The 61,010-nt window shown below is 37.1% G+C and overlaps 5 protein-coding genes across 9 annotated transcripts in view; 1 reads left to right on the forward strand and 4 right to left on the reverse strand.

Annotated features, from left to right (window-relative positions):
* LOC103956160 (pentatricopeptide repeat-containing protein At1g09900) overlaps positions 1-3,347 on the forward strand; it is a 3,913-nt gene extending 566 nt beyond the window's left edge. Inside the window, exons 2-4 of one of the 4 annotated variants that reach the window (XR_007257342.1) lie at positions 30-1,828; positions 2,467-2,795; positions 2,919-3,347. Coding sequence is in view for 2 of the 4 variants with exons in the window: in XM_048581525.1 (XP_048437482.1) it covers positions 1-1,815 (1,815 nt within the window). In the remaining 2 variants the exon portion in view is untranslated. Of the gene's footprint in view, positions 2,028-2,466; positions 2,796-2,918 lie in introns of those variants that run through there. The other 3 variants (XR_007257343.1, XM_048581524.1, XM_048581525.1) reach the window with 3 other exon arrangements.
* Positions 3,348-18,952: 15,605 nt separating this feature from the next.
* On the reverse strand, positions 18,953-26,474 carry LOC125476103 (oligopeptide transporter 2-like). Its single transcript, XM_048581827.1, has 6 exons — positions 25,929-26,474; positions 25,709-25,806; positions 22,663-23,226; positions 22,056-22,308; positions 21,629-21,811; positions 18,953-19,573 (listed from the first exon to the last, which is right to left on the reverse strand). The coding sequence occupies exons 1-6, from the start codon at positions 26,442-26,444 to the stop codon at positions 18,953-18,955; spliced, it is 2,235 nt and encodes a 744-aa protein (XP_048437784.1). The 5' UTR covers positions 26,445-26,474.
* Positions 26,475-29,042: 2,568 nt separating this feature from the next.
* LOC103956183 (serine hydroxymethyltransferase, mitochondrial-like) lies at positions 29,043-35,413 on the reverse strand. The gene is made up of 16 exons (XM_048581526.1): positions 35,253-35,413; positions 35,109-35,159; positions 34,918-35,004; positions 34,346-34,467; positions 34,023-34,099; positions 32,628-32,752; positions 32,079-32,171; positions 31,399-31,491; positions 31,093-31,290; positions 30,905-31,009; positions 30,737-30,802; positions 30,465-30,542; positions 29,861-29,972; positions 29,657-29,767; positions 29,377-29,552; positions 29,043-29,273 (listed from the first exon to the last, which is right to left on the reverse strand). Exons 1-15 carry the CDS (start codon positions 35,334-35,336, stop codon positions 29,404-29,406), a joined length of 1,551 nt encoding a protein of 516 aa, XP_048437483.1. The 5' UTR covers positions 35,337-35,413; the 3' UTR covers positions 29,043-29,273; positions 29,377-29,403.
* An 809-nt stretch (positions 35,414-36,222) lies between these two features.
* Positions 36,223-43,063, reverse strand: LOC125475991 (CBL-interacting serine/threonine-protein kinase 8-like). Of its 2 annotated transcripts, none has more exons than XM_048581528.1 (14): positions 42,533-43,063; positions 42,230-42,292; positions 42,053-42,124; positions 41,841-41,948; positions 41,668-41,742; positions 41,253-41,306; positions 41,000-41,125; positions 40,516-40,605; positions 38,479-38,607; positions 38,274-38,393; positions 37,839-37,955; positions 37,159-37,215; positions 36,996-37,070; positions 36,223-36,825 (listed from the first exon to the last, which is right to left on the reverse strand). In XM_048581528.1, the coding sequence occupies exons 1-14, from the start codon at positions 42,689-42,691 to the stop codon at positions 36,724-36,726; spliced, it is 1,347 nt and encodes a 448-aa protein (XP_048437485.1). In that variant the 5' UTR covers positions 42,692-43,063; the 3' UTR covers positions 36,223-36,723. The 2 variants fall into 2 exon arrangements, with proteins under 2 accessions (XP_048437485.1, XP_048437484.1); XM_048581527.1 differs by having other exon boundaries at positions 38,274-38,396; positions 42,533-43,061.
* Positions 43,064-49,702: 6,639 nt separating this feature from the next.
* Positions 49,703-55,508, reverse strand: LOC125475992 (phosphoenolpyruvate carboxykinase (ATP) 1-like). The gene is made up of 13 exons (XM_048581529.1): positions 55,348-55,508; positions 54,942-55,244; positions 54,658-54,833; positions 53,584-53,737; positions 53,401-53,485; positions 51,995-52,095; positions 51,585-51,883; positions 51,272-51,445; positions 51,072-51,137; positions 50,745-50,923; positions 50,495-50,664; positions 50,195-50,363; positions 49,703-50,084 (listed from the first exon to the last, which is right to left on the reverse strand). Exons 2-13 carry the CDS (start codon positions 55,223-55,225, stop codon positions 49,941-49,943), a joined length of 2,001 nt encoding a protein of 666 aa, XP_048437486.1. The 5' UTR covers positions 55,226-55,244; positions 55,348-55,508; the 3' UTR covers positions 49,703-49,940.
* Positions 55,509-61,010: the final 5,502 nt, after the last annotated feature.

Consider the following 61,010-nt stretch of genomic DNA (forward strand, 5'->3'; position numbering starts at 1 on the left):
ACCCCTGATGGGTTTTGCTCATTTCACAGAGTTGGTAGGCAGAGGACAAGAAAGACTGGTAATTTTGGACCTACGCTTTGTGGTAAGGTTGGACCCACCAAACCCAGTTCTGGGAGGCTCTTTGTGGGCTGCAGAGCTCGGTTTCTTGTTCTCTCTGATAGCATTCAGTGTAGAATACAGGACGGTTACCAGAAACATAGGCGAAAGCGTGTACTTGCTGTGTCGAAAGTTGAAACGTTTAGTTCCAATGGTAGGCTGCAGAATGTTGAGTATGCCCCACATGGGGGTTTGAATGGAATGGACTCTTCCAATGGTTTCGAAGAATTTGAGAGTAACAATCATCTCCGCAGGTTGGTTAGAAATGGGGAATTAGAAGAGGGATTTAAGTTTCTAGAGAACATGCTTTATCGCGGTGATATGCCGGATATTATTGCGTGTACGAGTTTAATCCGGGGGTTTTGTAAGAGTGGAAAGACAAAGAAGGCGACTCGGATTATGAACATTCTAGAAGACTCCGGGGCTGTCCTTGATGTTATAACTTACAATGTCTTGATCAGTGGCTACTGCAAGGCTGGTGAGATTGATAATGCTTTGAGGGTTTTGGACCGGATGAGTGTTTCTCCAGATGTTGTTACGTATAATACAATTTTGCGTACTTTGTGTGATAGTGGGAAATTGAAGCAAGCAATGGAAGTTCTTGATCGACAGATGCAAAGGCAATGTTATCCAGATGTGATTACATATACCATACTGATCGAAGCAACTTGTAAGGAAAGTGGGGTTGAGCAGGCGATGAAGCTTTTGGATGAGATGAGGAGCAAAGGATGCAAGCCTGATGTGGTCACTTATAATGTTCTTATAAATGGAATTTGCAAGGAAGGACGGTTGGATGAAGCAATCAAATTCTTGAACGGCATGCCATCATCTGATTGCCAACCAAATGTCATTACCCACAATATTATTTTGCGTAGCATGTGCAGCACTGGGAGGTGGATGGATGCTGAGAAACTATTAGCTGAAATGGTTCACAGAGGCTGTTCTCCCAGTGTTGTTACTTTCAATATTTTGATTAACTTCTTGTGCCGGAAGGGTTTATTGGGTAGAGCAATTGACATTTTGGAGAAGATGCCTAAGCACGGTTGTACACCAAACTCCTTGAGTTACAACCCATTGCTTCATGGCTTTTGCAAGGAAAAGAAGATGGATAGGGCGATTGAGTATTTGGATATAATGGTTTCTCGTGGCTGTTATCCCGACATTGTAACCTACAATACTTTGCTCACAGCTTTGTGCAAAGATGGAAAGGTTGATATCGCAGTTGAGATACTTAATCAACTAAGTAGCAAGGGTTGCTCTCCTGTTCTAATCACATACAACACAGTGATTGATGGGCTCTCAAAGGTGGGGAAAACAGAACGTGCCTTAGAACTTTTGCATGAGATGCGCAAAAAGGGTTTAAAGCCCGATGTAATTACTTATTCTTCTCTTGTGGGAGGGCTTTGCAGAGAAGGAAAGGTTGATGAGGCAATTAAGTTTGTCCATGATTTGGAAGATGCGGGCGTCAAGCCGAATGCTATCACTTTTAACTCCATCATGTTGGGGCTTTGCAAGGCTAAGCAAACTTGTCGTGCAATTGATTTCCTCACTTATATGGTATCTAGAGGATGCAAACCTACTGAAGCAACATACACAATTCTCATTGAAGGCATAGCTTATGAAGGGTTAGCAAAAGAGGCTCTGGAGTTATTGAATGAATTGTGCTATAGAGGGGTTATGAAGAAAAGCTCTGCTGAACAAGTGGCGGTCAAGATGTAGATGGACGCAGTTGGTATGTCATTGTTTAAGTATTGGCTTTGAATTTCGTCGGCCTTATTTTCATGATAATGATTTCCATGGTGTCCAAAATATGTTTTCTTTAATTCACTCATTTTCTTTGTCTCAAGGTGCAAAATCCAAAATCGATTTTGTTAGATATCCATGTACTCTTCTCGTCATTTTATTTGATCTGATTCTTGTGCTTTGATGAATCCATGGTTGTCTGTCGAGTAGTTTCCAATATCTAAAATATTTATACTTGCTCCAGTTTTCCACATTATGCCAACCTGTAATCAATGTGATAGTTACCTTTAATGCTGCAAAAGATAACTAAAGAGTTGCTGTTAAAAATTGTATCATTGCTCTTTAATTTTGTGATTTTTTTTGTTATATTCTCTTTCCGTTGTTAAAATTATTGTTTGCGATTGTTTTGGCTTGAGATATTCTGTATTGAAGACTGATTCTGAGTAGATTGTACCGTGTCCGATTTACTTCACACATCAAAGTTGAAAGGCGTCTGAGTAGCTCATACGGACTAAGTTTAAACGTAGTAGTTAAGGGCGGACCGGACAATATAGGATTTTGTATTTCGGAGCGGTTAGGCTAGGATTGGATTTGATAGGTTGGCTTTTTGTCTATTGTTTGGTGTAGTTTAACTCCACTGGATTTGGATTGGATTGAAATGTGAAATGGCTTAGCTTAAACAGAGAAGTCGAGACCACGACGACGACAGACGGTTGTTTGCGACCCCCCAATCACCAACCCACGACGATCAACCCCGAGGTTTGCGACCTACGACCTCCTCCTGCATTCAGATCGACACTCACAAATCCCAACCCGCCAACCCACCATCATCCACAATGCTGGTCACACTTCTAGAAAGGAAGTGTACGATTTCCACATGTAATCAGAAATGGGATTCTGAAAAAAGAAGCACGACGGTGCTACAACGACGAGGAAACTGTAAAGAAAAGCTTCCGGTACTGTTCATTTTAACGAAAAATCATATTTTTACACTAAAAAGTCAATTTTGGTACCATTCACTTTACTCTTTATTTTATTCTTATCGTTAAAACTCAAAGTTTTTAAGCTTTTTTTGTTAGTTTTCTCCCACAACAATGCTTGCGATGACCCCGCGACGATGCTTGGGATGATGCAGCAGCGCTGCTCCAACAACCATGCGATGAAGGAAAGAGACGACGACAAAGAGCAGAGGAAGATGTTGACATAAAGGAGGCGGCACCTCGCCTCATCTGCGACGATTAGACTTGTAACCCGTGTGTGGGGTTTGGTTACATAATCTAGCTATTTTGAATTCGTAACCTGTCCTGTCAAAATTCCATTTAGCACCACAAACAACAGACTCAGACTCCATTTTAATTGACTAGAACCCATCCCATTATGCCCACCAAACGGGCCCTAAGGGACTGTAAATTAGGCTGCGGTTATCTTGTCATTGACATCCACCCGAGTTGGTGTGGTTCCTCCCTGCACTTACCTGAGGGAATCATATATGCATGCATCTTCATTGACATCCACCTGAACTTGGTGGCTTCCATCTGCACTACGCCGTGTTCTCATAGGGAGTCGGTATGCATCTTCACTCACATCTGCCTGAACTAGGTGGTTTTTGTCTGCACTAGGCCATGTTATCACGGAGGATAATGCACAATCATTACCAGGGTTCTGAATCCTGATCTTCCCGTGCAACATCACAGATGCATGACGTGCGCTAATGTCATCAATGCTTGTGCATGCCAGCACGGACGTCTATGAGACCAATACTTGAAAATTGAAACCGTTATTGGTAAAAGCACCAAGTCATGGAGAATATTCCATCTCCCAGAGGAAAAAACGAAGGTGTTTTTTCTTGCTGGGGACGTATAAAGTTGAAGCTTCCATGGATAAGAGGATTAAGACGATATACAACCGCAAGGCAGAGAAGTGTTGGAAATCCCCGCGGCCGTTTCCGGTCCGATCCTTCGAGCTATGCACAGAACTTCGACGACGGTTGGGACCAAATGAATGATGAGGACTCTGCTAAACGCGGTTTCTCAGACAGTCACGCTGCCCCTTCATTCAAATCACATGGAGATCATAAGGAACAAACTTTGTGTTACACTATACAAAAGTAGAGGCAATAGCTGATTCATAAGCAATGTTATTTGATTCAAACTCCCATGGAGATCATAAGGAATAAACTTTTTGTTATACTACACAAAAGAGGCAATAGCTGATTCATAAGCAATGTTATTTGATTCAAACTTAATTTACCTATTATTTGTAAATATATCTCATAATAATAAAATGTGCCCAATAAATATGTAATCATACAGAGAAAATAAATTACTTACAAAATAAAGAAATGTTTTTTTATTCAAAATTAATTTACTTACAAAATATATGTTATTTCTAAAAAATGCTAGGCGCTAGTCGGGCGGCGAGCTGGCGCCTAACGCCTATGTTGGTGGCTAGGCGGGGTCTAGGCGGGCGCCTAGGTAGATTTAGGTAAATTGCTTATATATCTTGTAAATAAGTGCATATTGATACTTACAAAAAATTATATTTGTATGAAATTCATGAGTAAGATAATAAAAAATGATAAAATGCAAAAAAACAAGGTTCTAAAAGATGCTAGGTGCCAGTCGGGCAGTGGACTGGAGCCTAAAGCCTAGGCGGACTAGACGGATTTAAGAAATTTTATTATATATTATATAAGTTAATTAAATTTACTATGTAATATATAAGAAAGACATGAAAAATATATATATATATTTTTTTTTTCAAAAAAATAGTATATGTGACGTTAGAGTTTCAAGTATATAATCTGATCTTCAAAGAGACTTTCAAGGTCTAAAAGATGGATTTCCCAAATAAAACAATTTAATTTAAAAATAATAATAATAAATATCAGATATTTTGAATAAAATTAGTGTTTAACATTTTCTTTAAACCACATGGTGGCCTCTCCACCTCACTCCCTCACATCATCCAAGGTTCCCAACCGTGGAGCCACGTCAAAGATTCATCCCATGTCTCTCACGTAACCCAAGGTCCTAAATTGAGACTCCCAATCCCATATCAGACATAAAATAGTGTAAAAATTTCAAAATTAACACACACCAACACATTTGACGCATTGGAAAGCGGAAAGCTTTTATTTGGGGTTTCTTTTTTGTATCCTCTTCCTCCTCTCTCACTTCTTCTTCGTCTACTTTAGTTTGTTCTTCTATTTTGCCATGTAACTTTCCTCCTTCGATGGAGTGCAATTTTCAATTTGAATTGTTCTCTCTCCCATCATTCCTCTTCTCTATAGATCATCCATGTTCTGCTAAAAATATGACGGCGAGTGAAACGGAAAGATGTAACGCGCCTACAACAACCAAAGCCAAAAAAAAAAAAAAAAAAAAAAACTACCGCCATGGTCAGCGTCTAGGCCGCCGCTCAGGCCGCCTAGATTGCCTAAAAAGTGTCTAGGTCTAGGCGGGCGCCTAACTCCTACCCGATTTGGCCTAAGTCGCAGCAGCACTCTATCGCCTAGCGCCTAGGCGGCCACCTAACCCGATTTTTAGAACACTGATATTTGCATATAGATAAATTTCTAGTATAATATTTTTTTTAATGTATATGGAGTTGTTGAATTTTACAAGTTTGTAGTACATAATAAATGCTCATGCATATTGTCAATGCGGAAACCTATTGTATAACAAGTATCTCAGATTACATTTGTGTGACTATGTGTGATACTTGAAGCATCCATGTTCAAAATGAAATGTAATTCTTCTACTCGTTTATGACATGCCCCGACCCCGATATCCCCATATACCAGGGTAGACACGTGTTGGCTGACACCTGAGGGGGATGAAGCCATTTTAAACATGCATTCAAATAAAATATGTAAATATAAAGAAATACGCAAATGCGGAAACGTGTTCAGAGCATATAACTAATCAAGAATAATGTGAAAGAACTACTATGAAAAGATACGAATAAAGGAATGGGTCCGACATTGAGAAGACTCGAAATACCTATGCGGAAGTGCCCTAACTAGGGGTGGGCAAACGGGGTATAGGAACTGACACACCCTGATCGAAATCAAGGCGTGCTGGCCGTCACATGAGGGTGACATAGCCATGTGCATAGTGCGGAAGCAAAAATAATAATAAAATTACGAATAAATAAAAACCAAACCACTAAACAATCTAGTTAAAGTACAAATGCAAGTTTGAGTGTGATAACATAATCAGAGCCAAATAACCTAAGTGCAGTCCAGAAGAACGAATACTAACTAAACACACCCAAAGGTGGTCATACACTGGTGATAATCTATCAGGGATGCCGTGGATTCCTCATAAGCCACCAAAAGAGCTATCCAAACTAGAACCTAGAAGGGCGCAAAACAGAAAGTGTGAGTAGGCAAAAACAAAGGTTCACAAAAACATTACACTTCTCAAAAGTTCTAACCCCTTTCCGTAAAACCTATATAATTTCCCAAAAAGTATAACATATACATATATCGACACATGTTTAGAAATATGCCATGTCGAATGTCTCAACATAAAAATGTAAGTAACCCAGATAATATCAATCAATGCCAATAACATGTCAGCTAGAGTCACCTAATGTGACATATACGGCTGAGTCTAGAGCTCAAATCCACATCTTACTAACTTTACCTGCACACAAGTCGGAACCACCTAAAGTGGAATGTACGACAGGATTGTGTGTAATTAAATACGCTCAAGTGCTACAATCACGTGAAGACTGGGTGAATAATCGCAGGTCACCTATGAGTCAAAACTACCTAAAGTGGTATGTACAACAAGACTGTGCACCTAACTTGGATCTAAGGTGAGTGTATGGTGCGGGAGATGAACATCACGTGAATGACTATGCCTTAACTCTGGGCGGGAGCACTAACACCAGAGGTGCAGGCTATGAGCTTTCTATGCATCTCACATAACTACTACGTCACAACCATAAACTATAACTTAACTGGCACTTACTTGGGCGTCCACAACACTAAACATATATATATATACACACACACCACTACTCATGCATAAATAAATATGTAACCACTATGCATGGCATTTTAAAACATAAAACATTCGATTTCATGTTCTGGGAAAAACCACAAGTATATAGGTATATACAGAAAACCAAAAGCCCACTCACTGATATGTGGAAGGGTCATAACTCCTGAGCCTTGAGTGACTGCGCTCGTCCTCAGAATAGGTCTCACCTGTTTGAAACCTCAAAGATCACAGGATCTCGCCGGAGAAATTCGAAAAAACTGGCTAACTTCAAAACTAGCTTTCCCGACATCTAATTCTACCCAACGAACCACTCCAAGCTTCCTAAGGACCTCATTAAGTTTCCTATAAGCTTTAAGTTCCTTGAATTTGGTATAGTTGAACTCGTATGGTCCTTACAAACACAAAGGTACCATTTTCCACCTCGATCTGTCACATTTGCAAGGGTTTTGAGTATCATTCGTACGAGTGAGAAAGGGAGATAGAGAGTCTGTAATAGGGAGAGAGAGCACTGGAGAAGACGATGTGGGTGTAAGTGTGTGTGTGTGTCATGGAGATTCAACCCTCAACATAACAAAACAACAACCTAAAATGACAAATAACCTCCAAGGGCAAAATCATCATTTCACACCTACGGTACGAATAATTCGAGACGGGCTGTCACAACAACCGCAAATTGGGGCTGGTACGGGCCGGTTTCAAATTTTTAATAAGAGAAACGGGGCGGGGCGGGGCTGGTCGGTTCCAGAAGTATAGAAAAATGGGTACCCAGACCGTCCCGTTTGTAACATTTTCCCATTCCTCTTCTATTTTCTCACACCTTCTCGAAGACTTTCCTGAGTCTCCTCTCCTTAGTTCTCCCTTTCGGATTTGTCGATTCTCAATCTCCTTCCTCTCGATCTCTCTCTCCACAGTCTCTCTCTCTATTCGGACGCCTCTGTCTCCGATCTGCTTATACAAGCCACCACATATGTCATACTCAGCTTTGATCTGTCGATTCATTCAACACCAATAAACATCAATCAAACATATCTCAACAAGAACAACAAAATCAAACCCAAAATCCCAATTGCCCAAAATGATCAAATTTTGTTATTTACCTGACTTAGGTGAGTCCGGTATCGCCACAATAAGCGTTGTTGAAGGGAGTAGAAGTGTTTATATAAAAGGTCTAGTGGAGAGGGACACCTTTGGGGTCACCGTAGACGACGTTTAGTGGGATCATTCTAGCCTGGTACGTAATCTATACCGTGTAAACTGGAACTATCATCACCAGTTCATCCATCTTCTACATCTTTGCCTTTGTTCGTGACTTATGAGTGCGATAAAATCTTGCGATCTTGTTAGTGGTTTGGTCTGGTGATTGGAATCAGAATTGGTTGATCTTACAAGAGAAGTTATTCGAGGGAAATCTGTGATGAGCAGATGGAAATTGGTTTTCTTGTGGTGACTATAATGTCCTTGTGGTGACTAGACTGGAGAATGAGTGAGTCCGAGAGGTAATCAAAACTGGGAAAAAAAATTAAAAAATAAGAGGGCCCGTAGACCAGTCCCGAATCGACCCATTTGAAACAGGGCTGGTTAGGTCCGGTTTTAGTGATCAGATTTGCAATATCCAGCCCAGCCCGTCCCGTTTCCTTTTTAAGCTGGTCAGGTCTGGTTCGATCTCTCCAAATTTGGGCTCGGCCCAACCCTTGCCCACCTCTAGGTATGACGCCGGGATTTTGTGCCTCAACTCTAACTCCTGAAGAGGGCGCAAAACAAAGGGTGAGTGGACCCAAGTTTATAATAATAATACTAATAATAATAAGAAAACCATTTTCTTTATGAACATATTAACCCTCTGTTTTGCAAACACATATATAGTATTACATAGTAGGTTTTCTGAAAACTCTAACATGCCGTGAAAACGTTCATAAAACATGTACATATAAACCAGTGCTCAGTAATGGCAATATAGTCGCCCGAAGGCAAATCCGCAAAACCTCTGTAGATCATATCAATGATGTACTCAAATAGGGGTATCATAGTCACCTGAAGGCATAACCATTACTCGAATGTGAAACTATACGACACTCGGTTACGCCAGTGAAGAAACATGGTAGACCCCATCACCCGAAGGTGAAGCTGTACAACTCTGGGTTACGCCATAGAAGAAAATATAGCATAACACACCGACACTAGCCGTGGCTAGTGAAGCTATCTGACACTGGTTTTGCCAGTGAAGCTAGGAGTATGTCATAAATATCCTTATCTGTGTCCAATGTATTAGATCCTACATTGCCCAGGGGAGATGATCATCTATGCCTTATTTATACATGCCCACCTCCACATAGAATGAAGCCTTTTGGGAACTCACTGGCTTCAAATTTCATCCGAACTACGAATTAAGCGAGTTTAGGTGAGAGCATTCTTAGGATGGGTGACCCACTGGGAAGTTCTCGTGTGAGTTCCCAGAAATAAAACCGTGAGGGCGTGGTCGGGGCCTAAAGCGGATAATATCGTGCTATGATAGAGTCGAGCCCAGGATGTGACAATTTGGTATCAGTGCCAGCCCCTTGTCGAAAGTGTGCCGACAAGGACGTTGGGCCCCTAAGGGGAGTAGATTGTTAGATCCCACATCACTCAGGGGAGATGATCCTCTATGCCTTATATGTACATAACCACCTCCATATAACACGAGGCCTTTTAGGAACTCACTGCTTCGGATTCCATCGGAACTCCGAAGTTAAGCCAGTTCAGACGAGAGCATTCCTAAGATGGGTGACCCACTGGGAAGTTCTCGTGTGAGTTCTTAGAAACAAAACCGTGAGGGCGTGGTTGGGGCCTAAAGCGGACAATATCGTGCTACGGTAGAGTTGAGCCCGGGATGTGGGGAGCTCGGGTCGGGATGTGACACTATGGCCATAGATGTCTACATACTCGTGTTATGTGTATCTGCTGTATGATAACCTGCTAGATAAGCACCGAAAACGTATCTCAAAAGCTCATATCAAATCACCGGGGCTCAAAAGCTCAAAGCATCAATTCATAAACCATAATAATTCATATTCATAAATCCATAATATAATATGCATAAATCTAATAATTCATAACCTTTTGTAAAACATAATTTGATAAATCAAAGATAATGCATAAAACGTAAAATCATGAAATCATGCTTTTTGTGAATGCAAGCCTAATATTTTATAAAAAACATGCAATTTAAGAAGGAGTCCATTAGCTGATATTCCACTACCTGGGAGCCACTTGAACTAGAGAGGACGAGATCACTTCCCATCGACACACCATTGGTGTTCTTGGCCGTGGCTGGGGTTGGCCATAAAATCGCTCTAAAGTCATCGGACCTTCGTCGGTAAACTGGGTTTCTTACTTTCTTTGTTCCCCAAGTCGGAAAATCGAGAAGCTCGCCGAAGAAGACAATGAACAATGGCAATGGCCACTGGTCTTGATCTTGGTTCGATGGTGGTGGTGGTGGCTTGACTATAGAGAAGAGATAAGGAGGGAGGTTATGGTTGCAAGGCTCACGGATGCTTGGTGGGGTCAAGTTCACCGGAGTGGCAAGATGTGGTTTCTGCTTTCTTGTGCAGCATGCACAGACATGGAAGAAGAGAGAAGGAAGATCAAGGACAGACGAAGGACCAGAGGTGGCTGAGTTTGTGGTCTTGCGTGCGTGTGGGTGTGGTGTTGCCATTGTTGTTGTAGAAATAAAGCACATGAAAGAGGTAAGAGAAGAAGAAAAAGGGAAAGAGATACACGGGCCAGAAAATAGCACCCTATAAAATAGGGGAAAAATTGCCACATGTCAGCCCGGGAGTGGTCCAAAGTGCAAAATATCCCTACTTGGAAAATTACCTATGTTTCGAATTCCGTAAAATCTTCGTTTTAGCTCCAAATTTGATTACGCTTGTGCCTACGCGTTCATGGCGATGAGTAATACAAGGATACACCATGGAAACGAATTTCACGTGACACGACAAGACGGTCAACAAAAGTCAATGTTTTTGCCTTGAAGGGCATTTCGTAAATTCATGCCTTAAAATTATAAAAACCGTAATATTTGAGGACGGGTCGTTATAGTTTAAGACCTTATGTTCCAAAGGTGATATAACCCCTTAATATTTAGAACGTATTCTTCACGAGCAGGGAATTAGATTATATAGATGTACGCTTGTCCAACTTCCATCTATCATAGAAATCAGTTACCTGCAGTTTTACCTAGTAGTGGATAACAGTTACCATTTGTTGCATATTATCCACGTATCCTTGTTTATAGGAAATAGTCATCCATGCTTACTAACTCTTTAATTAGTTTATGATATATAAGCAACAGAAGATTCATACTTATAATGTTAGTCAAGTCCGACTAGGTTTCTAACATTCTCCCACATGGACATAGACTAAACATTATAATCAAAGTCATGCCCTTTTTTAATACTGATACCTTATGTGATCACATCAAGTTTCACGCTTACTAACTTCCTTTCAACTACTATAATTAATTCAAGTATTGAAATCCAGAAAAAACATGTTTTATAGACAACACAAGCACCCTGAAACCACAAATACTGAAAACCAATATGTAGAAAGAAACTTTAGACTTATCAATGAATTTATATTCATTCATTCATTCAAAACATTCATTTCATGGATCATTTTTGGAAGATCCTGAAACATTCACTGAACTGCAACTCTCGAATTATTCATGTCCAATCATCAAAACACCAGAATACACATATACATGTATACAATCAGCAACTCAGACAACCACTAGGGTCAATAGGTATAATTCAGTAGGTCTTGATGTTAAACAACATAGTGACATTCAAATTCATATTGAAATAAACATGTGACTTGCAGTAAGTTTTTCTCACTTCCACACTTTAGCAAATTATAATAATTCAAGCATTCCCATCTTAGTGGCATGGTCCTTAAATGCTACTACTGCCAACGACTTAATCAGAGGATCAACTATCATCAAATTTGTTTCAATGTGCTCAATCACGATTTTGCCTTGTCTCATATGTTCCTTCACCGATAGGTATTTGATGTCCATTAACCTTGTTGCCTCGAACTTCTTGTTTTTCTTAGAGAAAAATAATGCAGCTTTGTTATCGCAGTATATGATTAATGGTCTCAAAATTGAATCTATAATAGCCATGTAGCTGTTAAATTTCTTAACCACAAGCCTTTCTTAGTAGCTTCAAAACACGCTATAAACTCAGCTTCCATGGTTGATGTGGCCAGTCCCTTTTGTTTAGCACTCTTCCATGATATAGTTGCTCCTGCTAAGAAGAACAAGTAACCACTTATGGATCTCCTGTCATCCATGCAACCTGCAAAGTCAGCATCAGTGTAGCCAACTAGTTCCAAGTTCTCTACTTTCTTGTAAACCAACATAAAAGATTTTGTCCTTTTCAAGTATCTTAACACTTTCTTTGTTGCAACCCAATGTTGTTCACCTGGATTTGATTGATATCTTCCCAACACACTAATGGCAAATACCAAATCAGGTCTAGTGCAGACTTGTGCATACATCAAGCTGCCTACTAAGGATGCATACAGTTTATTGAACATGCTTTGTTTCTCAATTTCATTCCTCGGACAATAAGACTTATTCAACCTGTCTCCTTTTCCTATTGGTACTTCTCCATTGGCACAAGTTTGCATATTGAATATGTGCAACACCTTTTCAATGTACGACTTATGTGAGAGCCCCAACAACCCTCGAGCCCTATCTTTTTTAATCTATATTCCAGGGACATATGATGCATTTCCCATATCCTTCATCTCAAAGGTCTTAGACAATAATCTCTTAGTTTCAAGCACAAGATTAAGATCATTGCTTGCCAAGAGAATATCATCCACATAAAGCATGAGCAAAATAAATATTGATCCATTGACCTAGAGATAAATACAATCATCAATCTTATTTTCACAAAAACCAAAAGAAGTCACCTTTTCATCAAATTTCAAGAACCATTGTCTCGAGGCTTGTTTCAAGTCATACAACGATTTGTTCAACTTACAAACCATGTTCTCCTCACTTTCTTTAATGAAACCAATAGGCTATTCCATATAAATATCTTCCTCTGAATCACCATTCAAGAAAGCTGCTTTACATCCATCTGGTGCAATTCAAGGTTGTAAAGAGCCATGAAAGCCACTACAATTCGAAATGAATCTTTAGTTGATACATGAGAGAAAGTTTCTGAATAATCCACTCCCTTAATTTGAGTATAACCCTTAGCCACTAGCCTGGCTTTGTGCCTCTCAGTTTTTCCAGTCGAATCCATCTTGGTTTTAAACACCCATTTGTAACCCACTACCTTGATATCATTTGGTGCTTGAACTAAACTTCAAACATTATTTGTTTGCATGGATTTCAGCTCATCATTCATTGCTTCCTGCCATAATTTAGATTGAGAACTACTCATAGCTTCTTGATAAGTGACAGGATCATCCGATATGCCTTCATTCATATCTACTTCTTGAAAATACATAAAATAATCACTTGGAATTGTTGACCTCCTAACTCTTTGTGGCATCACCCTTCTTTCATTTACATATGCTTGTAATGGTTGACTAGTTGAAGCATGTGATGAAGTAGAAGCTGCATTAACAATGCTAATAGGTGTGTTGACATTTGTAATAGGTGTGCTACTTTGCAAATCAAAATCTTCAATCTGAAATTCAACCATAGGTTGTTGAGAATCAAAAGTTTCCCCGTGACTTTTTCCCACACTTATATCACCTTGATCTTCAAATTCCAAGACTGATGCTGCTTGAAAATTACTCGATGCTTCTTTATCTTCAATAAACTTGGCAGCGTTGGACTCAAAAATTCTATTTGAGAGATTTGATGCATAAAATCTGTATCCCTTTGATTTCTCAAGAAATCCTACAAAACGACAAGAAACTGTCCTCAAATCCAATTTCTTTTTAGTAGGATTATACATCTTATCTTGGCTTCTACACTACAACCCCAAACATGCATGTGATTTAAACTTGGCTTTCTCCCTGTCCATAATTCAAAAAGAGCTTTACAAACTGACTTGCTAGGAACTCAGTTCAGTATGTAGTTCGACATTTTCACGGCTTCACCCCATAAGAACTGTCGAAGTGTTGAACAACTCATCATGTTTCTAACCATTTCAATCAGTGTTTTATTTCTCCTCTTAGCAATGTCATTTTGTTGTGGTGTGCCTAGAGTAGTATACTGTGCTTAAATACCACACCCTTCTAAATATAAAGCCAAAGGCCCTTTAGATAGACCTGCCTCAATGTACTTCCCATAGCATTCGCCTCCCCTGTCGGACTTTAGAATTTTAATGGACAATTCCAATTGTTTCTTTACTTCAGTTTTAAATACTCTGAAACAATTTAACACTCAAAATTTTTTGAAATTAAATAAAGGTATGAAAATCTGGAATAATCTTCAATAAATGTTACGAAATAAATATTTCCACAGATTGTTTTAGTTGGGAAGGGTCCACAAATATCAAAATGGATAATCTCCAATAGTTTTTGACTTCTAACTAAAGTCTTTTTCTTAGTTTTAATCATCTTCCCTTTAAAACACTCAATGAAACTTTCGAAATTTGAGAAATCCAAAGCAGGCAAAATTTTATCCTTAATCATGCAATCCATTCTTGTTTTAGATATGTGCCTTAATCTCCTATGCCAAAGCAAGGAAGATTTTTCATTTCAAGCAAGTCTTTTAGTTGATGTAGATGATTCAGTGTTAAAACAAACACTTTCATTGCAAATCGAACAAAGTACATGCCACAATTCATTAAATAAAAAGCAAACTCCAAGTACAACTCTTGGATTACTTTTCATGTAAATCTTGACACTTTCGTTGTCTCCATCGAAAGCAAAGCCAGTTTTTACAAGTTTCAAAAATGAAAGTAAATTCCTTCTAAATGAAGGTACATAAAAAAAATCAACTAAATCTAAAACAAAGCTACTGGATAACATGAGCTTGAAGTCGCCTATTGCTTCCACAACCACTTTATTCACATTGCCAACATAGACTTCAAACACTTCATTTCTCGTTGTTGTACCTCTTCTTGTGAAACCCTGCAATGAATTGGTGATGTGAATCGAACAACCAGTATCAAACTACCAAGAATTTGGAGGGACTTCAACAAGATTAGATTCAAAACACACAAAAATTTTGACCATAATACCTTTCTTAATTTTCAGATCTTTGAGTTTCTCTTTGTCCCTTTTCACGCGACCAAGTCTTTTGCCAAAAAAAAAAAACACCCTTATATTGTCCATTATATCCTTATAATTCTCAAGCCCTTTGGAGAAAGATGGAGTCATGGTAGCACTACTATTGGAGATCAGTTTAAGGGCCTTACTAGTATGGAAGAATGGTTTCTTCCCTTTGTCAATGTGCACAAAGTTCGCTGCAGCATTGCGCTTAAGCCTGCATTCCTCTTGAGCAGCAATTGAAATTAGTTCATCCATGGACCATTTCTCATTCTGTGTACTGCAAGTAACCTTCAGCTGGTTATAACATGAAGGCAGGGAAGTCAATGCCATATGGACCACAAAAGCCTCATCAACTGGAACATTCAAATCCTTTGGTTTGGCTGCAGTGTTCACCAACTTCATAATACACTCTCTAACACCTTTCCCTTCATTGAACTTTAGAGATGTAAATGTTGTCATCAATATTGTAGTATGTAACAAATGTTCATGCACACTGCCAATGCAGAAACCTATTGTATAACAAGTATCTCAGATTAATTACATTTGTGTGACTATGTGTGATACTTGAAGCAGCCATGTTAAAAAAGAAATGCAATTCTTCTACTCGTTTAAGACCTTATGTTCCAAAGGCAATAGAACCCCTTAATATTCAAAACGTATTCTTCACGAACAGGGAATTAGATTATATAGACACATGCTTGTCTAACTTCCATCTATCGTGGAAATCAGTTACCTGTAGTTTTACCAAGTAGTGGATAGCAGTTATCATTTGCTGCATATCATCCATGTATCCTTGTTTATAGGAAGTAGTCATCCACGCTTACAACTCCTTAATCAATTTATAATATATACGCAATAGAAGATTCACACTTATAATGTTAGTCAAGTCCAACTACGTTTCTAACAAGAGTATTATAGATATAGGAAGTCTTTAAGAGAAGGGATTCCCATTTTTTGGTTTTTTATTTTTTTTTACAAAAATGGGAATTAGTTGTGGCACTCCATCTCATCAAAACTTTAATAATCTGAACCATCTATTTTCAAGTTGCACTGCATAGATCATCTTTCAAAATATTACCCAAATTTGAAATATTTGACGCATTTAATTAAGTTCAAAGAAATTAAGGAACACTTTGTTTTAAGAAAACATTAAAATTTTATCTTGATATATAAATAGACAAATAGTTTTGGATTGAATTGAATTTTTGCAAGGATGATCTATAAATTGAGACTTACAAAATAGAGGTTTGAATCGTTGAAGTTTGATGTAGAATGATTTCCACAAATTCCCATTTTTTTTAAAAATAAATTTCAAAAAATGGCAATCCCTCTCCTTTTATATATATACTAGCATATGCCCCACACTTTGTGTGTGAAAATAATTTTTATTTTTATTTTAAACTAGAAAGGAGAAAGGGAAGAAAAAAGAATGTGGATCAGAGAGAGAAGTTTTTTCCTATATTTTATTTTTCAAAATTAGAAGATGTTAGGATCACTCTTGAGTGAGGCTTTAAACAAAAAATGTAAAATTTAGTTTGTGTGAATTTATATTACTGCCCATGATTTTGTTTTGTTGTAGAAGACAAAATTATCTTTTACCCTCTTTTGTTTGACAAAGAAGGTTTTATTAATGTAGTACGTGTGTGTGTGTGTGTGTATATATATTTATGTACATATGCATAGGTACACAAATTATATGTACATATATATGTGGACACATATTTGTGGCTTATTTTATCTGACCACAAGAAAGAGAAAGCGCAGCAGAAAGAGAGTAGAGAGGGATATGTTTGTAGGGTTGTGTAGAGGATGTGTTATTCCTCTTTCACAATGCCTTTATTTATAGTAATAAGGGAGGCAAGAATCATTCTCCTCCAAGGAATACAAGTCCCAATAGGGAAGAATAACTAGTACCAAATCTAATCTAGAATTTACACAATCACACTTTAATACAATGTTTATAACAATATTGTTACCACTTAAGCAATATATGTATATATAGCATTATCATTATGGTAGTCTTTTTCTCCCGTTTTTTTTTTAAGTCTCTCCACGTTGATAAAGTTTGTTTTTTATGAAAAAAAATGCATGATATTTAATAGCACATTGCAATTTTTTTTACCTATATTGAATACACATTAAGTAAAGGGTTTTTATCACAAATGGTAGATTAATCAAACTCATCATTTTGATCTATGAGTTTCAAAATCTATCAATCTAGTCCTTGTCATTCACTGTCGTACACCAATGTTGTCATTCCGTTAAAACTCCGTTAATAATTCGGTTAGTTTGCTTATGAGGCACACATATAGGACCCACAAGTCCCATAATATATGCCATGTGGATTAAAAAAAAAAAAACCATTTCAAAATTCTAAAAATCTATAAAAGAAAAAAGAAAAAAAAAACAAAAAGGGAGAAAAGAAAGAATTATTTTTTACAATTCTAATATCACCAGAATATCATCGATACCCAGCAACTGCTAGGGATTTTGACAGGGCCATTGATTTCCACAGTCTTTGCTTGACCGTCGAGAATGATTGGGATTTATCGAAGTTTCGAGCACCGGTTTCTCGGATTAAAGAAGAAGGTGGCTTTGGGCTTACCTACCAAGTCGAGCCTATTTTCGAGATCCGCCATCTACCCAGATAAAAGATTACTGGTAAACTTGAAGTCTGTTCTCTTTAGGGTTTGCGACGCTAGGGTTTGAATTTGAATTCGAATTCAATCGAAAAATGTTAAGAATAAATTATTTTTTTGTCCATTAAGAATGAATGGATTGATTGGAAAAAGAAACTGGCCGTCGGATTGTGGAGGAGGCGCGCAGTGGAGGAAAAAAGATGTGATGGTAGCTATTGGGAGAGATAGGCAGGTGGAAGAAGATGAGGAAAATGGGTTGGAGAGTGGGTTCTAATTTCTTTTCTTCTTTGTTATTTTGCTTTTGCAGATTTTAGAATTTTGCATTAGTTAAATTTTTGTTTTTGTAAAATCCCCGTGGCACTATATTGTTGGACTTGTGGGTCCTATATATATGCCACATAAGCAAACTAACAGAATTATTGATAGAGTTCTAACGGAAGGGTCACATTGATGTGCGGCATTAAATGTCAAGGATCAGATTGATCGATTTTGAAACTTAATTAAGGACCAAAATGATGAGTTTGGTTAATCTCAATGATCATTTGTGATAAAAACCATTAAGTAAAATTCATCTATTTATAATACTCAAAATAAAAAAAACAAAAGTTAATAATTGTTAGCTAGATTTTTTTTTTGAGGAAAAAAAGTACGATATTCATTAAAATGAAATGAAGCGTACAAATAAGAGGATAGTGATACATACATGGACCTCGGTAAAAACCTTGTCGGGGCTTTGAATATGAAGTTAAAGGACCAAAATCGGTATTTAATCTTACACCCAATTTTATTGAAAAATAGATCTTATTTAGAGATTATTATCTAGTTTCATATAAATAAAATTAGGGTGGTGCTATCTACACACTCATTTTTACCGCTTACACACCCTTCTCAATTTCTGGTTATCGGATCGAATGAATTGAAAAAGATCAATGGACAAAAATTTAACAAGGGTGTGTGAGAGGTAAAATGGGATGTGTGAATAGCACTACCCTAAAATTAGCACACCACCTTTTAGCAATGGCTATCTAGCAGTGTACCCAAATGGGCAAATTAGGGTTTGACTTTTCACCTATCTTATATATGTATAAGATTCTTATAAGACAACACTTAAATAGAAGAAGGGGTTCATTCATTCATTCATTTTTTGTTATTTACAACGTCGTTTCCTTCAAATGAACCTTTTTGCATATAATCAACTTCAAAATCCAAAAGCAGCATACGATGTAGTAGGCTAGTAGCTTAAGGGAATACACAAGCATGACCGGGTTCTATGCCCTTGGAAGTTGGACAAGTAGACAATATACAGTGGTCATGGTCTGCTGTACCCCACCAGGAAATGCTTACATTGTTTATGGTTAAACATATATATATAAGCACCCCCATGAAAGCCACTCCAGCATCTAGGGCAGCAGAAAGAACATAATTGTACCTCTGCCACCACTTCTTTCTGTATCTGAAAACAAAGTAATTGAAAACGATTCCGACCACAATCCAGCTGTTGAAGTTCACAGTTGTAGCTGGTGGCATCACAGCTGTTGCTCCGAAAAGCACTGGAAGGTTGATGTAGGGGATCCATTTCTGACTAGGGAAAGCTTTGTGCAACAACCATACCAAGACAGGTCCGAGTGCACCTACCAGGAAGAACCAGTTGAGTCCTCCGTAGAGTCCGAGAGAGCCGAAGATTCGTCTCGGTCCAACCAGACCCCAAATCACAGATGCAGTGAAGAAGACACTATCATTAGGACAAGTCCAAGGACTAGTGTCAGGGAGTAAGTCAGTATTGCATATGTTTTCCACTGTAGTTAGCAGCCACCATGCTGTCCCAATATTGACTGTTCCGGCTACTATAGTTCCTATGCACTTTATAATGGCAGGAAAAGAAAATTATAAATTCATAGTGAAAAGATAGCAGCTTCTCATGCATCCCGGGTTAGAAACTTTTCCTCTATTAAATTATTGTAATAGTTTTTAACCCTATCTTTAATAATAAAATTTAGAAAGAAAAAAAAAAAAATCAATATCCACATTCTTACTAGATTTGTATATGATACTATAGTTAATCACTCTCATTCAGAATTCAATACCACTTTTTTTTATTGGCAAATTTAATACCACTTTAAACACACGCATCTAATTCATGTTATAATATATTGTATGTGCATGTTGTGGAGAGTTGTTTGCTGATCAGATGGTACAAATTGGTAGTTCATATTTTATACATATGTGCATGTTGTGGAGAGTTGTTTGCTGATCAGATGGTACAAATTGGTTGTTCATATTATATATATATATATATGTGGAATTGTTATTAGCACTCCAAAAATCTCATTCTATACTCCAAATTTTCTATATTGGGAAAGAAAAATACACTTGTGAGGAGTATAGAATAAGATTTTTGAAGTGCCAATAACACTTTCCTATATATACAAAGTAAATGACAAAAAATACCTCAACTATGGGTTTCACGACACTATCATACCTCATCTTTTAAAATTGACAATGTCATACCTCATCTTTAGAATTTGGTCAAATGTTATACCTTCTATTAGCTTGGCAGTGAATTTCTTAGTTAAATGCTGATGTGACTTGATTCGGAGCCCACTTTCTATTAAAATTTTAATTAAATATTAACTAAATATTAAAAACAAAAACAAAAACAAAAACAAAAAACAAAAAAACACCCATCAACCTATGTTCCCCTTCCCCAAAAACCCAGATCCCCTTCTCCCATCAACCCCAGTCCCCCCTCCCCAAAACCCAGATCCCCTTTTCCCCACCAGAAACCCTTCCCACCTGTTCCCCCCAACCTTCCTCCGCCACTCACCCTCTCTCTCTCTCACACACATCTCTCTCCTTTCTCTCTAGGCAACATGCATCCCCAAAATCCCAAAACCCATTACAAATCTCAAAACCCAAAATCTCATCAAACCTCCCAAATCTCGAGAAGGCGGCCCTGTTCGACTTTGACCTCACCCTTCCTATCTAGATGGTCCAGGGATTAGGAGGATTAGTTTTATCTCTTAATGAGGTTATTTGTAGTTATGTCTAGAGAGAGAGAGAGATGGAGTGTCTCTGATTTGGGGCTAGGGATTAGAGAGAGAGAGAAGGAGTTTCTCTGATTTGGCGGTGGGCCCGGGTGGGCAAAAGGGGTGTGTCTGATTTGGGAGTGGGCTTGGGTGGGGAAGATGAACTGGTTTTTTTTTTTTTTTTTTTTTTTTTTTTTTTTTTTTTTTTGGTACATGAATAGGGACCAACTCGAGGAGCTACGGGTGAAGCCATCGTCGGCCTCCTTGGCATCGAAGAGGGTGGGTGGTGGAGGAAGGTTGGGGGGGGGGGGAGGGACGAGTGGGAAGGGTTTCTAGGTTTTGGGATTTTAGGGATGCAGGTTGCAAGGAGAAAGAAGAGAGAGAGGCGAGAGAGAGAGGATGGTGGAAGTAGGTTGGAGGGGGGGACAGGTAGGGAAGGATTTGTAGATGTGGATCCCACAATTTTACATAAAAGAAAAATATTTTTTAATTTTTTTAATATTTAATTATTATTAAATCCAATTGGATTAATGAGTGGGCTCTGTCTTTAGCCACGTCAGCACTTAACAAAGAAATTAACAGAAAAACTGATAGATGTCTGACATTGGCACAAATTCATAAGATGAGGTATGACATTGTCATTTTTAAAAGATGAGGTATGATAGTGTCGTTCGACCCATAGTGAAGGCAGTTTTGTGTAATTTACCCATATATATTATAATATTACAAGCTAATTGAGGTCATTTAGTTTGAATAACTGGAATACATTAATATTAAGTTAGGTACTAGCTATAATTCAAAGAATAAGATATGAGTTACATTTTTAATTAATTTATAGTATGATCGTATCCAATAACTAAAATGTAAAGGGAGAAGAATATGAACATACCTGAACTACGAACATGGAGATGGGAGGAATCTTCATGTAATGGCCTAACTTAAAATCACTCAAAAATGAAATTGCCTGTGACATACTTATGTATCCATAAGTTTTGAAGCATACATTGGCTATCGGATATCCAGGTAGTATCAAACCCATGACGTACTCCGTGATGATGTTTAGTCCTGGTGTCTAAAAAATTAGAAAAGGGATAAGATTCTTAGAGATTCATGATCTTAAATTATCAATTATAGATACGGGGTGTGTGACACTCACCATTTAAACATCTGCACTCCAAATCGAATAGCTTAACATTATTTTTCAAGTAATGCTATTTATAGACACACTAAATAGACCAGGTTGACGCAATCTCTAATATATATGGGTCTCAACCAAGTGTGAGCGAAAGGAGGAGGTTCAAGAGCTGCAAACTTACCACATTTGTTGTGGCAGTTATTATGCTGATTGGAAGTGTGAAAATCAATGCAATTCCTGCTGCAAAAACGAGTCCCCACCATGGCATTTGCACCTCATCCTTCATGAAAATGCACAATGCTAGAGAGAATACGAACGACACCACAAGCAAAACATGAAACCACCAGCTGGGTATGTCCCTGTATTTCCTCATTAATTTGGTATGTATATCTATCTTTCCACTATATGACGATTGGTATCGTTCATATATGTCCCTGTTAGAAGAATATCATTCATATTACTGCCACAATAATAACTAGTAGCATTTTATTACCCAGAAATAAATAAATTTTTTATTTTTTTAACAAAATAAATAAAAAATTGTTGAAAGTTTGAGTTCAACAGAAGCGTAGGGAACCTTGTATGTCCTTATTAGAAGCTAAATTACTCCTCATTGTACTAATTCATCTTATGGTGAAACATCAACTTAAAAAGAAAAAAAAAATTAGATTAACATTTTTATAAATAAATTATTAATATAATTAAGCATTAAAATTGAATTTGGATTTTGATCTTTTGCTTAGGTGCGTTATATGAACATGTTATGCAGGTATTCACTATTCACGCACCTTCCATTGAATAGAGCCACATGTGTGAGGGTTGATATAACAGCAGCAAAACCAAGACCATATGTTAGGGCAAAGAATACACTCAAGTTTATGTATCCTTGTTTTTCATAGGCAGGCATGTCAATCTGAAACTGGTCATTCACAATTCCTTTGACATTATATATTTGGCCGTCGGAATCAAACAAGTGCGAAGAGAAGATTGCAAAATTTTTTGCGTTGTACAAGTTGAGCCTCCAGTAGGCAATCGGAATGATGACATACATGATGACGATGTATCCGACAGTGACGTTGGCAATGGCAAAGAAGGGGCTGATCAATGGGCTCCCCAAGTAGGAGGATATGACCGACCAATCTAGGGTGAATGACCCAAGGCCAAGTCCACGGTAGCCTGAGCCGATTTGCTGAGCTCTTATGGACTTAGGGTAAATCCAACAAATCCATGAAATTATTGAGAGAGTTGTGAAGAGGTAGCCCGGCACTGCGTACCAAGAGAAGCTGCATACCAGTGCTATCAAAAAGAATTTCCCTCTGGACATTCGATTTTTGTCTTTCTCATGCAGAGCCCTTCATGTTCATGCATATTGTACGCAAATCAAAGTCAAATATCCATTCATAAATATGTATTGTCTTAAAACTGAAATAAAATACATTGATATTGCTAGATTAATATTTCGCTTCCTTAATTAGGTTAATTGTTTTAAAGGAATATGAACATCAATTAGGAGCTGAAGCAAAAAAAAAAAAAAAAAAATATATATATATATATAAACTAGCTGGCTACAAATTTATATACAATTTTTTTAGTAATTCAGATATAACAATGTATTTATACTAAGGAATAGATGATTTGGGTTAAACCATAGTGGGTCAAGCATAGTAAATTAGTGTAAAAAATTGTCGTTCATGAAAGTTAAACTAAAGACCTACTTACAGTACAAGTTGGGAAGAATACAGCTTAAGTACAAACTGACAGGAATACCACAAACAAAAAATAAACTAGGTAGCCACATGTTGTAAATCTCAATTCATAAATCATCCTTGTAAAAATTTAATTCAATCCAAACCTTTGCCCATTCAATTGTCGCGATGAAATTTAAATGTTTCTTAGACCACAATGTTTGTCTATTTTTTAAACTCAATTAGATGCCTCAAATATTTCCGATTTGGCTAATATTTTGCAAGAATAATCTATGAGGTACAACTTAAAAAATAGACAGATTAAATCATTGAAATTCGGTATCCTTTGTGCCCCACAACTAATCCCCATCTAAAAAACTAGAGATCTCTTACCTTAAAAGCTATATATATATATATATATATATATATATATATATATTGTTTAACTTTAGGTACTACCACTAATTAATATACTTTACATTACCAGTATATTTAAACATTACAAACATATAATTTTTTTATCCTATAAATTGTTAATCAATAATGGAGTACATATCAAAAAAATTTAAAAATACAAAATTCCTTTTAAAAGTTAAAGAATGGAATACAGAATTGTTAATCGTATAAATTGTTAATCAATAATGGAATACAGAATGATTTGAATCACTAAATTTGTATTCTTGTAAATTTATGCATTATTTAGATAAATTATATTCTTGTGATAAATAATGCATACAACTAGTTGTTTCATCATATAATATGTAGTTGTGGTGCAAAAATATAGTCTCTTTAATATCTTTGGTTTCCATTACATGTCAATCCATTATGAATGTACGTACCAAATTAATTTGTAAACTCTTTATTTTCATAGAATTATTATGGAAATATAACAAATTGTATACACATATGTTATAACCTTGCAAAGCATTTTCCTTGAGTATATTTTTCTAAGGAAATGAGTTGTGCACACTTATTTTCTCTTTCACATTCTTGGTGCATTTTTTGGGTTTGATTTAACGAACGCAAGAATTAATCATGATTAATTTGTGAGTCTGTCTCACAGAGAATTGAAATTATAATTTCATTGTAGAGTAATGCTATTCTTATCATATTATTATACCATAATTTCTATACCAACTTATGTGGCAACTTACTTGGACATGCCACATCTTTAGTTTTAGTTTTATTATTACTATAATTAACACACTTATTCTTTTTAAAAAAATTAATAATTAAAACACCCTAATTAGAATTGATTAGGTCTGACGCTTTGTTTTCCACTCCATCTCCTTTCGTCCCTCTCACCCCAATCTCATCCCTCCTTCCTCTTCAGCATCCTGCAACCTCCATTTTTTTGTCAAATTTTTTTTGGTTTCTAACTGATCGTATTTGTTTTCCTTTTTATTGTCATAAAATATGGGTTAGCTAATCGTTTCATTGAACAATGACTTTATATGCATCTTTAAAAATTTGATGAAGGAGTCAAAAGGAACAAGTTTTCTATCAGATTGAAGGTTATGGGGTCACTGTTCTTGAAAAATCCTTAGATTTATGCTGCAGTTGCTCGCCAATTATTGAAATTAGTTATGGTTTTTCTTTCCTTTCGATTGGCCTTTTGTTTTTGTTTTTTGTTTTTTTTTTAATGTTCTTTCTATTTGCTCTGGAAAAGAGGAGGAAGAAGGATGAAGAAGCACAAGACAATTAGAGGAACTTTAAGGAGGGAGAGGATATTGGGATGACAAAAAGAGTATTTGAGGACAACTGGATGAGGGATGCAAGAATATGAAAATTGAAGTGTTTTAATTCAAAGGAAAACTAATGAAAATGGCTTGAAAACTTTGAGTTTTAACGATAAGGACATAATAAAGGGTAAAGTGAATAGTACCATGTTTGACTTTTTAGTGTAAAAATGTGGTTTTTCGTTAAAGTTAACAGTACCGCGGCATTTTCATTAAAACTCCCTTAATTCAATCTAATATTTGTTTCCGAACAAAAACTAATTAAAATTAATAAAATTTATATGGAAATTCAAGTATACTGTAATTAAGTGAGGTGGCATATCCAACTCAGCCACCACATAAAGTGATGTAAGATTATGATATAATAATATGATAAGAATAACATTATTATTCGTTTTATGATAAATTACCTGAACAAAGAAACCTGAACGAGACTACTAGGCCACCACATCCCCGCCGGATCCACCACGTACTTTCTGATAATACCAGCCCACCCATACCCCAATACCTGCAGTATTTATTTACCATAAATTTAGCATTTAACACTCTCTCTCTCTCCCCCACAAGTATGCTTAATATTGTAGTTAATTACTAGTAATTTCTGCGTGCATGCATGCATTACGTACGTACCTGTGTTGTAATCACAAGTGCCCAACTTGCAAAGAAGGATATCTTCCTACCGTAAAACGCTTTGATTATATTCACAATACCAACCGCATACGCCGGTCCATTCCCAAACCCAGATCCGGCGTTTGCAAATATCGAAATCAGCACGTGCTCTTTTATGTTAAATTCTCCCGGGTTCAACGAGAATGACTTCCCACCAATCCAAAACTTTCTCCTCGGCAGCGTCCTAGCCATGAACCTCCCGATCGGCAGACTTGCCACCTGCACGGAAATCATTGATATCACGAGCGGCTCCGTGCGGTACGAGAAGAAGGTGTTGAGGAATGAGAGGAGGAAGCACGAGAATATGCCTATAGTCCACATACGGAACGTCCATACAGGGAGGGAACTGTCGTCTTGGTTGGAAACCGTTAGACGGACCTGCTCGACCGATGACACGTCATCACCGTTCTTGTCCTCCTCCTCGATCTCGGTTATAGCAGCGGCCTCCACTTCTAAGGCGGTGGCTGGGGTGTCCATGGGGAAGAGAGAGGGAGGGAGAGTAGAGAGGTTTTTTTGAATGGTGAATGTATGTGTGTCAAGGGTTTGGATGGTGAACGTATGAATTGAAATGAAGGGTTTTAATAAGTGTTTTTACAGTTGGTTTACAATTTTATGATTTTGGATTTTTTGTCAACGACATTTCGTTGCCGGCCGGGTACGTCAAGTGGAATTGGAGGTATTGACAAGAAATACATAGAAGCGTGTTGTGCTGATTGCAAAATTAATTAAATTGGTTTGATGTGGACAATATGTCGATACTTTATTAATCTATGATTAAGGTATACTAAGGAAGCTAACAAAGATATTAATATTGAGTTATTTATTATATATTTCTTTATGCGTGGTTCCTTTTTAGAAGAAAAATGAAGCAAACTAAATTAATGAATATACCTGCTCTGACCGAGATTGGAGATGATTCTTTACTACAATTTGTTGACGGAACTTTAGGACACCCTTGGGGAAATGCACCGGTGCCGCAGCTAATCGAGTAGCTCTAGAAGTATGTGCACAAACTCGTAATGAGGGATGTGATCTTGCTCGTGAGGGTTATGAAATTATTCATGAGGCTAGTAAATGGAGTTCAAAACTAGCTGTTGCTTGTGAAGTATGGAAGGAGATCAAAATTCGAATTCAAAGCAATGAATTTTGTAATCTAGTAATTACTTACTGTTAGTTCTCTTAGTTGAATTGAAATTGAACTCAGCCCAATCATTTACTTAATTTCTTCAGTCATTCTTTTAGAAGTTACGCTTCAAGAAAAAGAAAATACTAGTTCCACCAATATTCTTTGATAATAACCATTTGTGAAGAATATCATTGCCACAATATCAGTTATGTGATACAAAAATATAGAGTATAACTCAAATAGCAAATGACCTTATACACTTATCCACTCTTTTTTAATTTGTTATATTTTAAGCATTTGTCATACCAACTTTTCGAAATTATTAATTTGTCATCTTATCATAACTCAATTAAAATTTTCATCCAAAATAAGTTGCACATGATATGTGTTCAGGATTACTTCGGTTATTTCAACTACTCACTCTCCTTCTAATATGTTCGCCAAAAATACTTCTAAGGTTTCTCAAAAAACAGGAACGACTTGCACTTACTTCTCTGTGTTTCGCAGTGAAGATGACTCAAAATAGTCATTGGGGACGAAAAAGGATCCTCGCCGGATCCTTTTCCTAGGGATTCGGGGGATCCTGTGATCATAACCGTTTATCATACATCGTGCGGTCAAAAATCATTTTAAATTTAAAACTTTAAAATTAAATATAAATAGTACCTAACGAAAACTGACCGTACGATATATGATGAACAGTCATGATCACGGGATCCTCAGGAAAAGGATCCGGCGAGGTTCCTTTTCCATTGGGGATGATATTCTTTACGTTGAAATGTCCGCAATAACTCTAAAAAATTTATGCTTAAATACAAAAAATAAATATCTGCTTAAGTACAAAACACTTTAAGAAATTTCTCCACCAAAACATTCCTTGAATTCGAGTCCAAGCGAGTGAGGGTGGCGCTGGCTGTTTATCTTTTGTGCTCAAGAATTCTCATTAATTATACTTTCCTTTAATAATTTGTGCCCATGGTTAGGACCCATAAATCAAGTGAATAGCTGCACTCTTGTACCTCACTGAGATGGATGGAGCCTGTGGCCCATTAGTGGGCCGTTATAGCCTCAGCATTAGTGTCCTTTGAGCAAAAAATAGTCATAGATGATCAATGACCACAATTATTTTAAGAAAACTCTGAAATTTTGATTTCTGAAATTTAAAATCGATAGAAATAATTTTTGAGATTGTCCACCGTCAATCATCTTGCCCTTTTGTGAGAAATCTGTAACATATCAAGAGTATTTTTGTCAAATAAACCCACTTGAATCGTGGTTTCTTCAATTTAACAAAGACTTTTCATAGAAAAACCAAAATGATTGACTACGGATAATCTCAAAAACCACTTCTATCAATTTTAAATCTCAGGGACCAAAGTGAAAAGTTATGACAATCTCAGAGACCATTTTTGCTAAAAAACCTTATTTTTATTAGTATTAGAACCATCATCTCTCCTTATTCCCAGCCCTCCATTGGCGAGGAAGAATTAAAATTGGGACCTCTATCATCCTTTAGAAAACAAACAAAATGGATACCTTTCGTCCCATCAAAATCCTTGACAATAAGCAACGATTCTTACACAAAGCTACACTAATTATCAACCAAATTATGAATCTTTTTGGAGCAAAAACAATATCATTAGAAAAATAAACAACTTTACGTGCCCGAGAACACAATCCTGTACCCTCCGAATGATATTTCGGATTTTTCCCTTCAAATGTACCAAAAATCCAAAACTTGTTCAATCACAAGGTCATCCTGTTGAATGTTTCTCAGAAAGATCCCCCTCATAACGTTGTATTCATGTTAAACTACACCAAGCATAAATCCACATAAAAACAGGAGGATCATGCTCCGTTCACACCCACATTCCACCGTTTTTCTTTATCTTTCTATAATTGCTACGATGCTGTCCATTAACAACATCAAAGCTGGTAAACGATGTGTCGAAGAATTCGATCTACAACGACATCTCATTCAATAGAAAAATAGCATCGATTATTGAGTACGTAATAATGAGACATCTACAACGACGTCTCATTCAACAGTTGAAATGTCGACACCAAAATTCAGTGAATAATAATAGAAAAGTTTGTAGTTTATAACAAAATTCCATTACTATTGTGTTGTGTTGATGAAAGTCCGACATGGTCTTCGTATTGGAAATCTTTTGACTTATCTGCAAAATAGTTCATACGAAAATTGAATAAAATTGCACTTCCCTACAAAAATATTAAGCATTGTGGTTGAGCACACATTGGAGGTGGAGATAAGGACTTGACCTGTGAATGATCTGTGAGATTATGACTTTATTGTCTGTATCTCATTGTTTCTTTCTCGAATCCAACTGTTGGAAATTGTTTCGCGTACTGCTCAACCTCATGGCGAAGCTTTGTAATCTCAGATTGAACTTGACTGTCTGATTGGAGAACTGCCACGAAATCCTTCAACTTTGTACCTGCAACCCAGACGTGCATGAGCATGTAACTATGGTAGTGAAATATGTGACATTACAAACCCTAAAATAATTTATATCAACAAAGACGGTCTCATAGAGTAAACCTTTGGCATTGGCCTTGATCTTCAAGGCCAGCTTCACAGCTGCATCAAAATACTCAGCTACTTTCACAAAATCCTCCTCCAAAAACCCCCTAGATGTAAGAGCTGGGGTACCTGAGGAACCAGAAAACACGGCGTTCGTCAGAAAAAGTACTTGGCTAATCGCCAGTAGGTGCAAAATGATTAAATGGAGATGGATGGCCTTACCCATGCGTATGCCACCAGGGACCATAGCAGACACGTCCCCAGGAACAGTATTTTTATTTGCCGCAATATGTACTGATTCCAAAACCTTTTCAACTCTTGAGCCATCAATGCCCTGCCACAGATTCCATATTCATTAGTTTCCTCCTGCTATAAGCCTATAACCCATTCACAGCACAGAAGCATACATCAATGAATTAAACATCAAGCCCTCTAGTATACAAGAAATAAGGGAAATTCTATGATTTTCCCACTAGAGTTTTCTAAAGCATTAGAAATCCATGGATTCGTAATAACCCAACTTTCAGAACTTGACTAAAGGTTTCAAAGTTTCCCTTTTCATTCATTCGTCTATAACATAATTCACTTTTCAAATCTATTTCAGAGGCTTTAATCACGGAATAACGAGATGTTATCACACTTTTTGATTACCAGGCCTAGTTGTTCATCTAGTAACATATCTTTCAGTAATCATATGACATCATTTTTCTTAAACCCCCGGTCAAACATGCTGAAAACTTAAGTGTGAATAAATCTTCCAATCAGAGGGAGAATCAATCTCCTATTTGCAATCTTCCCGTCAGTGGAAGAATCAATCTGCTATTACCTTATCTCTTAAATTCACCAACACTAAATGGTTCTCTGTTCCACCGGAAACAAGATCATAGCCCTTCTCTAGCAAGCTCTGCATGTTCAAAGGACAAAAACTATAAGAGGAAATAGTGAGACAGATGAAACAACCAAATAAACGAAATAAAACATCGTGTGCCTTAGTCATATAAAAATTTGACTCCAAATTGCTATAATGAGAACCCATTTAAAAAAGAGAACAACTTTCAGATTTTGCATTAATATTTTAGAAAGTGACGTTCATCAAACCTCTGCAAATTTTGAGCAATTACTGAGAACTTGTTCCTGATAAGCTTTGTACTCCGGAGTTTTGACCTACAATCATAATATAGTCAGCGGTCAAGTAACAAGAAGATGCATAAATCTGATCAACATTCAACATGTAATAAAAGGAAAGAACAAAAACACCAAAGGAACCTGCTTCAGTGCAACTGCTAGCCCAGCTATGGTGTGGTTGTGCGGACCACCCTGGAGCCCAGGAAAGACAGCCTGATTGATTTTGTCTTCATAATCATACATAACCTGAAGAAGGAAACTCAAGCATTAAATAATTCATTCAATTTCCTTCATTTATATATATTCTAAAATTAATTATCCGAACTTACTTCTTGCCCTTGCTTGTTTATATGCTTGACACCCTTCCTGAAGAAGATCATAGCCCCACGGGGTCCACGAAGTGACTTGTGAGTTGTGGTTGTAACAATATCTGCATACTCAAAAGGAGATGGTATAACATCAGCAGCAACCAATCCACTGATGTGTGCCATATCAGCCAACAGAATTGCTTTCTGCTTATCACAGACCTGACAACACCACAAGAATAACATCTCACTTAATGATTGAGTACCATAAGAATTTCAGACATGCATAACACTGATTATGATAATCACAAAACTCAAGCCAAAATTTACCTTGCGGATACGTTCATAATCGTACAGGCGTGCATAAGCACTAGCACCAGCAACTATTAGCTTTGGCCTGAAAAGTGTGGCACTTTTCTCCATCTGTGGACATGTTTATTCACATAGGTCAGCCTTTAATTCAAAGATAAAAAGTTGGAAAAAAAACGTATAGAGTAAATGTAATTTTTGAAAGATAAATGGCAAATAACACATGGCGAATGCTTAGCACTATAGGCACTCAAACACCAAAACAATGCAGGAGACATGCCAACAAATTTCCCAGTTCAAGACATCTTTAGGTTAACAAAGTTCTGTATTTCCCAGGACTAGTCAAGGATAGTAGGATACACACTCTAATTTCAAATAATGTCCACTATTATCCATTTGATGATAACTAAACTGTGGCCCTGTGGGCAATTTCTTCACATGGTTATCTTTCAATTTTCATGTTATAATAACTAGAATGATTCACTTAAAACATTTTTTTTGCAGTTTTGCTACTAATATCTGAAGGAAACAAGTAAGACGGACCAGAAGCCCATTACACCCCATTTCATCCTATTTCTGAGGCTGGACCAAAAAAATCATGTTTTGATAATAATATTTGCAGGACACATGTAAGACGAACTCTTAAGTATGCTTAAAAGTATGAGAATTTAGAACAATGAAGATGGGGATGAGCAAGGCACCTGATCATAATCAATGTAGCCAGTGCTCTCATTCAATCTGTATGGCATTGTCTCAAAAAATATTGACACAGCAGATATCTTTTTGGTGTCAGTCTGCACAATGGTGAAATGTTTGTGTCAATTAGTATATAGACAGGCAGCATTACATTTATGTATTTACAAACAAAAATGATATGCGACATCCAGACATCAGAAGCATGTAAAATCACCAGAACAAAATTTAGCTTTACTTGTTCTGTGTAGTTTTGAATATCCAGATTGCTTGGAATACCAAACACAATTTCATTCTCAAAATAATTAATATTTCATAAATATACTTAGAAAGGGATTCCAGTTTTTGTACTCATTGGATATTCAGAGAAATTGTTCTGTAAAGACAGTACTACGTTTAATTTATTCTTTCCAGGAAAAATGAAGGGGAATATAAACAAAACAACCCAGACGCTCTAGACTAACTAAGAGCTACAAAGGCTGTCACTGTTAACCACAAAAAGCACAAAATTATAGCCAAGTATAATCTGGAAAAACAATCAACAGAGACGTCAGCACCTGATAACCATGAGAAAGATGGCCACCATGAGGTAAATCAAGTGCCATGATTCTTTCATGAGGTTTCAACAATGCAGTGTAAGCTTGGAAGTTTGCAGGGGATCCAGATAGTGGCTGCACATTCACTGAAAAAATAAAGTAAAGTGTCTTTAGAATAAGCAATTTTTCTTCCATGGTACGTATTACTTAAATCAACAGTCAGATCTTCCATATAGGGATCTAATGGATCTTTGCAACGGTTAGATCTTGCATAAAACTCGTAGGTACGTACCATTGTGGCAGGACCCCCAAAATACATATAAGATATATTTTACTAAATACATCAATAGTCCAATAATAGAATGAACATGAGTTACAAAAGCAAGAGGTAAAGCCCAGAATAAAACTTTATTATAACACAGCTATTATGTGAGCCATGCATTTATAAATCAATGGTTGACATGTTTAAGCAACATAACAGATTTTAATTCCCTTAGTCCCATTTTCAACAATCTAATTAAGTAAAACAATGCTATTCTAATGCCGTCTCATCCCAAAGCCAAATTTTATAAAGTACTACATTCCAAGTTCAAAATCCTGAAGAAATAAGTTACCGAAATAGCTTTTACTGGAATCCCTACTAAGCATATTCACTAGACCATGCCATTGCAATTCACAAAAGAAGAACCATTATACTTCAACACTGGAACATATTGTGCCTTTTTTTTTTTTTTTTTTTCCTTCCTGTGGGAAGAGGAGATGGGACTCAATAATGTGTGGAAAACTATACTCTTTGGCCGATAAATTCTATTCTTTACGCACAAAACACCAGGAATAAAAATCAATTAAACAGTACTAAAACTGTATCAGATAAATCCTGATAGCCTACCAAATAAATCATAACTACAACGGTATATAACCATAAGATGCAATCTTGATATTCTTCCGGGAAAAGGTCAGAAAAGGGAGGGGGGAACAAAGTGATTAGCCAATGATAGAAACACAAACCACACTGAAGAGGTCAATAGATAAAAGTTTAGGATCAGCAAAGAATATAACAACCAAACACAAATCAAAATTTACCACTCATCTTGCATGCCCTAGCATTAAGAAACAGATAGCAAGACAAGCCCGAACAGTTTTATTTGTTGACAGAGTATTGCATACAATGAAAATCACTCACTGGATAGAATCAGATCAAAGTGTGCCCAATTATTTTTCTTTAAAGCAAATACTCAACGGTAAAGCCCTCCCTACCAAATAATTTGAAAGTCTGAACTCATTGGGCGCAAGACATCATTCATAACTTGTACAATGTAAATGTAGACAAATGCAAAATGTGAAAATTTATGTTGAACTGATGGAAGAAAAGTGTTGGCAATGCCACATGTATAACCCTATATCTAGTTCTATTACCTCCCCATTTTGCAGGATCTAACTGGAAGGCTTCTAATGCTCGTTTCTGACACAGGGACTCAGCCATGTCGATGTATCTACAATTATAAATATAAATAAATATCAGTCAAGTGTAATTAATTAAAACAAAAGTACAAGAAGAATGTCAAACGAGGTTAATCACGCCATATCTACTTTCTCCTTTCAGTGATAGATACCACTTTCCCCGAAAAAAATAAACAGTTTAGGAAAGATAAAACTGACGAATAGATACATTTTCGCATAATAGTTACATACAGGAAAGCACAAACACTCATAAGATATTCACTGGGGATCCTACTTACTCATTTCCTCCATAGTATCTAGCACCAGGATACCCTTCACTGTACTTGTTGGTCATGACAGACCCAACAGCTTGCATCACGGAAAGTGACGTGAAATTTTCTGAGGGTATAAGCTCTAGCCCCTATCATAAACTAAAAATTAATAAGAAATTCTAGAAGAAAATATAAACAGAAAGCAAAGAAATATGAACATATCCTGATCATCAACAAAACTTTAATGCTCAACATTGCATTGAGAGTAATGATTTCTTGCCAGGCTTAACCGGGATTCACCCACTCCGGTGACGTGGAGCATGTGTGGCCATTGGGCTTCACACATGAGACAACCTGCTTTGATACCATGAAGAACTTGGGTTCCACCATAAAACCAATTGGCAATATGGGGAATAGTCCAACTGCTTATAAGCACATATAAGATCTCATCTCATCAATGTGGATTCATTCTCAACAGATTAAAGGCGTATCAGTATATCACATTCATCGTCTTGCAAGAGAACATTTTCCATTCTATTGATGTATATGACAAGTACAATTACATTCCAAACTTAAATACAAAATCAAATCAAATATACCTTCCATTGCCGAGCCTTTTCGAGCTCGATAATATCGGCAATCTCGGGATCGACAACCTCAAGCGGTTCATTCAGCTGCTTAATCCACTGAATCCAAACAATTCCACACCATCAACACAACCAAACCCAACACAAATCCAGATCCTAATAAACCAATCAATCACAAAATCGTGAAGAGAACAAGGACATACAGTGGCGCGAGCTTTCTCTTTATCTTGAGCAGCTTGGCTGGCCAGAGAGGACTGAAATCAAAACGACGACGGAGTTCAAAACTATGGCGGGTGGAAATTGGAACTATACGATTTTGGATTCACTGATTGGAGAAGTTTACGTACCATGTGGTATATGGAGCCGCCATGGGCGAAAGGTTGAAAGGGAAGCTTGTTGTTGATGGAGCTGGAGAGCCTGCGAAGCGCCATTGAAACGGGAGGGAGTTTCTTCTCTGTCGCTCTGTGTTTTTTGTTGGTTTAGAGTGCGGTAGGTGTTGGTGGGGTCGGGGTTAAGGTTGGGGTTGGTGGCGAAGACAACTGTCAGAATGTGGGTCCCGCGGAGGGAAAGAGGGATGTGTGTCAGTGTCACTTGTGTTGGACTCTGATTTTAGGTAATAAATTATACATCATAGGCAAGGAATTCCATGCCACATCATGGATCCGACTCACATGCGCAAACGGATCAACTTTGCACCAAAGTTAGGTTGTGTTGGATGGAGGGTGTTACATTTACTATCTATTTGTAATTTTTTTTAGGACACAGTATAAATAGGAGACAAACAACAAGAAAATGGAAAAGTGAAGGTCGAGAGTGCTTATAGTGCATGCTATCAAGGAAACCCCAAATTTGGATGAACCTCTTCACTTGGTTCAATGTGGTTGTTGATGTGTGGATGTTCCATATGTGACTTACTAATTAGATCTCAAGTGAGGGGGCATGTTGAAATATTCCACATCGAACGTATATCTAAAAAAAGAAGAATTTAAATATTATAACCTCACTCTAACTAATACGGATGTCTTTTGTGATAAAACCTCATACCTAACAAATCGTGCAGATGGTAGTTACCAAGTTAGAGACAACATCAATGTTGTTGAAAGCAAACCTTCGGCCCATCTCTCTAATAATTATACAACATGATTGTGTGAGGAGTTCGAAGGTGCTATTTACTTCAGCTAGAAAAAACACGTCGAAATTGATACAAACTTGGTTCGTATGGCGAGCGATATGACATGCTGTAGGAGCCTAGCAGCACTTTTTCTCTACTTTATTAGAGAGAAGAAATCCTGAGTTCAAATTTCATGAACAACAAAATGTTAGAACGGAACAAAATCTCATATTTCATATCATTTATTCTGGGATTCATGTAACACTATGACGTGGTACAACTGTTGTATCTAAGAGTTTATGCTATGAGTTTATAATGTGTGTTTGTATCTGTGTGAGAGAGAGAGAACTGCAGATACATAAGAGGATATGTTCATAGCTTTAAAGGGAGTCTCCTGGTTAGCTACGTACGCACATTCCTCACATCCTGATTAAGACTCGGTTTATACAGACTTTTACACTACAACAACTCGATTTATACAAACTTTCACGCTGAAAAACAAAAACGAAATACATCTCTTTCCTTCTGGATTCTTCTTAATCTTCCCTCTTCTTCAGGGGCTGTAGTGTCACCGGGAAGGAGAATCCAGACGGGGTTTGGTAAACTGCGATTACAACTTCAACACCCCGCGCCCCCAAAGGTCAAAACCATCGCAAACTACATGTCAAGCACTGATAACCGAAAGCAGATGATGCGCATGTCAGAAGTCAGCGCTTCTTACTTTTACTCTTGCTGATCCTCGACTTGCTACTTTCAGTAGGAGGTTTCCAGATGATATCCTCAAGATTGCTACAGAAGTTCTTGTAAAACTGTATAACAGAAGCACATCTTTTCAATTCAGAAGGGTTTAGGGTTTCTGAATGTCTACCATGTTATCGATGCAAACAGACGCAACCAACATGCATGCACACGCAGGTGATACAAGCTACCATGTTATCGATACCAAACAAAAATAGTTAGAAGCAAACTGAAAACTAACCTTGAGGAATTCACTAGCATCTCCGGAGGCTTTCTGAATGTCTACCATGTAATAGGTCGGAGCAACTTCAAAAATCTGCAGGCAATAAAAAATATTAAAAATAATCAGTCTACTAAACTGGTAGGGTTGGCTTCAGTTCAGTGTCGGAGGAGTAAAAGCTTACTTCAAGAATAATGGAGAAATGAGAAGTCTTATTTGCTGAAAGACCCTCCACTCTCATCTGGAAAAAAAGAAATATACGCATGTTTAGGAGTGAGTTTTCAAGTACTTCTATCCAGGATCGTCGTCCCAGAATTATGAACAGACATGCTCGTGCACAAACACACACGTTTAACAAACAAAATAGAAGTAAAGGGACTTGTATATGTTGGAACTGTGTTTTATGTGGGACTTGGAGTCCCTCCATATTTCGCTGAGAACCACACAATCAATTCGCCAAGAATCCAAGTTCGAGTGCAAGAACTTGGATTAGATAGTTGTATCCTGCAAGATAGACATCCATTTGAACTACTGCACTGGTGTAGGGGCGTATTTCTGTCTTAGGAGATTGCTACTGCAAGCCTCTATCTTCCTAACCAAGTCAGTGTTTTGTGATTCATTAATTCAGTTTTGTAATTGTTTATATTGTGAGATATATAGATATATATATATATATATATATATATATTGTTTCCTTTTGAAATTACTATTCTAAATAAACTGTGCAATTGTTGTATAATATATATACTTAACATTTGATTGTTTCTAACAGTATATATATCACGATATTGGTAAACAAATAAAGGGGAAGAAGTGAAATGAAGCACCAAAAATATAGATCAGTATAGATCTGGGCTGATTTACCTTATAGTTGCGAATGTGTGTCTTGAATCCCATTGATTGGGCAACAACTTCCATACTGGATAATACAACCTTTGCTGGCTTTTGTGAAACAAAGCGCGTCTGATATTTCATAGAATCCTACAATTGGGGAAGCAATTCACATGTCAGATAAGTAGGCAACTGGCATAAAGTAACTATCTTGTGAAAACTTGTATCCATAAGCAAAGGTCATGATGGTTAAATACTGAATCTCAATTGACAGTTGCTTTGTGCAGATTTTGACAGGTTGAAGGAACAAGATAGAACGGTATAAGATTAGCAGCTTTAAGGGTGAGAGGGTACCTTTCATATGAAACACACAGAACTTTACACCAAATTGTAAAACTGGAAGTATGGTTTACTGAGTAGCTAAAGGATAAAGATAAAAGGAAATTAACCAATAAGCTAGTGTCTTACCTTTCCACGGTCAAACATTGTTGCGAGGTTTAAGCCTTGAGATAAAATTATTAAGTCAAATGCATTAAGAACTAAAGGACCCATGTCTTCATTTCCGTGGTGCTCGATAGCCCTTTGTTCCTGCTATAAACCATATATAACAAGAGAGTTACTTGTGTTGTCAATCTCAACAAAACAAAATGTAGCTTCGCTAAGTCTTGACAACCTCAGAGTCGGCATCATCAAAAACAGCATTCACATCATCCAGATTTACATCTTCATATTCAAGTAATCGGGCAGGAACATAATTCTTCTGAAACCACTCATCATTTCTGATCTGTTCAATTTTAATACGCTGCATTTACACAATCACACACACAAATGTTTCAGAAAAACAAAAACCAAAATAACTCAGTGAAATAGATATTCAAGATACGTAAATCCCAGAACACTTGTTACATAATTACATAGAGTTCATTCAACTTTATTCAAATACAGTACTTGATGTTTGTCCACACTTTTGAATTAAATCACTCAGGGGGAATGAATAATGTGATGCAGTAGGAAATAAACTTTCAAAAATAGCAAAAAACATAACCAAGAACGCAAATGTATGTCATGAGCGGGTCCTGAACACTATCGACGTTAAAAGGAAAAAAAAGAGAGGCCATATGGGTTGAAGAATAATTAGGGGATATATCCTACTGTAAGACCAACTCCAATGATGGGCTAAAAGCCAAATTACCCCCCAAAATTTCCCCCCAAACCCACTCCAACCCAAGGGGAAATTTTGGACTAAATGCTAAATGCTAAACCAATGCCAAATTCCCCCCAAAATTTAGCCCAGAAATCGGAGAGGACTCCACCCAATATTTATCAGAATTTAAATTATTTTAGATTAAAATGTTTATAAAATTAATTTACAATGGTCTACATATTTATTTATTTTTTTAAATTTAATTTAACAAAAAAATTAGCTTAAGTTCATTCTTTAATAATCCCGGGCTAAAATTTTAGGCTAGAACGGTTGGAGCAGAAAAAGCTGTTTCTGGGCTAAAAGCTAAATTTTCCGGGCTAAAAAATTTGGTTTTTAGCCCAACCATTGGAGATGGTCTAAATGACACAAGCCAGCGCTTATAATTCTCAATAAAGAAAAAAATATTTATTGTTTATAACAACTAGACTTCTACTTTTAATATGAACTGTTCCAACTTAGAATTTTTAACTGCTCTCCAAAAAAAAAAAAAAAAAAAAAAAAATTCCATGGTGGACTTTTTTTCTTGTTAATTTATAAAAAAACAAAAAAAACTTAAAAGTACTGACTTTATTTCAGTCATATTCCAGCTAATCTATAGTTAGATTTCTCTTGCATTACATGTGCAAATATGACACGCTTAAAAGCACTGACTTTATTTCAATCATATTCCAGTGAGGAGCGTTTTTCTTCGGACCAATTTATGATACCCTTAACAGTCACACCCGTAACTGGGATTGGTGACTGAAAGAATTGTCATGGCCCAATCCAAGGTTGGTGACAGCCAGAGGAAAATGTTTAGAAAGCACATAAAACATTAGTTCTTTAGAAATCTTTAACACCCAAGTTCTGAAAAACTAAGCTGACATGCATTGGAAATAAATAATTTAATGGTGAAAGAAATCTGAGGACATACGAACGTTGGTGCTCGAGGAAAACTATAAAACTTGAACTGTGGAATATCACATGAAACTTTACCAACACAACACCAATTTTTCTTTAATTACTAAGGGTTAAAAAAATTTAAAATGAACATAAAGCAAAGGTGATTTGTATCCGAAATTTCAAACATGACGGTCTCCCCAGTATATATCCCTTGGCATGACGAAAACACCAAATAAGGGAAGGAAAACAATAATACAGAGATAAAAAAAGGTGACGAACTCAAGGAAAGTCAAAATTCTCAGCAAAGGCTTAATGTTGGGTCAAACACTAAACAGACTCATTCCGGTTTCCGATTAAATGAAGCATATGACTTGGTACTTCTAATTAAATACTTCTCTTCTAACACTTGTTTTATTACACACCTCACCCTTATCTTGGTTAGTTACATGTGCTATTTCATTCCAAGATTTTAAGATGTCCACTGTAAAGTAATATGATAAAAAACTGACACGAACACTTTGTGATGTTGTTTTTGATAGATATGAAAATAGTAATGAAGCCAGAAAATGTGCACTTTACGCATACAAAAACTGAGCAACATCTTATAGCTTAGCCAATACTTACATTTTCAGGTTTTGTTTCTAAAATTCTGTGGATCAAGGATTTTGCTCCCACTGGAAACCAAACCGGGCATGTGAAGTCTGCTTTCTCAATCTGCAGAAATTAAACGATAGTGACTAGTATTAACATCCTACTTCGACATCCTTGTGGAAAACTAGTCAACAGACGAGGCAAAGTATTGAGTTGCAACAGAAACTAGATGATTAAAGAATCAAACCTAGCATCCACTAGAAACTGCACCCAAAAATAATGTCAAAGGGGTATCTAGCATGTGAAAGAACAGAGACAGAATTTCTACTTTCCTTTGCAACGAAATACACTTAATCACCCCTTCAATGTTATCATATTGCGGTAGCAACTGAGCTACCCATTAACCAAACATAATATTTTTCAGAGTGTGCACTTATTGATGCAAAATATCAATCAAGAAACTTAATGCTCAAAGGCACAATAAGCAGAAATGAATACACATGAAAGAAGTTCATGCCTTACTATATAGTGTGGTTAGGTCAAGCTCATCAAACGGAAGATAACCTGCCAACAGAACATAAAGGATGACCCCACAGGACCAAACATCTGCCACGGCACCATCATAACCCTTGTGACTGAGTACCTAGAGCGCAAAATAAAATATAAGAAGAAAGAATCAGCATATTACACGACAATGATTGAAACTAAAAGAATCAGCAGTTGAGATATAGTCAACATTTAACGCTGAAGCTAGATAAAATTGTCGTTACCTCAGGTGCTACATAGTTAGGGGTGCCACAGGTTGTCCGAAGGAGGCTGACTCCCTATGTGCAGACACCAAAAAAATGAGTCCCATCCCGTCAAAATTAAGTCTAACAACCAATATAATGTCAACAATACCGATGAATATCAAATCTCTCAACTGTTAAAATGTCAAACAATGAGACATCACAAACATGAGTCCTAACAAATATCAAATCTCATAACCATTATAATGTCAACAATCCCGACAAATATCAAATCTCTCAACCGTTAAAATGTCAGACAACGAGACATCACAAAATGAGTCCCGATATATAATAAATCTCACAACCATTATAATATCAACAATCCCGACAAATATCAAATCTCTCAACCATTAAAGTGTCAAACAATGGACAAGAATGATTCGGATAAGAATCTTACTTGTTCAGGCAATGCACTCAGACCAAAATCAGAAATTTTTAAATTTCCAAGAGAATCAAGCAACAGATTCTCCGGCTGCAAAGAACAACGATAAGAATCTCATGCAAAAGAAAACTGATAAGAATCTCATGATAAGAATCACAATAGCTAGCTAAATGCTATAAAGGGAAGACCTTTAAGTCTCTATGATATACTCCCTTGCTGTGGCAATAATCCACCCCATCAATAAGCTGTTGGAAGTACCTCCTGGCTTCGCCTTCACTTAGTCGCCCATGACGAACCTAAAAACAAGCGACTTCAACGTTACCATCACCATTTTCTGAAAGAACTAATGGTCCACAATTCGAAATTGAGTTGTGGTATTTGAAAAGTTAGGAGTACTCACGATTTTATCAAACAATTCACCACCAGTAATGAACTCCAAGATTATATAAATCTTAGTACGGCTCGCTAGAACCTACGGAAAACAACATTCATCCTCAGTGACCGACTGCACAATCACAAATCAAACAATTTACAGAAACAGAAAGTTTTTGCAGCTAAAAATAAAGATATGACATGCCTCGTGCAGACGAACAACGTAGGGATGCCTGACAAGCTTCATGATAGATATTTCCCTCTTGATCTGCACCACACATATCAAATTTCTTTTAAGAAAAAAACCTCAATTTGGAAACTGGGTCACTCTGTAACCCTAGATACTACATAGATGGGGCAGTAAAAATAGAAACCAAGCTAAATCAGAAAGTGGGTAAATTACCATAAACCAAAACAAAAAGTGGGTAAATTAGAAAACTTTTTGAATTCAAAATTAAAATATGTAAAACAGGTAAATTGGGTAAGTTTCTGGGAAATTGGAGGATACCTGGTCGACCATCTTGTGTTTAATGATAGTAGTGCGATCCAGCACTTTCATGGCGACACTCTCACCCGTCTCAGTGTTCTGAGCAAACTTCACCTTGGCGAAGGTCCCTTCGCCGATCGTCCTCCCAACCTCATACTTTCCCACTTTCCTCACCACCATCTCTCTGTCTCCTCTCTCTCTCTCAGGCCAAAATCTCAGCTTGAGAACATTAATTGCTCTCTCTCTCTCTCTCTCTCTCTGATAAAATAATGAGAAAAGAAAAGAAAAAGAAAAGTAGCAGCTGACAGCTTCAAATTTCAACAAAGGAAGCAATCAAAAGCTGACAACTTTGTGCCGAATATTTAAATGGGTATGAATTTCTGATTAGACAGCAGGAAATAGCAGCCCAAAGTGCGTTTAAATCCCGATGAAAACGATGAGGGTAATCGAAGTCATGAAAGACAATAGGCGGTGAGTCTTCGGTGCTGACGATCACTGTCTCTCTCAGTCTCTCTCTCGCTGACACCTTTATCCTGCTCATGACATCGACCATTATTCCCCGGCCTGGATTTCGGGCTTTAATTATTCCAAAGATTTGGAATGTTTCAGGAAAGAACTAAATTTGTAAACCGATGTGTTTTAATAAAAATAATAATAATCTCGTTAATTGATATTTCATTTAATTAATAATTCAATCACTTACTATCATTCTATTTAATTTGTAAATTTAATTTAAAAAATTTAATCTCTTTAATTACTTTTTATAAAAATAATAAAATTGTTCATGTAAAGGGAAATTGGGCTTTACTAAACTAACTAAAATTAATCATGCTCTCAAAATACAAACTTTATTGGTTTTTTGTTACGAAAATATCCTTAACTTTATGTCAATAATTTATCATAATTATGTCGAGAATGAATTAGTATTCGTTAAAAACGCGAGTAGACAATGCATTTTTAGAGCATGACTATTTTTGGTTGGTGGTTTGTAAAAGGGCTACTACACCCAAATACCATAAGAGTGATGTTATACATATCCACTAGGTTGCATGGACATAGACACAAATACGGATACATCAACATGTTAAAGTTTAAAAATGAGACACGAACATACCTAAAATACGGGGATTAAAATATAATAAGTATTACATATATTAAAACAATACTTGAAATTCATAATATTACAAAGTACTCGTATTCATCAAATTCATTCACTATATATAATAATTAAAAACACAAGCATAATAATTAAAACAACATATTATTTGAGTCCCAATGATCTTCAAGTTTTAGGTTTTAGGTTTTAGTGGTTTTAAAAGCTTTGATATTTACAAAAATGCCCCATTTTTTTATATTTACAAAAATACCTCTGTCTTGTCTTGACTGTGTCCTAGAAATGTCTTAACTGTGTCCAAACAGTTGACTGTGTCCAACCTGTGTCCGAGGTGTGCCAGAGTGTCGAACACTCAGACAATTTGGGGTTTGTAATGAAGAATTGTGGAGAAAAAAACATATGGGATTGTTGATCATGAGTCAATATTAGGAAAAAAAGAATGTAAATAATATGAGTCCTTTTTTAAGTAGGTTTGTATTAAAGCTTTTGTTTCCTTGTGGAACTTAGATTGTACATGTATATATTTCAGAACAAGTAATACAAGAAAATATTCCGTAAAAGTTCTGTTTGGTATCAAGAGCGTCGAAACCCTAGTTTTTTTTTTCCGCTGTGCTTGGTTGATTGTTTTTCTGCAAATTTTCTGCAGAAAACAGTGGTACCGTGTGTGTGTGTAATCTTGATGCGTGTGCAGCAGTGCAGTGTGGTTTTCTGCAGTGTTTTTTCTGCAATTTTTTTGCAGCAAACAGTGTTGCTATGAGTGTGGTATTGCTGCGATCTCTGCTGTTGTTTTTTCTGCAATTTTTCTGCAAAAAAAGGTGTGGGTCGTGAGGGTGTTTGTTGGTGATTTGGTGAGCAACTTCTCTGCATAGTTTTTTGTCTGTGTGGTGTGGTTGCGTGTACGTAGTATTGTGTTGATCCGTGAGGGTGTTTTTGGTGATTTGGTGAGCAACTTCTCTGCACAGTTTTTTGTCTGTGTGGTGTGGTTGCGTGTACGTAGTATTGTGTTGATTTGGTGATTTGGTGAGCAACACCGAATGGACTCAGGAGGCAGTGGCGTGATGCGGTTAGAGGGCAGTAACTCAACCAATAATCAAGTCGTGAATCCTATCGTTATTCAGAGTGATGCGTATGCTGTACCCAATACCGTGAAGTTAAATGGATCAAATTATCCTCTTTGGTCCAAGGTTTTGGAGATGCACATCGCTGGACGCGGTAGGAAGGGCTTTGTGACTGGGAGTACCAAGGAGCCTGCTGAGGCTAGTGCTGAGTATGAGACGTGGGAGACAGGGAATGCAATAGTAAAAGGGTGGTTGATCAACTCCATGGAACCTACTATTATGGGTTTTTTCATTCACCTACGTACTGCTAAAGAAGTGTGGGAAGAGGTAGCTCAGACCTACTATGATGGGTCAGATATTTCTCAGATTTATGAATTAAAGGTTAAATCGTTCAGACTCCGTCAAGAGGGTCAGCCAGTTGGTGTGTATTATGCTGATCTCAAGTCCGTTTGGCAGGAGTTAGATCAGCGGAGACCAATCCAGATGGTATGTGCTGTGGATCTCAAGACGCTTCGAGAAGAAATTCAGATTGATCGTGTGTACGCCTTTTTTGCGGGATTGGATGATGTGTTTGATAAAGTGCGTAGTGATATTTTACGTACTCAACCTTTACCTTCTGTTGAGGAGGTGTTTTCTGTTGTTCGACGTGAAGCTCAACGACATGCTACCATGATGGGTGGGAGTAACAATCAAGGAGGGTTGCCGTCCATGGCAATGATCTCTCGGCCAGCTGGTACAAATCGTTCTAGTAATTCTTCTAATCAATCTTTAAATTCTCGTCCCTTCAACCGAGAAAATAAAGATGATTTGAAGTGTAATTTCTGTGGACAAACCCGTCATACTGAGGATACATGCTTTACTAAGCATGGGGTGCCTGATTGGTTCCCAGAGTTGAAGAAAAAATTGCGTGCCAAGGAGCGTGGAGCAGCCGGGTCCAGTGGAGGCCGTGCCTCCCTTGCTGCGGCTACACCCACTGTTCAGGAAGCCGTGCCTAGCCTCAGTAACTCTGGTCAGAATTTGTTGACTCGTACTCAGGGTGCCTTGTCGTCCGACACAGGTACCATGGGACATGTTTTCTTAGCCTCCGAGAAACAGCACCATACAGGTTGGATTCTGGACTCTGGGGCAACGGATCATATGACATATGATAAAAATATGTTTCAATACATGACTACATCTCACAGGAAAAATATATCAACTGCCAATGGTACTTTGGCACCCGTGTGTGGTGCCGGCACTGTGCATCTCACCCCGTCACTTCCCTTACATCATTACTTGCTTGTTCCGTCTTTATCCCATCACCTATTATCCATACCACAGGTTACTGAACAATTGGATTGTGTTGTTCTAATGTATCCGTCTTTTTGTCTACTCCAGGATATTCAGACCAATGAGATAATTGGGCGTGGCACTAAGAGAGAGGGGTTGTACTACGTGGACGACGTCGTTTCTGGAAGAGCAAATGCAATTCGCGTGTCCCGGTCTAGTAATTTACAAGCAGTGTGGTTGTTGCATCGTCGGTTAGGCCATGCATCTTTTGGGTATTTAAGGCATATGTTACCTAGTTTATTTAGTGGAATAAATGAATCAGACTTACATTGTGAAGTATGTATTCTTGCTAAAAGCCATCGTGCTTCTTTTCCGCCTAGTATGAATAAAAGAGCTTTACCGTTTGAACTTGTGTACTCTGATGTTTGGGGACCATCTTCGGTTGTTACTTCTTCTGGGATTAAGTGGTTTGTTACGTTTGTTGATGATTGCACTCGTATGACGTGGCTATATGTGTTAAAAAATAAGAGTGATGTTGGTATGGTATTTCGGAATTTTTCTCAAATGCTTCGGACCCAATACTTCTCTGTGATTAAAGTTCTTCGTTCTGATAATGGTGGTGAATATATTAATAGTGAGTTGTCAGAGTTTCTTGGTGATCAAGGCATTCTCCATAAAACAACCTGCCCCTATACTCCACAGCAAAATGGGGTGGCTGAACGGAAAAATCGCCATATCTTAGAAACGGCACGTGCACTACTTCTAGGTGCTTCTGTTCCTAAGTTTTTTTGGCCTGAAGCTGTTACTTATGCCGTCTACGTGATTAATCGTATGCCCTCTCGGGTGGTTAATTTTCAAACTCCATTTCAAGTCCTCACTCAACATGTTCCTGTGGTGTCTTCTCATACTCTCCAACCCCGGGTCTTTGGGTGTGTGGCGTACGTGCATATTCAGAAAATTCATCGCACTAAGTTGGATCCGTGTGCACTTCGCTGTGTGTTTGTTGGTTTCTCCTCTCACCAAAAAGGATATAAATGTTATCACCCTGCGATTCGTCATATGTATGTTACCATGGATGTGACCTTCTCTGAATCAGAGTATTTTTATGCCCCCGTATCTTCATCTTCAGATCACCAGGGGGAGAGCTCTAGTGATGATCTGAAATGGTTGGACTTGGAAGGAATCCCTGTGGTTGATGCCGTGCATAATGGGGCAGTGATTATACATGCCGAGAATGATAAATCTGCAATTGTTGCCGAGAGCAGCATGCAGTCAGGACCGGTTCCAGAAGAGAGTGATCCCGAGAGTGATAAATCTCCAACAGTTGTCGAGAGCAGCCTGCAGACTGTTGCCGAGAGCAGCATGCAGTCAGGACAGGTTGTTGACGAGCCTACTAATGTACCCCCCCCTCTCTCTCTAGCTTCACATTGCTGCCCAATGAATCTTCTCTGGATATACCTGAGGTAAGTATTGTGGATGATTATGTAACTAATACGAGTAATGATGTAAATACATATAAGCTGCCACCGAGACAAAATCGGGGTGTGCACTTAACAGGTTTTCTCCGGAAGGCAAAGTGAAGTATCCAATAGCCAACTATTTCTCATGCAATGGTCTTGCACCAGAGCGCAAAACTTTGGTGGACAATATGGAGGCTACTCGAGTACCAACCCGTGTGGAGGAGACTCTAAAGGATCAAAAATGGGCAAACGCAATGGATGAAGAAATGTTGGCACTACAGAAGAATAATACCTGGGAGGTGACGTCTTTACCAGAGGGAAAAAAAACAGTTGGCTGTCGCTGGGTGTTCACTGTCAAATACAAAGCCAATGGATCAATCGACAGGTACAAAGCAAGGTTGGTAGCTAAAGGATACACCCAAACATATGGTGTAGATTATCAAGAAACGTTCTCTCCGGTTGCCAAGATGAATACGGTACGAGTTATGATATCTTTAGCTGCTAATATGAACTGGCCATTAAAACAGTTTGATGTGAAAAATGCCTTTCTTCATGGGAACTTGGAGGAAGAAGTATATATGGATTTTCCTCCTGGGTACAGTGCTGGTAGAAGTACCGGAGTATGTCGGTTGCGTAAGTCTCTTTATGGGCTTAAGCAATCGCCTCGTGCATGGTTTGATAGGTTTACTCAAGTTATGAAAAATATTGGGTATTACCAAAGTCATTCTGATCATACATTGTTTGTCAAACGGAGACAGGAAAAAGTGACGGCCTTAATCATCTATGTAGATGACATGATTATTACTGGGGATGATTGTGATGAGATTTCAAGGCTACAAAGAAATCTTGCGGCTGAGTTTGAAATGAAGAACCTAGGGGATTTGAAGTATTTTCTTGGAGTCGAAGTTGCTCGATCTTCGAAAGGTATTTTCTTGTCACAACGTAAGTATGTTTTGGATTTGTTAAAAGAAACTGGTATGCTGGGATGTAAGCCAGTTGATACTCCTATTGTTGAAAAACATCATCTATGTTTGGATCCGAATCAGAAATCGGTTGATAAGGGGAGATATCAGAGACTTGTAGGGAGACTAATTTATTTGGCTCATACACGACCAGATATTGCCTATGCAGTAAGTGTAGTAAGTCAATTTATGCATTCATCGCGTGAAGATCATATGGCTGCTGTTATGCGTATCTTAGCTTATTTAAAGTCTGCACCTGGAAAAGGAGTTCTCTATCGGAAGCATGGACATTTGAGGATTGAGGGGTTCACGGATGCTGATTGGGCAGGAAGTGTAGGTGACAGACGGTCGACTTCGGGATATTTTACTTTTGTAGGAGGCAATTTAGTCACATGGAGAAGTAAAAAACAGAAGGTAGTGTCAAGATCCTCAGCTGAGGCCGAGTTTCGAGGGATGGCTCACGGCATTTGTGAGCTTCTCTGGCTTCGAAAACTTCTTGAGGGGCTTGGGTTCAAGCCAAAGGAGACCATGAGACTATACTGTGATAATAAGTCAGCGAGAGATATAGCTGATAATCCGGTACAGCATGATAGAACAAAACATGTGAAAGTTGATCGACATTTTATTAAAGAGAAACTTGAAAGGAAGATTGTATCGATCCTGTTTGTGAGTTCAGATGAGCAACTTGCAGATGTTCTAACTCATGCAGTATGTAGTCGAGAGTTTGATGACTCACTTGTCAAGTTGGGCATGTGTGATATCTATGCACCAACTTGAGAGGGAGTGTTGATCATGAGTCAATATTAGGAAAAAAGGAATGTAAATAATATGAGTCCTTTTTTAAGTAGGTTTGTATTAAAGCTTTTGTTTCCTTGTGGAACTTAGATTGTACATGTATATATTTCAGAACAAGTAATACAAGAAAATATTCCGTAAAAGTTCTATTGGGATCACCTTCATAGGCATTTTATGCTCTTGTACGCATCTTGGATTAGTCGAAGATGGCTTTTTGTACTTAAAGTCAATGCCTGGTGACTATTTCATTGTGCCTAAGATTGAGCACTATGGTTGTATGGTTGATCTGCTTGGACGCTCTGGTCTTGTGGACCAGGCTATGAACTCTGTGAGGAAAATACAATGGAAGCAGATGCCGTTATTTGGGCTGCCTTACTCGGGACGTGTCGGGTATACAAGAACGTCGACATGGCGGAGTTGGCTATTGAAAGGCTCATTCATTGAACTCGAACCAAAAAACCCTGCAAATTATGTCATGCTTTCAAATATCAACCTGCTAATTAGCCATGCGGAGGTGACCGTCCGCAGGAAGCTTCTTAAACCAAACTCATCTTCCACAATCCATAAAGTTGACAATTACATGCTTTCTTTACACAAGGTTTAGAAGGTTGCATAGAGTAATCGGGGAACACAACCAAGAAAAATGAAAACTGAATGACACTTTCTTTACACGAGGTAGTGAGTTTATCGATCGGTTCACATGACACGGATAGATATACATATAAATGTTCATTATTTCATTTCATTTCATCAAATCACACAGCTTCCGGATCAAAAATTTGGACCCGCTGCAAGAATTTCCCCGGTCAGCTTGTTGTCCTTTCCGATCTTGTGATTCGTGAACACCTCGAAGTTCTTCTTGAACAGACCACCCAGATGAAGTAGTGTGTCTTTGTAGGATTTCTTGTCTGACCACTGCCGTTGAAAATATTCACACAGACCTAGTTAATACAAATGAAGAAATGCATACCAAAATTTAAAGCAGCTATAAAATACGTAGACGGAAAAAGAAATGAGCAACTAACGGTGTTTATTGGATCCAGAATTTCTGAAGGTACACCCTCAATCTCTGTAGGAATCTCAAGACCGAAAACTTCAGTTTTTGTGTAGGTTGCATTCAGAAGGTCCCCGGAGTGGATCGCATCGATAATCTTCCTGGTATAGGCTAATTTGATACGGTTACCTGTTCCATACCTGCAAAAGAACTAAATGTTATGTAATCGAAGTGCACTGACTAACTCTTGGTCTTGTTGTATTTCTCTTTCCAATGCTGGACGAGCATCATCAAAGGCATCAGCGGATTTCTGTTTCGATAGATTTTATACCTTCCTGCAGACCAGCCTGTGTTAACAAGCCACCCTGTGGCTCCGTGCTTCTGCATCTTTTCAGCCAACATTGCTGCATACCTTGTCGGATGCATCATAATAAACGCTGCACCGAAACATGCTGAGAATGTAGCTTGTGGCTCCTTAATACCATCTTCTGTTCCAGCTACCTATTTTTGCATTCAAAGTTCCATCAATAAAATCAAATGCATGCAACTACTACAAACCGGACAGAAGGTCAAATGAATACCAAAGCAGTGTAACCGCTGATGAAATGGTACATAGTTTGAGCCAAGCTCAGCTTGCTCACTGGTGGAAGCACACCAAATGCATCACATGCCAGGAGGATGACATTTTTCGGATGGGGGCCAACACACGGTATTTTAGCATTCGGTATATACTCTATCGGATATGCTGCCCGGGTGTTTTCTGTTACAATGTTTGCCAAGGTCAAACCAAAAATCGGCAGGACATGGTAAATAGTTGTACAGATCAAGAGAATGTTCTTTATAAGGACTGTGATTCATATCATTCTCTGTAACATCTTATTCACTTGCTACTACTTGTTACTACTTACCAGTAACAGATTTCTCTGAGTAATCAACTTCTCGATTATACTCATCGAACACAACATTCTCCAAAACTGCCAAACACACATGCAACCATATTTGATAAGAATTTGAAACATCACTCCAATCATGACACAGAACCAAAACATTTCGCGCTAACTGTCGTTTTCAAAGTAGAAAGTTCAAATTATATCATGATGCTAATTACCAGTCCCGAATTTGATAGCGTTCCAAATATCTGGTTCCTTGTCCTTTGATAAATCAATGCACTTGGCATAGCAACCACCTTCAATGTTTGACACACCATTGTTGCTCCAGCAGTGCTCATCATCTCCAATTAGATACCGATTATGGTCTGTAGACAGAGTCGTCTTCCCAGTGCCTACGACAAACATAATGCAGATGATATATTCCAGGATCAGTTACTCAAACACGAAAGAAACTGAAACACAAAAGATTTATGCATCCGTCGCCAATTGATCCTTGCACACACGGTTGTGGCAGTGCAATAAAACTGTTACCAGATAAGCCAAAGAAAAGGGCAACATCACCGCCTTTCCCCATATTGCATCCAGAGTGGAGGGAGAGGATTTGACGCTTAGGCATGAGATAGTGCATGACACTGAACAGGCCTTTCTTCATTTCTCCAGCATACTGGGTGCCAAGGATGACCATTTCCCTCCTAGAAAGATTGAGGTCTACGCTTGTAGAGGACGTCATGTGGTGAGTGTAACGGTTACATGGAAACTGCCCGGCGTTGTATATTGTGAAGTCTGGAGTACCGAAATCCTCCAGCTCTTCAGGAGTTGGGCGGATGCACCTGTCATCCAGCCAGTTATCGTTTCAACACTATGCTAAGAGTGTAAAATGTTGTTGCATGCATTCAGCATTATGCACTTAATAATCTTGGCATATCAGATTCATTACTTACATGTTATGCATAAAGAGGGAGTGGTAAGCTCTCGCAGATACAATCCTAACTTTGATTCGGTGTTCTGGATCCCAGTTAAGAAACTGATCATTCACAAAAACCTGAAGTACAGATTTACCATGACACCAGTCACTATTAAGTATTGCAGAATGTACAAATTGGAAGAACCAAAGAGATTAGGAAAATTATCAAAATGGATTCATATGTTTAATTTGTTTCTCTCTGGCTTGCAAGTAAATCTGTGATCAGGCTGAGGTCCGATTGGGTTAGGGCGAGTTTTTTCTTTCTTCTAACTTGCCTAATGGAATTTGAAATCGGATTGGGCATGGACGGATTTGGGTTGACCCAACCCAAGTTGAACCTCTACTTGCAAGTGAAAGATTTTAGGTTCGAAAGAGACTTTCTTAGACAGTGAGCTGTTAGTACATTATTATGACGGGGTCAATATGTATGTACAGGACTCATGAGGATATGTGTTATATCTATGATTAGCTTATTGAATCTTTACATGACAGCAGCAAACAGCAAGACTTTCGTAAGGGAAAAGAAAAGGTCCAAAATTAAAGACTGGTCAGACCAAACCAACTAAAATAGTTTGGTCAACTGTTTGTTTTAAATATCATGTAGCACAGTCATTTAGTAATACAATCAAATGGTATTCCTCTTCACTTGTAAGTGAGAGATTTTATGTTCGATTTTCGTCAAAGGCGAATTTGAACCACTTTATTACTAGTTGATTATGAGGTCAAGCCCACCCTCTCTTTCTTAGTATAGATAATATCGCTTGTTAAAAAAAAAAAAATATATATATATATATATCATGTAGCACAAAGTTAAGTTGACGAAAAGAAACAAAAGCGACTGAGAGGGGATATCATTTTTTTTAGCAGCCAATGCATCATCATATACACCTACATATGATACTAGGCATATTGCTAATGGGTTACAAATATAATATTTGCACATCCCTCGAATTGAGGAAATGGACAACAAGAAGATAAGCTTACACGCAATCTAATCTGCAACACAGTCATTGCCAGCTGATTAACATGTTTGATCCATGTTTTTAGGACCCCATGTTTAAGCACAAAATGTTTAAGATATTTAGGGCTGATTTACATCGATTTTATAAGTGTTAAAAGTGTTTTCAGATAATTAAAAGCATTTTTTGTCATACATGATAGACAAAATCTTTTTTAGTGTTTTTGTTCTATTACCAAAAGTGCTTTTAATAGCGTTTTTCACAAGAGCGTATTTCAAACCAAGCTCCTTACTCGTCTTGTTACCAAAACTTGAAGATAAACAATTGAGTTGTAGAATTAGTCAGAACATGAATATGGACGATTGAACCAATAATATAAAAACAAATGAGGAAGAATAATGATCAACATGTCTTTGAGTAATACCTTGTCCAAGGAATTCAAGTAATCTACAGCTCTTTCTCTGTTCACTAAGAAAGTATGCTCGTCCATTTCAATGTTGGGTGAGCCCCTAATTCATTAAGCAAAACAAATTATCACTCAATTGGGTAATTAAGGTTAATCAAATATGTTAATTGCGGTACTTAGAAGAAGCAAGCAGGCACTTACTTTCCCCACCAAAGCTCGATTTCAGTTTCTTCATCTTTGACAACTCGTTTGTCTCTTGGAGAACGCCCAGTTTTTGCCCCAGATAAAGTGGCCAACGCACCCGATGCCGTTATAAACGAACCTTTCTCGTACTTTATAGCTTGCTCATATAGTTCTGTACGTACATATGAAGAATAAGTTAGTTTATGATTCATGTTTAAAATACTGATATCGGTGAAAATATTAATATGTAAATTTATAAAAATATCAGTTTCGATTACTTTGAAGGAAATTTGTTCAAAGACGTGAAAATTTAAAATGACACTTGAGATTATCATACAAACCATACTACATATATTAATCACTAATTAATACTCAAATACTAAATAACCTGTCCTTATCCTACTAATTTTTTTTTTTTTTTTTATCTTATCCCACTAATACTATATGCTCCAGCATCTCCTTGGAGTCTAATCATGATTATTTTGACGAGTTGATTCGTACACGCACGCACATATAATGTGTGCTTTCGACCTGTAACATCGATTACTATGAGTCTATGATGAATTGTTATTTCAAATAGATGTTAACAGATTTTTTGTTGGACTAAAATCATGGTCTCGTATCCTGTAGTTATTATTTTACTCATATTATTATTATAACACGTGACTTTATAATTGAGTTTAAATACAAGATGATACGTGTTTTTTGTTTTTAAAAGTTCAAGAAAAATTAAATAACTAATGCACCTTTTTTTCAAAATAATAAAACATGAGTTAAAATATTATTGGGCAAAATCTAAAAAATGAGAATATGCAGTACTCACTAGTGAATAACTAAGTATTATTCTTTTTTATCAACATATATAGACTATAAATAGGACATACTAACACAGTTATCCACCCTTATTTTAGTACATTGAATGGTACATCACATTATAACACGTGAAATGATACGTCATGTGACTTATGTTCCTGATACCTACTAAATATATAAGATATTATCACCTAATATGATCCTTACCAATCTATGATTATTCCTATATCAACTTTATAAAGACTAATGTCAATGAGTAGGGATTGTAAATTGAATTACCAGCAGGAGAGAGATTGTAAAGGATATGGGTAAACTTGAGGGCACTATCACTGACGCCAAAGAGAGAAGCGTCGTAAAGATGATGTTCAACATGCGTCGCCTTCTGCCCATCTGACTTCGGGTCCCCCTTCACCACCTTCGGCCCCGTCTCCCTCGTCAGCGACGCCAATGAGGCACTGTCACAGACACCCACGTTGCACAGTGCACCACCATTTTAGTAACATAAAAACGCAGCGTTTCGGTCAGAACTCAGAACTGCATGATTAATCTAAACAAGCACGTACCTGATGGACTGGAGCTGCTGCCTGTGGCGATCCTCTTCAGACATGGTGGCGGCGAAAGCCCCCTGCGATCCGGTGATGGGGGTGGTGGGTTGCGACTTCTTCTTCTGAAGAGAGTGGAGCTCGTCGATCGTCTTGGCCTTCACCGGCGTTGTGCTGTCGTCGTGACAAACCTCGGCCGAGGACTTCTCAAGCTGGGTTTGGATTTTCGGCAGTCCATGGCGTCCCATACTTCCAGTCCTTGAATAATTAAACCCTCCAATTTCTGCCCTATTATTCTGAGCCATCGTTGTTTATATTTTGTCCCTGCAAAACATGCAAAATATATTTGGCTAAATAATTAAGCAATCCAAATGAAAATCGAGCAAATAATACTGTAAATTAGGACCGGATACTAAACATTATTTACCCTTTCTTTTGCATGTAAAGGATGGTAACAAACAAAGAGAAATTCGAACCAGAAACTGAGAGTGAGACCAGTCACCAAGAAAGCCTGCAAGTTTCAAATTACGGGAGGATGAAAGAGAGAGTTGCAGATTTTGATACGAGAGATCACTTGAAAACGATCCGCATAAAAAGGCTTTTAGTCCCGGGATTCAAGCTTTATAGATTAACTAGAGTTAGTTTAAGTAACCATGGTTGATATTTATTATATGATCCTTAATTGTTATATATAAAGAAATTAAAATAAGAAAAGTCACAGTTGCAGATAATATATATATAATAGGAAGAAGAAATTTCCAAGTTGAAAGTAAATGTGAAACGCTTTTCAATATGGGTGATCATGTCAAGTTGACCCAAAGCGAAGACGCGTTTTGTGTTGCAGTTGGATAATAACGTCACGTCTGTTACACCTGTATTCGTTCGTTCTGTTCTGTTCATCCAAATTAGGTTTTGCTCAAAACTTATGATGTACATGCCGATGAGCAGCTTACAATCTTACCCGTAAAATGGGTTGAGATGCGAATATGTTTTGGATTCAATTCAACTTGTATTCAAAATGCAAATTGTTCGTAATTCAGTTGGTTAGAAACGTTTATGATTGTAACTGAAATTTCGAGTTCGAAAGCCCTTCTTCCTTAGTGTCGCTTGTAAAAAAATAATTTAAAAAAAAAAACTTGTATATCTCCTAAATAGAATCGTAAATATAACGCATATTGTTCGATTCCTTTCAATAATATTGTAAGAAAATAATCTCTCGTTAGCATGCCTTAAATATCTTCAATCATCCCTTTTTTTCCAAGACTTATAAAAGAAATGAATCAAATGACATCTCATTGATGAGTTGATGAGTTGATATTGACCATTGATCATTGATGAGTTGGTTTGCAATTCTTCTTATAGTTTGGTACAATGTCAAATAAATATGGATTTTTATAACATTAGTAGCTTGTTTGGTGTGAAGAATTGAATTGAAATAGATAACTCTCTAATGCATTTTAAAAGTGGGCGAGAATTATTTATTATTTTAAGGAGATTAGAAGAAGATTCGACATGAAGAAAACAAAGTAGAAGAAGATTCGACATGAAAAAAACTTCTCTCTTCTAAAACTCTCATTTTTGGGAGGATTGAAATGAACAACGTTCCTTCTTGAGTAATCTACCTTTTAACTCCAAGTTGACTCCAAATTTTTCGTTTCTTGTTTCAAGATACCTTGACATAGTTGTTTATCTATTTCATTTCAATCCTCCATACCAAATGAGGCATGGCGAAATACAAGATGCTGAAGGTTTTGTTGACAGATATGAATAAAAAAATCTATTAGTTCGGCCTTTAAAAGGTTTTCAAATAAAAATAAAATACAAGAGAACAATTTATTTCCAAATGGAGAAGAAAACCAATACAAGTCACATGCTAACATCGAGTCGAGTCAAATTTCACATGTTTTCTGATGAAAAAGAACTACCCCGTGATATATATCACAAGACTGCTGTAGTTTTGGGTGCCTTCCAATGTCTTCTTCTATTGAATTATTTAGTTGCTTAATTTTTAAGGTAGGGTTAACATAGTGAAATTTTAAATCTCAATTGTTAAATTATCACTTGTTAAAATTTTATTGATTTGTCATCATAAATTGATCAATGATGTTGTTGATTTTTGATTGATACATAGTCGGTTTTAATTTTGATCAACACCATTTTGTGTACACTAAGGGCTCGGTGGGTTGGAAGAGATTGTGCTATAGGAATAAAGTTGGATTGACAAGAACTTGTAAGATATAACTTGTAACATGTATAAGGATATCTGGATATGTTAGATAATTCATTTTGTAGTTGATTCATGACACATCTTGTACAGTCCTATCTATCTCATATTTAGACACAACAAACAACAGATTGAACTTCAATCTATTTTAATTGATCACAACTTATCCGATCTAGCCCACCAAACGGAGCATAAGGGTGCGTTTGTTACACCAGACTATCTTGGACTAGTGTAAAGGACTAAGTTGGACTGACTTGGTTGGACTAAACATAAGAAGAATAAGAATAGTTAAGTATTTGTTGCAGTACCTGACTAAACTATTGACTAAAATATATTGGGACTCAAGTCATTTTTTTTTTTCATTTTTAATTCACTTTTTATTCCACACTTGCTTTAAAAAAGAAAATCTAAAAACTAAAAAAAATAATAATAAAAGATCAAATCCAGTAGAACACCACCATTTTATCCTCTCTCTCTCCTTCAAAATTGATGAAACTGGAATTTGACAATTTGTTCCATCGTCTTCAATCATCTGGGCAGTGCTTTTTAAGCCCTCCCGTGCATCGACCCACTCACCCATCAGAAATAGGACATAGTTGTCAAGTTATCATAGCAAAAACATATACATACATATGTGTGGGTGTGCGTGTGTATGTGTGTATGTGGGTGTATGTATGTGTGGGCGAATCCCATTTAGTCCCACTTAAACTAGCCCCTGTGATTACCAAACACGGTCCAATCCAGTGAAGGTTAGTGAATCCAAATAAATACACCTTAAAAGTACAACACGAGCATGTCCATGTTCATTTATTTCAAAGTTGGCGTAGAACAACATGAACCCAGATCTTCTCCGAATCCCAAAAAACTGAGCTTAAGGATCAAATATCCAGACCATTGAAATTTGATTCAATAGCTACAATTATTATAACTTTTAGAGGGTCCCTTGTTTGTAACCGTTGGATCAAATTTCAACGGTCCAAATTATTTGATCCTTAGATTTTTTTATTTTTTTAGATCCAAAAAGAATCTGGATTCGAACAACATAATCTTTGGTGGGTCAAGTCAAGCAAGACGCACACTTTTAATTTGATATTAGTAGTGTCGTACATAAGTGATGGGCAGCCTTACACGAGCCCATTGTCAGTTGGGCCAGCCTGAGGGTCTAGCTATTCTTATGTGTATGCATAAGTGTGGAGTCCACTGTAGTTAAAACGGTCTTAGGCCTAGGCGAAAAAAGTGAGCGTGGTACCGTATATTGGACTATATAGAAATCGAACTTCCACAATGTGCTGAAAAATTTAAGTGTGATATTAATTTGTTGAACTCATCAGTATGGTATTAATATATCGAACTCGTATTAGTGTAGCAGTAGTGTTAAAAATTAAAATCAAGATGCCTGATTCCTAGTGTAAGTATCACACTCACATGAACCATTATGGAAATGCCTTAATGATAGAAATTAAACAAATTTTGCTTACAACCCAATAGAATTCTCTAGACACCTGTATTCTAATTTACTTGGGCCGTTTCCATTAAGTAACATTTCTAACCCAATATTGCCTTGGGAAAATTTGTTTTGCACTAATTTGCATCTCTGGACAGTACATTTGATTAATTCAGACACATCAATAATCAAACACAATACTGTAGGCGATGGTAAACTTCTGCGACGAGTTTTTTAATTTATTGTACAACGAAAATTCTATTGTGTGGAAATTTTTTCATTGATATTCAAACATTTGTAACACATGATATATTTAATTAGACAATACATATCACTCAACGTATCACGTGATAGAAAAATCTTCCAATTTTTCTTTGTCTTGGTCACATTTTAAACAGAAGTGGTCTGGAAGAGTAATGTTATTCATACCATGTTTTTTTTACCATATTTCTATACCAACTTAGGTGCCATCTGATATGGACAGCCACATCATTTGAAAAATTTGCAAAACCCAAGGAAATGAAGGAGAAAGACTCCTCGTATACCACAATTATCATTGAATTAACTAATTTTTCTTAATTATTAGTTTATTAAATAATGAACTAAATTAAAAAATCTTATTAATTCAAATAAAGTGGCTGTCCACATCAAATGCCACCTAAGATGGTATGAAAATGTGGTACAAAAATATAGTATGAATAACATTACTTGGTCTGAAATACTTGATTAGTACTTGTGCCATATCATTTCCATTAAAATATATAATTTACAGCTCTAATAGCGCGTTTACTAATCCGTAATCAAATTGAGAGGAATTGAATTGAGAAGGAATTGAAATGAGGTGGAATCAGAATCAAATTCATGTTGAAGTTGTTTACTAAAACTGTTCGGAATCGGAATACAATTCTATAAAGCTGTTTACTAATTCAGCAGAATCAGAATATAGACCAGTATGATTACTAAAATGTCCTTGTCTCAAATCAAATATTTTATGTATTTTTTTAATAAAATTTGATATAGTATATAATAGTAAGAAAAAATTAAATTGCTTTTTTATTTCATAGACATACTAAAATGATTTTGTTTAATTTTTTTTTTATAAATTTAAGTATTGACTTTAATATCTAAATTTTCTCGCTCAAGTTGTAGTTTTTTCTCTTCGGCATATGTATGGAGTTGTGCATAATGTGAATGAGCATAGAATTATGCTTAATGAGCTAGAAGGACATGTAAAGAAATTGTTAGGAGCATTTTTAGAAAAATAAGTCTAGGGTTAAAAGGATAATCTTGGAAATAATGAAAGTAAGTGAGGGTATAAAGGGAAAAAAATTATCATTCTGATATCTTGGGCAATCCGGAATTCAAATACCTTGTATATGTTGGGAATCCAAACCTTCCAATTTCAAGAATTGGATTCCATTTGTTGTGTGGGCCCCACACACTTTTGATTTCTCCCAATTTTAGTAAACACATGTATAATTTGTAATCGAAATCAGATTCCTTATTCTTATTCCGATTACGGGTTAGTAAACGCGCTATAAAAGTTGTAGGTTATTGTTTTCTACCAATCTTTGTATTCACTGTGAAGATAATGCAGAGTTTTTCAAGTTAACTTTACACCAAAAACAATGTCTTTATTTGTGGGGGGGGGGGGCCGGGAAGTAGCATTTTGCACTTAAACCCACCGGATCTCGCAATTCGGAGCGATAAATTGTGTAATTCGAACCATTCAAGAGAAGGAGATAGATCCACACTCTAGGGTTTTGTAAGATGACCAATGAAATGAACTAATGGAAGTTATATGATTGAAGGAGGATTCTCTCTTCTCCTAATCTCTCTTCCATTCCCTCCTCTCCTATTTGAACGGTCACGGTTAAGCCACATCAACATCTTATATTGATTTTTTTATAGAGACAATAAGACAAAGAGCACTGTGTGAGCAGAGGGAAGGGAAGAGAATGGAAATATGAGGGGAGAGAATTCTACTTTTATATGATTTGAAATGAATGATTCAGAGTACTTGGTCTGTCGCTCTAGACTGCAAGATTCGAAGAGGATCTTGATTCTTGAACTTCCTTGTTTCTTTAAACCAGTTAAAATTAAAAAATGAATACAAAACCCAAATTGCTGGCACCAAGATGTAGGGTTATCTTGGAATGCACCCAATATCATGTACAAAACTAGAATGAAGATGAATTCAAGCACAAATCAATTCTTCATTAGTCTGACATAAACATTACGGCAAGACTGTCGGATATTTGATGTGTTTGAGTGATGCTTTGGAATAATATACTTCAAATTATATTGCTCCGAAGTACTTCTAAACATGGTATATGCTTGGTTTACAAAAAAAAAACTGCACTGCTGAATTTTTATTAGATTTGTCCTTTGATTTCTAGCACGTTGATCAATTTTCTATGAT

This window comes from the organism of the source record quoted next, unplaced genomic scaffold, assembly GCF_019419815.1.
Source record: "Pyrus x bretschneideri cultivar Hongxiangsu unplaced genomic scaffold, Pyrus_bretschneideri_v1 Contig17, whole genome shotgun sequence".
Lineage (NCBI taxonomy): Eukaryota > Viridiplantae > Streptophyta > Magnoliopsida > Rosales > Rosaceae > Pyrus > Pyrus x bretschneideri.

Bases quoted from the DNA above. Each gene is read 5' to 3' on its own strand.
- LOC125476103 (XM_048581827.1), bottom strand. From the start codon at position 26,444: ATGGACACCCCAGCCACCGCCTTAGAAGTGGAGGCCGCTGCTATAACC. The intron at 25,807-25,928 runs GTACGTACGTAA...TAAATACTGCAG, and splicing joins CACTTGTGATTACAACACAG to GTATTGGGGTATGGGTGGGC. The intron at 23,227-25,708 runs GTAATTTATCAT...ATGAACATGAAG, and splicing joins GTTCAGGTTTCTTTGTTCAG to GGCTCTGCATGAGAAAGACA.
- LOC103956183 (XM_048581526.1), bottom strand. From the start codon at position 35,336: ATGGCGCTTCGCAGGCTCTCCAGCTCCATCAACAACAAGCTTCCCTTT. The intron at 31,291-31,398 runs GTAAATTTTGGC...TGGTGTTGTCAG, and splicing joins ATTATGAACGTATCCGCAAG to GTCTGTGATAAGCAGAAAGC. The intron at 30,803-30,904 runs GTTCCTTTGGTG...TTATGATTGTAG, and splicing joins TAGCAGTTGCACTGAAGCAG to GTCAAAACTCCGGAGTACAA.
- LOC125475991 (XM_048581527.1), bottom strand. From the start codon at position 42,691: ATGGTGGTGAGGAAAGTGGGAAAGTATGAGGTTGGGAGGACGATCGGC. The intron at 42,293-42,532 runs GTATCCTCCAAT...TGTGTGGTGCAG, and splicing joins AACACAAGATGGTCGACCAG to ATCAAGAGGGAAATATCTAT. The intron at 41,743-41,840 runs GTCTTCCCTTTA...TGTTCTTTGCAG, and splicing joins TATATCATAGAGACTTAAAG to CCGGAGAATCTGTTGCTTGA.
- LOC125475992 (XM_048581529.1), bottom strand. From the start codon at position 55,225: ATGGCTCAGAATAATAGGGCAGAAATTGGAGGGTTTAATTATTCAAGG. The intron at 53,486-53,583 runs GTAAGTGCCTGC...TTAATGAATTAG, and splicing joins ATCGAGCTTTGGTGGGGAAA to GGGCTCACCCAACATTGAAA. The intron at 50,364-50,494 runs GTATAAAATCTA...GTTCTTTTGCAG, and splicing joins ACAGGCTGGTCTGCAGGAAG to GTATGGAACAGGTAACCGTA.